Source organism: Aphelocoma coerulescens, chromosome 2 (genome assembly GCF_041296385.1).
Source record: "Aphelocoma coerulescens isolate FSJ_1873_10779 chromosome 2, UR_Acoe_1.0, whole genome shotgun sequence".
In the NCBI taxonomy this organism is placed as follows: domain Eukaryota; kingdom Metazoa; phylum Chordata; class Aves; order Passeriformes; family Corvidae; genus Aphelocoma; species Aphelocoma coerulescens.
The window spans coordinates 128,497,283-128,551,154 of NC_091015.1; the positions used below are offsets into that span (position 1 = coordinate 128,497,283).

Sequence of the window (53,872 nt, forward strand, 5' to 3'; positions counted from 1 at the left end):
TCCAGAAATCCTCCAATGCCCATCACTTTAGCAGAGCCCTCTCATACAATGAAGCTGAGCCTCAGAAGGAGAGAGAGGCCAAGAGGCCAGGCAGGAGATGTTGCCCCTTCAAGGCTGGTAATACCCTGTGTTGAGGGTGTTTCTGCTCAGATCCCTCCATCCTCCACTCCGGCATCTTCCACCATCTGCTGCAAAGTTCAGGGGAGCAGCACCAGGGATCCTGATGAGACCTCCCTACCCAGCCAGCCTCCCTGGTGGTGGCCTGGTTTCAGAATATATATAATTCAAGTTTATCAGGGGACCTACAATAGCATACATGGCTTATTCTTCTTCCTTTCCTCAGTGTTGGTTAGCTACACTTGGTCATGGCTAAAGAAACTGAGAAAACACCCTCTTTGGTTTGTCCCTTTATGTCACTCTTTTCTTACGAGAATTAATGGAAGTACATATTTATCTGTGAGTTTCATGAAAATATTTTAATCTAAAATACTTCTCACTTAGCATAATCTCATACAATGAAAATATTCCCCTGGCATTTTAACTGTGAGATGACTAGCTATGGAGTGACAGAGCCTGTGCCTCACACTGGGCAAACCAGCAATGAAGTAGAAGGAGTCACCAGGGATGTCTCCATGGTGAGTGACAGACCATCTGGTATCTCTTCCACCCCCACACAGTTCCTCACTTGTCAAAAACATCAAATGTTGTAATAGTAATTTTATACCAGTTGAGTTTCAAGGTAACAAAACCTCCTGATGGACCTGTGTTGAATAGTAACTCATTGTGTGAAAGGAGGATGAAAACAGCATGTAGACAGGACACCCAAAACTGCCTGATCTGAGAGAAGGCAGATTTCCAGAACAGGAAATGAATAATGACAATGCTTGCTTATGAGAGGGATCCGTTGGATTAAGAAGAAACCAGGGGATTACCAACAGGCTTTTGAGAAAAGAGTCAGCTTTAGAAGTATAAAAAATGGAAGGAAACTTGTGACTGTGGGGTGAGATGTGGGTGTGGAAGGCACTCAGCACAGCAGTTTGATCCCTGCCTCAGATGCTGCCAGGTGTCACCCCACTGCCATCATGTCCTGTATCCTCCCAGGATGGGGTGCACCAACAGAAGAACCCACAGCTCAGAGCCCATGGAGTGCCTTCCCACCAGCACATGAACTAGCAGGCAGCAGGGAGCTGCACTGGTACATGTAAAGACACAGCAATCCCCTGTCCAGCAGGAGAGCATGCATGGCCACAAGAGCAGGGTGCACTTGTCACCCCCTGTCCTGTAAGAGAGGGGTGTGCATACCTAAGTGTGCTCCTGTGGGGTTAGAAATGGTGGGGATTAGGGAGTTTAGCAATTTATAGGCGCTTTTTAACATCCTGCAAGTGTTTTGCACTCTGGTTTATCTGTCAGCAAGTTGATATTGATCCAAAAGGTGAAGTTCACAGAGTGTCAGCTAATTATGTGTCATTAATAAATCGGTAAACCACTTAGATCCTGATCTGAGTTAAACCACTTAAGTGAAACAAGTCTTGCCTGTGCAGTCCCTGGTGTTAAAAAAGTCATGTGCTATTAAAAACACAATGAGCAATTAGCTTAAGTACCCCTGAATTGCACTCAAGTTACAATAGGTCTTTAACTCCAATGATTGACTATTTCATTTCCTAGCAGAAATGTAGTTAGAAGTTAACATGCTTCTTCTTGATGCTCTAATTATCTCAAAGACAGTTGCTGCTGGCTGCAGTCCTGTGCCATTCTTCTCTTTATGTGGCCACCCTAATATGAGCTTGTATTACAGAAAGGAAATTTTTTATTTCCAAATTATGTTTCAGTAGGTAGTCTCTCTTCACATGCATTGGTGTAATTTGCAGTCCAGATGTTGACCCTGGGGAAACACCTCCCAGACTCTACCAGTCTCTAATTAGGTAATACCTACCAGTCTCTAATTTCTCATATTTGTCATGCTATAACTAAAGAAATTTAAAATAACTGATGAGCTGAAAGAGTGCAGAAAGAGCAGAAGGAAATAAAAGTTTCCTGTTCAACAAAAGCATTGAAGAGTAAAATGTAGCTAAAGCTTTTGGATCCTCAAGTATGAGCTGGAAAGCAAGAGTCTTCAATGATTAGTTCCAGAGAAACAACACAATCCCTAGAATTTTATGGAAAATATTAATCATGAAGCCCAGCAAATAGATTTAAAATATATAGTTCGAATGTTCCATGAAAGAAATAAACATATAATTGTTATGAATTTAACAGAAAGAAAATAATAAAGCTACTGGTCACCTAAAGTTTTCAATCTAAAAAGAAGGTCTAGCAAGTGGCCAGCTACTGCTAGAGCTTGCCCTGATTTCAGACATTTAATTGCCACCAAGGACATCCTTGCATCTGCAGCTCAGGACCTCAGCAGGAACAAGCTCAGTTTCAGAGGAAGATCCCTGTATGGAAGACCTGCTTTCTATTAGGGAAGGACTAACATCAAACTGCTTTACTGCAGGTAGGCAAGGGCACGTCCCTAATTTGCACCCTGTTTCTTGGGAGGTTAGATACATTACATTAGTTTGGTCACCCTGCAGTTACTTAAACCAGCAGGATCTTGTTTAGTGGTGGCTGTTGAGGTGAAAATTAATGGTTTCTCTAAGCACTTGCCTATGGCCATGTCCTTTGAATAGTCTTTCTTTGACACCACTTTTTGGCCTGAAAGCATAACAAGTCTTTCACTTTTCACACGAAGTTGCTACTCACTCTTTAGATTACGACCAATCTTCTCAATGAGTATGTAGATGTTATTTAGTATAATGGATTTATGATTAGGGCTCCCATAAAATGTCAAAAAATCCACAAATCCACAAGTAAAAGTTAATAATCAACAAGAGAAACATAAAGTAATAATTTTCAGAGCTATATTGGAAAACAGAGCTCCAATAAAGCACTATAAAACTTACTTATAGGAATATATATAAAAACCCAATTATATGATCAATATGTTTTACAATGAAGAATAAAAGCTACATATCTTCAAACTAATTTTTAAGATGTCCCTGATGTATTCACAGTCCTATTACGTGGCCTTCTTTGGCTTTAACTACATCAGCTGCACTTCCAGAGGTGCAAATGAATAGTGGCCATTTGTAAAATAAATGATCTGGCCCTCTATCTAGCTAGAGCTATGGAACTGGGTATGATTTCACTGCATTTACTACCGTAGCAAAAAAAAAAAAAAAAGAACAAAACAAAAATAAAAAAGTTAAACCCAAGACTACACTGGTCAGAAACAGAAGTATTAGGTTAACAGTTCCACATAACTGGCAAGACCAAACAGGTACTGTTCCAATTAATTATAGTTCCCACATGATTCAAAGTTGCTTTGACAGCAGCAGGCACCATCAACTGTTCATTTGGGCTTTGAAGACATATGGAACCAGGGACAATCAAGTCCACAGTACAAGCATTAAAAGAGTTATCTGTTAGCTTTGTAGTCTTTCTGGCTTTTGCCTTCAAGTGTGAGCTAGAAGATTCTTTATGTAGGAGTTAAAGATGCCAGCAACAACTGGTGGGACTCCCCAGTGCTGCATCAAACCAGTTATCTATTCTGTGGCAATTTCTCCACTCTGGTAAAATGTCACATATGCTTATTTGACCTGGTTTATGCAGAAAAAGAAACAGAAAAGACATCACTGAAATAAAAATAACAAAACAACAAAAAACGAAAAACATAAACAAACCCAAAACCACAAAAAATGCATATACTTTAAAAACAGAACAAAACAAAACAAAAGCGAACAAAACAAAACAAAAGCGAACAAAACAAACCCAAAGAAACCCAGAGCCCTTCACTGTATAAATATGAGAGCAATTAAAATTCATATTCTGTCCTAGAATCACAAAATGTGGAGCTGTGGCTGAAGTACCCTTTATTATTGTTTTCCAATCAATTTTCTCTTAAACACTTCTGCTTTGCTCTGTGAAAGTGAAGTAATTACTGTTTAACAGTATTATTGTTTCACTGTAATTGCAAATACTGAACAACCCATCACAGCTAAGGCAACCACAATGATTACAAAAACCTGCATTTCCCACAGACTTGGCTAATGACACAATCTGAATACAGCTACAGCGTAATTAAAGGATTCTGCCCATTACTAGAAGGCTGAGACTTCAGGTGTCTTTAAGAAGGCAATTAGGAGATCAAAAATGCACTGTATAGTAACAGACTTAAATAACCTGTCTGGATACCACGTTTGTTCTGTGTCTTTTTAAACATTTGTTTGGCTCATCTACCATTTAAAAGTAATACCTGATCTATCTGGGATGGCTTCATGTTCAAGCTGGGATTTCCTTCAAGAGGAAATAGTCTCAAGTTGCACCAGGAGAGGTCTAGGTTGGATATTAGGTAACATTTTTTCATGGAAAGGATTGCCAAACATTGGAACAGGCTTCCCAGAGAAGTGGTTGAGTCACCATCCCTGGAGATATTTCAAAGACTTGCCGATGTGGCACATAGGACATGGTTTAGTGGTGGGCTTGGCACTGTTCATAGTTGGGCTCAATGATCTTAGAGGTGTTTTCCAACCTAAATGATTCTACGTATTTTGAAATAAAAGCAAAAGCTGAACAAAAATTAGAAGCACCAAGTTTTCGGGAGGATCAGTTTAATTCCCACTGAGATAATATTGCCACATAAAATTACTTTCTCGTGTGTCAGATCAGTCATATCTAAGTGTCAAAGGGGACTTTGACACAATAAAAAAACCCTTCTCTCACAGATGGTCATGAAATCACATGTCAGACTACCCGATTTGCATTTGTTTAGTGGACTCTCATCTTTACCAAAAAAAGTGTAAAGGAGATATTACTGTGAGACCTCTAATTCTGCAAGTGATGAATAGTGTTTGAGCATCTGGTCATTTGTACATTGGCCAATAGCTTTTGAGAGGGAGTGCCTCTGAAGCTTAATCCAATTGTATAACCTTCTGTGTATACCTGCAACAGGTGAAGTGACATTTCCTCCATCTTCTCCTCTTTATTAGAAACTTTTTAAGCTAAAAGAAAAACCCTCACTTAGCTTGCCATAATTTTCCAGACAAGTTCCACAGATGTCACCATTCACCACCTTCTGGTCCACAGTCCTTTGGAATAATGGCCCTTCAAGCCATCCTTTCTCTTATAAGGGTGAAGCTAAAGATTGAAAAGGTACAGAGCACCAGGAAGAAAAAACTCAAGTGCAAAGACCATTAAAACTGGCATTTTGAGCAGCCAGAACCAGGGCACAGTTTGTAGAAAGTGGTCCAGATACTTCACCTGAATCAATTCTTTCAATATATAAATTGCAGAGATTAGAGATCCTCATGTAGGGAATTCAGGTCTACCTATCCCTTCCTACTAAGAGAGAATGCAATGCATTGACTTAAATGCTCTCAGATATTTCTCTCAGCTTATCCACCACATAAGGGTGATAGAATTACTTGTCTTTAGAAACATGTAAATTTGAAGATTTTACTGTTTAAATACTGTTGTTAATCTCTTAATCCTATCATCTGCTTATAAAGGGAGATGTTGATAAACTATTTGATTTTTTTATTGTATTCAGATACATATCTAATCCAGTAATTTCCTTCAAGGAAACAGTGGAGGTTCTTTTCTACGAGTTCCTATATAAACATATAATAAGCTTCATCTTCACTTAGAAATACTTGCCTTATTTGTCCAGCACTAGTCTTACACGGTAAGGGAGATGTGAATATAAGGGTGGAGCTCGGAATTACATGAGAAGGTAAGAGTTACTGTGAAAATATGTTCTGTTTTATAAACACTGCATGTATTTGCTTTTGTTTTATTTTTAATAGCTAAGGATGTTATTCCCAGAATCCTTCATATTATCATTATTTGGTCAGTATTTGTCATGGAAGCTAGCTTTGAAAAGGGATTTAAAAAGAAAATAATGAAAAGCTTTAAAGCCAGTTGGGAGGCAAGGTCACCTTCTGAGAAGCACAGATAAAAGCAGCAAAGTCAGGATCACTGCAAAAGTGAGATCTTCACTATCACCTAAGATATATTTAAAAAATTATCAACAGATAGGTCCAAGAAGGGCTTTCAAGCTGAGCCCCATGACTCTGTGTGAGAGCAAGGAGCAAGAAACAGAAAGAGGTGGGGGAGTAGAGAAGCATTTCAGAACAGGATGTACCAGAGGAAAGCAAGGGTGGGTAGAGAAGGGCAGGTAGCCTGGAGAAGAGGCTACAGCAATGCAGGTTGCTTTGGTGTCATCCATGTGGATGACACGTCAGGTTCTAGTGGAAGGACATACCAACCCTGTACCAACTCAGTGTGAAGTAGTTCATTGTTTCCCTATAAGACAGGCTCCTTGCCAAGAGCAAACTTTTACAAGCTTCATTACATTTTATTTCTTAAATCAGTAGCATATCATTAGTGGAAATTTTTTAGGATGGCTTATTTTACTTAAAGCATGTTATTTGCCAGTGCGACCTAAACTGAAACAAGTATTGTTACAAGCATCTTTTTGCTAGTTTAAGTGCAACATTTTAAAGTTCTGCGCTAGAAATCACAGCCCAAGTGCATTGCCCTGCCTAGGTCAGACCTATCAGTGCAGTTGTGGCCTGAAGGGGGTATCTCTAGCAGGGTATAGTACAACTAGAAAACAGAGTAATGGGGAAAACCAGAGGTACAGTCCGGATCCCAGAGGAACATCGGATATGCCACGGCTTGTCAGCTTGGAAGAGATTATAAGGAATATGACTGAAATCTATAAAATCCATCAGCACAGTAGCTGAGTATGAATCCATTGCTTGCTGATTCTTCTTATAAGGGAAGCATCATTTGAAGCTGGGAGAAGTCATGTTCAAATTGAAAAAGGTTACTTCTTCTGCAACAGCTGTGCAGTAAACTGGACAAGTATCATGAGAAGAAATCCACTGTCTTACTGAACAGGCAGAAAACATGCCATCAGCTGCAGGTGGCTGGGGAATGGGAGAGTATGAGCACACATTCCCACATAGGTCTAGCCTTACCTGATAGTGGCTGCTCCTGTGGGCTGCAGGATATTGGGCTGCAATATTATAAAAAAGAGGCATCTTGTTCTTAGACAATAGTATTCTCTGCATTTCACTAAAAACATAGCATTGTTTCCTTAAAAAGAGGAGTATCATAATTCTCAAAATATTTTGCAATTCACAATTCAACTTCTATGCACAGCATTTGGCTGTTGCTAAACAGTTTGTATTGAAAGGTTTTCATTTTACTGCATTGTCAGTTTTGAAAGATGAAGGTGATATATCCTCCTAATTGCAGATGTAGTTATACCCACATGAATGCTAGAACTGGTGCAATCTTTCCTGGTATTTCTGAAGTGTTTAATTACTGTAATGATAGACATATTCAAGCCCTGACTATTGTAGGCATTTAATATTTTTGTTTATATCAGATGTATCAGGATACAATTAATTCTATATTTTGTTTTTTTAGTGGATGGAATTTGTTGTTGTAGTTATGCTACTGTCACCTGAACATCCTTTTGCCTCCAAACTCCTCTTTCCACATTTTCTATACAAAATGTCTTATCAATATTGAGGACATCTTGCACCCTCACGAGGCTGTACAGCCTTGTTACCTAAAATACACTGATGCAAACAGAACGAGACAGCACGGCAGACAAACCGCACAGCTCATCATGCATTGAATGCAGGTAACATAAAGCCCAGTATCCCAGCTTGCCAAAAACAAACACATTCCAGAGGACCTGTTGTGGTTTAGTAATGGTATTCTTCATTTTAGTGCTACTGCAAAAAATTAACCCTGTCCTGGTCGAAACCAGGACAGGGCTTAAAAATAGGGCAGATATGAATGATACATTCCTTTCTCATACTCTTCCACTGTCCATTAGCAGGTAAGGAGAGATCCCAAAATCCGTAATTTTTATCTGAGAAACCCTGTACCAGAGATGTCAAGGCAGGCTTTGTAATGCTCTTTAGAGGCATGAATTTCATGCATTTTATAGATAAACTCTGAGTAATCTAAGCAGAGCTGAACAGTCCATCGCTCAGTGTTTCATGGAGGAAATCCCTCAAACCTAGTGCACCATCATATAAATTCTCTGCAGTAGAGAAAGGAATAGAATCTGATTCTACAGGGCAGGATCCTGTGGTCTGCTCATCACTGCACCTTCCCTTGTCTCCAACCAACCTCCTATTCTAAACTCTCGCAAATCATCAGGTCTCTCTCACTCCACAGTGGTGTTTTCCCAGGTTATATCTTGATCTATTGCCTGAAGCAAGACCCCACAGTAAAGAAATCTGTGAGTAAAACATGGTTATCTGTATCATTGTACCCTATCACACATGGCTGCTTCCCAATGGTTTCCTCCCTCCCCACCCAGCCTCTGCCTCCAGAGCCTCATTCCAACCTTCCCGCCTCACCCTGCCTCCTTCCAGGCCCTTTTTCTCACCAGGCTTTGTTTCCATTCTGACTCCCTCTGCCCATCCTGTCTCCATTCTCTCACCGCTTTAAGCCCTCCTGTTAAATCTTTACTGTGAGAGTGGTGAGGCGCTGGGGTTTCCCAGAGAAGTTGTGGATGCGCCATCCCTGGAAGCGTTCCAGGCCAAGCCAGACGGGGCTTTGAGCAAACTGCTTTAGTGGAAGGTGTCCCTACCTATGGCAGTGGGATTGGTACAAGGTGATTTTAAGGTCCCCTCCAACCCAAACCATTCTGTGATTCTATGATTCTGCTCCAGTCACTACTCCAAAAATTCCTTGCTCAGGCTTTCCACTTCTGTTTCCCACTCACTCTTTTACGAGATTTTGGCTGCTGCACCTTTAGTTTCGGATTTTACTTGCGATGCCCTTTCCCCCCTCCTTTTTACCTACTCTGAACCCCATCACCACGCAAATACTCCTCGTGGGGCACCACTGAAAAGTGCGGGCGGCCGAGTCACCTCGGGGCCCTCCCGGCCGCAGCGGGGCGGGCGCGGGCGGCAGTTCCGGCGGAAGGCGGCGACGGGCTCGGGCCCGGCGGGGGGAGCTTCCCGCAGGGATGGTGCAGGACCCGGGCCCGAGGCTGGTGGCCGAGCTGCTGCTGCGGGCGGGGGCGGCCGGCGGCATCCTCTGCCTCTGCTCCCGCGCCTTCGTCGAGTGAGTAGCGCCGGGCGCGCCCCGCGTGTCCCTGTGCCCGCGGCCGGGGCAGCGTTCCGCTGGGGACGCGCGGGAAGGGCCGCGCTGCTGCGGCCGAGGGGCTGCAAGGGGAGCGCGGTTTTGCGGGAGTGTGCAGAAAAGGACCCCGATAGGCCGTGTTTGTCACTGGTGGGGGGGAGCAGAAAAGGGTGAGAGGAGCCCCCAGACGCCGATCCCACTGGCCGGAGCCCGCGCCCTGCCGGAGCTCAGCGCGCCCTCCCGCCCCCTTCCCGCTCCCATCCGCGGGGGAGCAGCCGGTTTCGCAACGAGAGGAGGACCAGAAAATTTAGTTCCGGGGTGTTCCGCGTAGCTGCAGCGTTTTCTGAACGTCGCTCCTATGGGCTCTCCCGTCAGGCTGTAATTAAAGTGTTGCCTTCTCCAGATGTTGTTTCTTTTTATTTGCTTCGCCTGTCTGGAGTCACAGGGCAGCCCGTGTGGGAAGGGACGTGGAAAGGTCACTTGGTCCAGCCTTTCATGGGAACGGAGCCTAGAAGAGTTTAAGTACCCCATCCAGTCTCATCTTGAAACGTCCAGTGGTGGGGATCTTATTGCATTCCTGGGGAGGTTTTTTCCACTGAATGATTGTTTTTACTGTAAAAAAAAAAATGTTTCTATGGTGACTTTCTGCTTCGGTGTCTGTCTTTATTTTTACAGAGATCGAAAATTATATAAACTAGGATTAAAAGGATTTTATGTCAAAGATGACAATGACAGTACAGGTAAGGTAATACAGTGTACTGTGCAATGTGATGTGCAGTCATTCTTAAAGTGAGTTATGTGTGGTTATTTAAGTTGTTCCTGTTTCTGTGTTGTTTTTCAGTACTTTTGTTATGGGGATAGATGTGAATAATAACACTTGCATAGCTTTCAGGTTATCATAATCTTGATGCAAAAGTTTGTCAAACCAGGTACAGTGCTCATTCCTGTCCAGGTAGACTTTACCACCTCACATAACATTCACCTAGTGCATGGAGCAGATTATATCACAGATCCCTGACCTGGTCTTAAATCATGATTTCAACTTAACCCAAAATTAATTGCATAATGGAGCATCTGTGGATCCTAGATGTCTGTCTCCTTCTGTGTCTACCCCAGCCTAAGACAGTAGCTGTTGCTAGGTAATCTGCTGAGCCAGAAGTAGAGAAGAAGCAATAGCACTGATGGGGACAATTATGTTTCTCATATATACAGTGAATCATATGACAAGGACCAGAGTCTCTCACATGGTATGCTTGTAATCTAGGAATTATCATAGTATATACTCTTAACAAATTCAACACCACTCCCTTACTCCATCCTCCAGAATTCCTCAAGTTTGCCTGCCTGAACATAATCCTTTTGGACATTCTTTTTATCATTGCTGTGTTGGTAGATCCAACAGCATAATAGCTTGATTTGGAAGGAATTCTGAGCAGAAACAGAAGCTGATAATAGCACAGATTAGATGGAGGCAATGTGAGAGGAGTGAAAGAAGGAGATTGTAAACCATGTTTTTGTGCATATATGAGTGATTTGTGGTGAGAATAATTAGTTAAAAATGGAGAGTGTGTTATGTGATAATTTGGCAGTGAATATATCCTGAGCAACCAAACCAAAACCTTGAATGTTTCAGTATTATCAACTGAGTCAAGAGCTTCTGATTTCATAATTTCCATCCATATACAGCTCCTACTTTCTCAATAATATTTGTAATTTTATACACCGATGCTGTTGCTTAGCAATTTGATAGAAATGCAAGCTTGCTGGGGGGGGGGGGCAGAGTCGGGCAGAGAGAAAGTTATGAGGCTGTGCAAGTACTGCTCAGCAGCAGCCAAAACATCAGAGTGCTATCCACACTGTTTCAGCCACAGATCCCAAACACAAAGCCATAGAGGCTGCTATGGAGAACGTTAACTCCTTTCCAGACAGACCCAGTCCAGTGTTTTGGCTGTCAAAGTTACATTTTGCTTTCTACTGATAGTTATGCAGAAACTGAGGTGTTCAAGAGGAAGATTTTTAAACGAGAAAGGAAGCATTAGAAGCAGTTCTGCTATTTTTTGTATGCCATGCTGTGGCATTGAGGTGTCAGAACCAGATTATATTCATGTAATATAATTTATTAACAGGGGAAGAACAAGCATCTGAGGAGGAGAACCGTTATCCCAATGGGAGATTAAAAGTGGATACTAATCATGCCCTGGGCGTGGAAGAAGTTGAACTAGACTCAGAAGCTGAGCTTATGAAGAGCATGGGATTGCCTCTTCAGTTTGGTGGGCAGTCAGCCCACAGGGACTTCGTGGTAAATCTTTACTTGCTTTGTTTGTTCTGTTTGTGTAGTGTTTCCAGACCTAGGGACGTGCTTCCTCTCAGTTATTCTGAGATGGCCGTTCATGGAAATGTATCTGAGCTGCCTTTAAGCTGCCTGCATTGCATCCTGGTAACAGCACACAGCACCTTGGTCTGTCCAGGTTGTAAAACCCACCTGCCAGGTGAACTAAACAGGGTCAAGGTTGTGCTTTATGCTTCCACAGCTATACTGCTCTTGTGACTAGAGAGACCTGATTTAAAAGAGCTGTGGTAAAGCTGATGCTGCACATCAGGACAACTAGTACACTCCAGTCTGAGCATGCATTTTCACAGTGTCTGTTTTAAGCATTTAGCTTTGTAAAAACTAATGTAAAAAGCTAGTTTTTCAAATCCCCCTTGCAGCTGATAAAGCCAGGCTGTTCCAAAAGGCAGGAGTGAGGCTTTGGTGCTCTGCTTTCCATAGTAGGGAGGATCTGGGCTTTAGAAGAGGCCTGCAGTTTTCACAAATGAAAAAAGACAGTGCAATATTCACAGCATCCACTTCATGGTGTACAGACCTCCCTGACAGTGAGACAGTACTTTTGTGCAGAGCACTGCATGGTTCTGACCTGATTAATTTGTAAATAAATAGGAGAAACTTGTATGTGATTTTAATTGATAACTTGTAAATAGACCATACAGATATCCCACTTCAAGCCCAAAGTCTGTGTGCAATTTTTGTTGCTATCTAGTACTATGAAAATAAGTTGAATGGGAAAATAATACATTTTCTTATTAGATTACTGCTAAGCATTGTGCTTTGGACTGTGTGTACTAACATGACATTATGAAGGATATGGATGAAAGATCAATGCCAGTTCTTCAGTTCTAACCTCTTCATAGTCCACCTTATGCTTTTGTCGGTGTAACAAAAGTAAGGATTGCAGCCGATGGGCCATTTGGAGTAATATCTGTGCATTTACAGTCTCTTGCCCATGTGAGTTTTGCCATCACAGGAAGCCCCTCTGAAACAAGCAGGTTGTAACTGGTGAAACCAACAAGTTACCTTAGTCTTCCTTTCAGGAACAGGTTTCTGTCTTCTGTTCCACCAAACAACTGTAGTAGCCAAGTTTGTTGTAATGAGTGAAACGATTGTATTACACAAATGAAAGGGCTGCCTTTCATTTGTGCAATACAATCATTGCAGGATTTGGGCAGAAGGTTGTTGTTTCCTTGTATTTGTTAGCCACCTTGGAGATTAGTATGGGATGGAAAGGATATTGCTCCACTCTTTTGGGTCAGTGTCTTCAAGACATACAGAGATACAGCTGCAGGATTTGCAGGGGCTTTGAGTAAAAAATGATGCCTTTTTTTTGTGTACAGTACCCAAAGATAGCAAGGATTTAACATTCTATGAGGTTGAGCATTATGTTCACTATCCTAATAAGACACTGAACCATGTTTGCTGGTCAGGCAGATACCGGGTAAAAGTAAGGGTCAGCCTCCACAGCCCCATAAAACAGATCCTTGATGTTACCAAGATACTGCTTTGCTGTTGAGCTCAACCCTGTGACCCTTCAATTCCTGACCCTTTAGGATTTTATAGTGTTTCTTGTCTTTCCTTTTGAAGCTTTGAGCTACTAATGACTTCCCTCTCAGCAGCCCCACCTCTGTCTACCATTCTGCTTTTATGTATGTGTTTCTATAGACTTTCTTACTGCTCTTTCTCACAACTTCCTCAGAAGTGTCAGTCGAGGTTATGGAGCAGGGCCCTATCAGACCCAGAAACTACAGCTTTTTTGGGGAGAAAGCTAACAGCAGAGTTGCAGTGAGAGGGAGGGTTCCAATGGAAACAGAAATGTGATCAAGAGAGGACAAGACTGTATATACATTGTGGACTTCTAACTGTGTTTTTCCATTGTCTTTTAGGCAACAGTAAATTACAGAAAGAAAAATAACATGAAGATTATGAAAAAGAAAAAGAAGAAGAAAAAAGAATTACAGCAAAAACATGAGGATAAAATGGGGCAGGAATGCCAGGATGAAACTTGTGGTGGCTGTATCCAGTCCATTTCTGGTGAGCTGGCCCTAGCTACAGAGCACTGTGAGATGAGCAGCAAACCTCAAGCTTTAGTTGAAGGGAACTGTGAAAGTTCAGAAAGCCTTGCAAGTGAGACTTTACCCAATGAACTTAAGGAAAAATGGGAGAAGTATTGGAGTGAGTACGGAGAGGGCCTTCTATGGCAAAGTTGGTTGAAAAAGCACCAAGAGGTCTCATCGTCTGAGAGCATCACAGCCTCTGAGCCTTGGAATACTCCAGATACTAAGGAAGAATGGGAGCAGCATTATAGTGAACTGTACTGGTATTATTGGGAACAGTTTCAGTACTGGACAAGTCAAGGGTGGACTACTGAGAGCTCACATGGTGACAAGGTGGAAGTTAATGGGGCTACACAGGAGACTGGTCCTTTGAGAGAAATGGACTTGGTTAGCCCAGGACCTGAGCACAGTGAAGTGCTGAGCTTGGAGCTGTCTCCCTCCAACACCAGAAGTGAGGAAAGACTCCCTTCAAGTGCTGAGCCCCACAGTGAAATAATCTCTGGGATTTGTAATTTAAATCTGAATTTGGAGGAAGTGGAACAGAGCAGTGCTGCTCTAACTGTAGCCCACAGTGGTCCTGAGGAACAGAGTTCGTCTGACAGTGGAAGCCAGAAGGAGCCCTGTGATGGAGGAAGCAGGAAAAGGAGAGCATCTTGTGAAAATAAAAGTGTTAACCAGTCAGGTAATTCAAAATCAGATAAAGTTGGTTATCAGAATTCTCAAGCGCACGTCTGTGTTATTTTAAAAAGTTGATTAGGTATTTTGTGGAATGATTGCATACTTGATTGCTTTTTCTTCCCTCTGCTTCTTTGGATGATTTCTCATCTCTAACCTGTATAATGAACATGTTCTTCAGCCAGAAGTGATATTAACAGAACATGTACTTCATAAATCTTCAAATGTACTACAGAAATTGGTGAGAGATCACTGTTAGTACATATTTAATTATTTATCTTAGTCTTGATATTGCAGCTGAGACTCTTGAGTCTGCTGCTAGTGACTTTCTAAGAGAGGAAGAAGCAGATGTGGTCCCATCTTGATTCTGCAGTAGAGCTGGAATGGGACAGATGAAAAGAAAATCTCCTTTCCAATAAGAAGTGAGAGGAGTGCTTAAATCTTCTCTTATTAAATCTGTGGGAATATCTTTGCATAGCTAATGAGATGGAAACAAAATTTCATGCACACGGAGGAAACTCTTTCAAATTTTGTACCTTGTAGGCATTTTATTTTTCTTAGAGAGATGAGATAATTTGAAGTTGGTCCTGCATAAGATTGTTAACACTACAGTGTAATACTGGAAATTTTATTAGTATGTTGTCTCTCAAACAAAGACAGGTAAAGATGTGTGTTTGGCACAGTAACTAGCTGTAGCTGCAGGGGTACTTTAGGGACAGGAAGATAAAGAATTGATTTATGCAGAAGGAAAATACGATGTATCTTTTTTTAGGTGTGCAGGAGCCATGCAGCTCGAATTCAAATGAAAAAGAGCAGTTGCTGCTTCATGACCAAGATGAAGATGAGGATGAAGAGCCTCCTGAATACAGACATGTCAAAGTCAAGAGAAGGCAAGTAATGAAATTTACATGAGCTTTTTTCTCATGAAGTCCAGGTCCAGGAGCCTTCTGATTTATACTAACTGTACCTTTGATTGAGGATGTGAGTTAAAATGTCAGTACAAAACCACATAGTCTTCCATCACTGCTTATTGCTTTGCCTCATAACAAGCAGTGGATATTTCCTCTCTTCCATTGCTTTATGAAAACAATGTATGGCCTTGATGACTGTACAAGGTGATGATACTATTCTTGTGCCACTGAAGTAGACAAGATTGTTAAATTGCATAGGGCAGCTTGCTTATTTAGGTCTAATTAGTATAGACAATCCCAGAATGACAGTAAATAATTTGCATTGTTCAACTGAATTGAACGCTGCCAGTAAAATTCTCAGAGCTATGGCAGTCATAAAATAGCCAATATCTGCCTTGTCACAGTCTTCTTCTTTCTTCTCTAAAAATATATAGTCTCAAAGATAGTGAGATGTTTCTTCCTATCCAATAAATTTGCAAACTCAAATGTGAAGGAGTGGGTGGAATTGTTACCTCCTAATCATACAACTTTGGTTTTGTTCTAGTATTTTGCTGTTGTCACAGCATCAGTAATAGATAATAATATAGATAACATGAGAGATGATGAAAGTAATTTGGAAATAGGGTGAGCAAACACTGTCTTCATCATGTAGGGTTTGATGTTAAATATTTTAAGAGGTCATTCAGAATAACTGGAATATCATAACCACAGTAGAAGGGCATTGCTCAGTAGAATTGTGTAAAAAACCAAACCAACCCAAAAATTCATGCACATGAATAGAGTGGTGTTATCTGCTTGGTTTGGTTTCAGCAGTTTGTGGAGGAACTTACTTGAAGCCCACATTCAGATGTTTTCAATATGCAAGATTTTTAGTGGTATAGCTGTAAAATAATTGGTTTTTTCACAGTAAGTGACTTTGTCATCTGTGTTCTTTCCTAGCCATGAGCTGGATGTGGATGAGAACCCCATGGAAGATCCTGAGGAAACCTGCTCTGTGCTGGGTTTCAAGTGTGGCACAGGACAAAAGTAATTACTTACGAGGAACTGTGGGGTTTTTCACAGCAAGTCAGCTCTCTTGTTATTATGGAAATAGACCATTCATCTCCATTTCCGTTTTGTTAAATTTTGAAGCTGATTCCCAGAGTTAGTCTCTGCTCTTACTAAAACTGTCATCCTTGAACTAGAGAGAGATGCAGAGTTACAGAGAAAAATTAAAGAAAAGTGCTTTGATGCAGAAGTGTAACACATAAGGTACTTGCGGTTGTATAAATGTTAAGTTGCTGGTCAGCCACTTAAATTAGAGCTTAAAGGCTCTGACAATGAGTGGTCCTTTCAGTCTGTAGTTCTGTGAGCTGAGATCATGGGTTTTAAGTAAAATGTTGCCATAGTAGTAAAGTGTTGCCAGGGTGTTGTTCAGTGAATTTTTTTTTAGTTGGTTGGGTTTTTTGTTGCATTTGCTAGAACATAAAAGTAGCTGTTTTGGAGGTTCTCAACAGCCGCCAAAATGATCTTCTATTCTGCTAATCAAGATATTTTTTTCATTTCCTATTCTTCAGGCTGGCCTGGGAAATTGTTTTCATCTAAAGTTATACAACTATCAGAAAAAAAAATCTAAAACTAATTAGATTAAACATTTTCAAATAAATTTTTTTAAAATTTTCATGAAGGTACATTGTTTTGCAGCTACATCCAGTGACATATTTTAAGTGGAGCAATAAAAAAACCAAATCATTTTTTGTAGACATCAACATTTATGTTAAAGCTTCTAAACTGGAAATTAACCAACTAAGTCGTTATCTATCTATCTGTCTATCTATCTTTCTATCTGTCTATTTTCAGGTATGGTGGAATTCCAGATTTCACCCACCGAAGTGTGCAGTACTTGGAGAAAAAAGCAAAACTCAAGTCCAAATTCTTGGATATGCGTAAACCAAGGAAGAGCAAAAACACACACATCTTCTTTACAGAGGAATCTGAAATGATATGCAAAAAAAGCAAAACTTTGAAGAAGGTAGATTTAGTCATTAACACTGTTATAATTCATAGATTTATCTGCTCCCTTAGCTGATGTTGTATTATGAAGTTGAAAAAAAAAATTAATTGCCCGAAGTAGATGGCATTTTCAAATGTCAGTCCACTGCTCCTCTTTTTTTTTTCCTCCTTGTTTTCTCCCCCTTCTCCCTGCCTCCCACTTATGTGAAGAGTATTTAAGTTAGGATGGCTGTGGAAAGGCACTGGTGGACCTTGTCAAGAGAAATGTGAGCTTAAATAGCCAAGTTATGCGAAAGTCATTCCTAACATCTGTCTGCATATAGTTCTAGAGATGTGTGTAGGTTTCTACTATTACTAAAAGTGTGTCTGATTTTAAATTGCACTTGAGGCCAGTTGTTAATACTGGCATTTCAGCAGTAACAGAAAAATCATTGTGTAGATTAGTGTATTTCATGTAACTCCATGTTTTTGGCAATTTTTAAAGGGGTTTGTGTATACCTCTACCTGCATTTATTTTCACCTGTAACTTTATCCTTTTTTTTAAAATCAGAATTTCAGAAAATTCAGAAATTAGTAAGAAGTAGAAACATTTGTTGGAGACTTCACTTGAGTCTTTTTGAAAATCTGAGGGGATAGATTTTAATGTTACTTCACCTTCTTCTGGGATGCTTGGCATTCCCCAAAACCCAGGTGTAAAGCACTGTTTTCTGATAGTGACCATACATGTTATATTGGACTCCAGTCCCACTGCTGTAATTTTTGATACATTTTTGTCTTCTGCCTGGGGCCAATATAGTTCAAGGGCAACTATAACTTTGTGAAGAAAAAAAAAGTTATACATTTCCTCAGACTTTCAGGTAAGGAACTGCTCCAAGTCTAGAGCCATTCAGAGCAACCATAATGTAAAAGGGACCATCTACATGTGCCTTTGAGGAGTTTGGAGTGGCATCTGTGTGTTGGTTAGGAGCTTATGTGGAGCTCTCTGCTGTGCAGCAGAACCCTTTACCACGTGCACCGTTTGGTACATCTTGAAGGGAAGGCAGCTAATGTGTGAAGGTAATTTTACCTGTTTATGCTAAAAAACTCTGAGAGGCAGAGTACATACCTGAATGCAGATAAAGATAGTTGTGAAGTAGTAGACTTGGTCACCTGAGCTGTGGCAAGTGTGACTATTTAGGTATTATACAAGAATTATTTATTGTATTTATCCGTTGATTTTTTGGTTGGTTGGTTGGGTTTTTGTTTCTCTTTTGGAGGTAGCTGGCATCCAGTTCCCAAAGACAACTTGTTTCCAAACATTTTAAACTGGGAGCTTTAAAAAGGGACTTCTTGAATGTTTTGAGTCTGGATATTTTACTGGTTTCAAAATACACTTGGTAGAGAGTGCCTGCAGTGGCAGGTGCTTTTGAACTGTAAGGCTTTTAAAACTGTGCTCTGAGTAACAGATCACCATCTGATCATCTGTGGTATTTGACAATTGCAGGTGGAAATGTTCCTGAAGCAGGTTAGTAAACCTGAGGAGGAAGACACGTCCCAGCCAGCCACCCCTCAGGGTAAAGCAGAGGCATTGTCTGTGAGCAGCAGTGACTCAGAGGGTCAGGAAGGCGTTGCTGCCACACAGAGTGCGACGCTGGACACTGAAATCCAAGAGCCACCATCTTCCAGTGTGGCCTGCACAGAACCTGGAGGGAGTAACCTTGAGGGGGAGGTGCAGGACACTGCAGCGAGTGGCCCTGATGAGCAGGGAGCAGGGAGGCCAGAGCACAGCAGTGGGCGGCAGCTTGTCCCTCTGGATATTCCCGATTATCTCCAGCCAGAGACGGAGGATGTCAGCCAAGGTAAATCAGTTTCCTACAAACTGATAAAAGGAATTGGCAGTGGACTTAATACTGCCTTCCCAAGTTACTGTGTCATGCACTACTCATTTATTTTGTTAATTCAAACAGACTCATTAGGTCTAAGGAGTAACAAAAGCGATTGAGAGCTGTGCTAGTGGAATTAGCTTATTCCTGGAATGCCAGAATCCCAGGTCTTGTCTTTAATGTTGATAGTATTTCTTTATAGATGAACAGTCATTGTTTATCCTCAACATGGTCTAAGGTTTTTCATTCACACCTTTTTTTCCTCTGCGAGGATGATGGTGATTAACCTTAGGTAGCTGCACAGACCACCAGGTTTTGGGTTCAAATGCACATTGCTGAGCTCTGGGGAGCATGTGTTGTTAAAATTATTTTCTAGCTTAAAAACAATTAGTAATACGAACTTCTGTATTTAACATTAAACAAAGGAAAGCAGGATTATACAGGTTTTTATATATAATTTAGTCCTTCCTACAGTAGTTCAGTTATGTTAGATTCCTACTGTAAAACTCTTGTCTAGATTGGTTTTTATTCATAACTGATATAAGGGCATTAGATTGGTGTCTGATCCACTTGTTTGCTCCTTATGTAGAGTTCATTGTCTTCAGTTGAAGATTAAGGCTCTTAAATAATGAGTGAACTGTTATGATTTTTAGGACCGTGACTAATCCCTTGAAATACAGGATGCTCTTTTTTAATTTAAAGCCACTAATCTTCATCATCTGGCAAACAGCAATAAAGAACATTTATAGCAGTGTTTTTAAATCTTAACACTCACCTACCAATTACATTCCTAGCCTACAAGAACAGTGACTGTTAACTTTTACAGTGTCTTCCAGCTGTAGATGAAAAAATTACTGTGAAGAACAAGGAGAAGAAAAGAAGAAGGAGGAATAAAAATGCGCTGAGAACTATACCTCCTGAGATTGCTGCTGATCCAGAGCTGGTCAAGTACTGGGCACAGCGCTACCGGCTCTTCTCTCGGTTTGATGAGGGAATTAAACTAGACAGAGGTGTGTTCAGTACCAAGTGTGCTGCCTTGGGAGTACAGGATGTATCCAAACCTGTGGCCCTTCTTGCAGTTTATTACAAATTTTCTTAAAGGAGGAACAGTACTGAATGTGTGTTTGCACCCATGGATAAATTCCATCCCCCCCTCAGCAGGCAGGTGAATGGAAGTCTTGGACTTCAGAAGTGCTTTTAGTGTGAGACACCCCTGTCCGCATTAGACATCAGCATCCTTACGTTTGCTGAATATCTTGCCTGGACCCAAATCATACTTTGTCAGGACTTTTTCAGAAACTCAGTGATATTTTTCTATTTCTATATTTTATAAAATAATTTTGTGAAACTTCCAAGTATGCTGATGGATCTAGTTTCATTCTGGTTTTATCTGACTTGCAGCAGTCACTTGCAAAGTGACTTTTTTCCATATTTACTTGCAAACCACTTCAAATCATAAATTTATAGGTAAAAGAGGAATTAGGATTACTAGGTATTTTTTGTTTGTTGGGTTTTTAAGCCTTCCATTTCTAATGCTTTGCTTCATAAACTTGCAGATTAATTGGCAGACCAGACATTGCGGTGAAGAAAATAAAATGTTGGATAAGAGAGAATACATTTCTGGTTTTATTTGCTACAGAGCATAATCATGATGTAAGAATTTTTCCATCGCTGTGCCCATGGACTTCCCCTTGATAAACTAGAATCCTCAGCCGTCAGTTCAACAAAGCATGTACAGAGATCGAGGCATATCAGTTTGCTTCAGTGAGACTTTGTTTGCTTAGCAAATCTCTGGACTGAGCAGAGTTTATCATCTTCAAAGCCAGTGTTTCCTGGTCGAATGCACTGAGCCAAAATTCTTGGGATTAATGCTAAACCTTCAGTTTTATGTGGGGCTTGGTTGTTTGTTTTTAAATGAGATGACCTTGAAATAAGAGGTGAAAATACATTTCTTCCTCTTCCTTTGCAGAGGGTTGGTTTTCTGTTACTCCTGAGAAAATAGCTGAGCACATTGCTGTCCGCGTTAGTCAGTCATTCAACTGCGACATCATAGTGGATGCGTTCTGCGGGGTTGGAGGGAACGCTATTCAGTTTGCATTGACCTCAAAAAGAGGTAAGTAGGTGTTGTATACAGTGCATTCGTTTGTTTCTTCTGTCTTTTTCCTAAAAACATTTGGGTATGTGCTCTGTTTGTTGCTTTGTTTTCTTTTTCAGTGCTTCTGTAGCAACAGCAGCTGTTTTGCTTCATCAGACTCACAATATGACCTCTCTGTTTTGAAAATGGATCAATAGAACTGCTTTTTCTGTTTTAAGTTACAGTTGGATTTGTGTTGTAGTAGTCAAGATTATTTTTGTGTGGCATAATATCTAGTCTGTCAGATGCTCTGGAGATCACTGGTAAAAGTGGGCTTCTGTCAAAGCTGCTGCTTTTCCCAGTTGTTACTATAAGTCTGTGTACTCAAAACCAGGTTACATGTGAATAGTACTTAAAACACTTGAATGGAATTGCCTGCAGATTCATCAGAACCAAGTACAGAAAAGTAATGAGGACTTCATGTTAGTCTAACGGCAGCTAATGAAAGTGTAGATAAATGTTGAGAGTACTTTCTGTAAAAACGTTTCCTGCCAAATACTCATACCAGTTGATCTAACTCTTCTGAGTAATGTTTGAGCAAGACAAACAGTAGTTTTTCACTGCATTAAATTTGGTAAGCTATGATCCAATCTATAAATCTCACTTGGCTTTTTGTATTTCCTGGCTAAATTTTAATTTATCTTATTTTGTACTATCCTTGTATCATCTGTCTCTCTTGGGCTGTGTCGATTGGAGTTTTTTAAACTCAATTTTCAGAACTATGTGGCCAGCCACAGATAAATGTTTCTCTTTAACGAAGGCAAGGAGTAAGTTGCTAATTGACTTCATTGAAGTTGTCAGGCTCCTGCCAAACCTGCCGCAAGAAGGACTTCTCTCTTAGGCACACAGTGCCGTGTCCGGTCACAGAGCCGAGCTGCGGGCTTGTCACAGCAGTCGGTGTCTGACTGCGGCGAGCTGCCGGCGGCCAGGTGGCATTCCCGGTTCCCGTTAACCCCCGTGTTCGCCATCTCTCGTGGGCAGTGATTGCCGTCGACATCGACCCCGAGAAGCTGCGGCTGGCGCGCCACAACGCGGAGGTGTACGGCGTGGCCGAGCACATCGACTTCCTGTGCGGGGACTTCATGGCGCTGGCGGCCGGCCTGCGCGCGGACATGGTGTTCCTCAGCCCGCCCTGGGGCGGGCCCGACTACGCCACCGCCGAAATCTTCGACATCCACACCATGATTTGCCCAGACGGATATCCTTTCCAAGCTATGCCTTGTGGTGGGGTTATCTCTTTCCTCCCTCTCTTCCCTTGGGGTTTGCGTGCCCACTTGGCTGACCGTGGATGACGTGGGTGGCAGCTGGAGTTCCAGGTGCAACCCATTTGTTTAGTCCTCTTCCCACCTAAATTTAAATATATTTTTTTTTTATTACTAGAAACTCCAGTGATGAGTTATTCCTGAAAGCAAAAAATCCATTAGAGAATTGAGTAGCTTCTCAAGTTAAAGCATTGATTTAGCAGTTTTAATTCCTTTATATTATTTTATTAAAATATCCCAAAGTAATCAAATAGGCATGTGGTGTATATATATATATAGACAATAACTGGTTGTGCGAGCTATGACCTTGTCATTAATTCCACTTTTTAACTGATTTATAAAGGGAATATCTTATTTAAAATATCTTACTAAAGCTGTCTCAGTCATAGCACCTGCCAATGACTTGAGAAATCACAGAAGAGTGCAAGGAAAATAGTAACTATTTTAATTAATATGTAGAATTCCATACTAGTTTATTAACAGTGATATTGAGCACTCATTCATCTGTGAAGGTATTAACATAATAGTTCCATCATATGTGAAGTGTGGGGTTTCTTTTGTCCAGGAATAATCTAATTTGTTCCCCTTTTTTGCTAAAATGTAGCCATATTTGTAAGAGTAAGAAAATCTTTGTATGCGTGTGTGAGAGATTCCACAAAATGGATTAAAAAAAAAAGTAAACCAAATGTATTAGCCACAAACTACATTCAAATTTCTCAAATACTTCTCTGTAGTTCAGTTCAATTTTCATAAAAAGTGAGTGTTGGGGGCTTTTTTCTACTTTCTAGGGCACTAATGGTGAAATAGAGTTTCTGCATTTAGACAATAATAATGTCTGCATTTCAGAAGAGAATCCTACACACTCAGAGGACTAACTATAATTTAACTGCATAATAGCTGAAATTGAGACATACTTTCAAAATTCATGAATATTAAGAAACTTTTCCTTCCCCATTCTTGTTTTTTCCTTTACTGGCTTGTACATTTGAAATTTTCAGGCTCTCCAAGAAGATCACCAACAATATTGTGTATTTTCTGCCTCGGAATGCTGATATTAACCAGGTGTGTTACTGGGTGAGGTCTTGATTGTGAACAAAATGCTCAGCTGACTTAAAACATAAATATTATAAGCACATACATAAGACTTTTAAGTCTGTCAAGCTGAATGTGGGGTATTTGGGGTTTTTGAATTTGACCCTTCTGTTAAGTGATTTCTGTGTTTGCAGTACTTTTGGTACATTTAGAAATGGGAGTAGATTATTTCCATGGTTTTGACACTGTTTCTTCTTAAAGCAACAGATTGGAGTTTCTTGCAGAAGTTTCAAAGCCAATTGCCAGACAGATACATCATTATAAAAATATCAAAACCAAACATATTTTAACCAGCTCTCACTGTCTGAGAAGTTGGCGAGTCCCAGACCTTCATGGCTTTCAGTATATGAAGGAGTTGCAGGAAATTGTAGCCTGCAGGCGCTGCTCTCACTGATGAGTAGATCAGGCATAAATGTCACACCACCAGGGGTGGTACTGATGGTGTCCACACAGGTGTGTGGTTCCATATGGGTTGCTTCCATTGCAGTGATTCATGATAAACACAGAATTTGTGGCGCTGGTGTGGGGTTTTCTGTATTAGGGATTTTTGGTAGAAGGTTTTTTTTTTTAAAGCAGTTATATGACTAACAATTCCCCTGAGTGTCTGGTTTAGTTTCCTCTGTGTATTTTCTATGTTAATCATGTCTTGTAGCTTTTTGCAAAGAAGGGAGCAGTTCTTCTCACCTGCAAGATGCCACAGGGCTTCCCAGGACTTCTTTCTGCTTTTCCAAAAGCTGTGTCTGACTTAGAGCAGGCAGGGTGTCAAGCCATATGGTGGCTTGGGGAATTGTTGGTGGCAAACAGCTGGCTTGAGAAATAGGCTGAAATTCACATGGCCTGAGTATTAGCCCATTCTAAGCCTACGCTGTGCACAGGATTGTTGGTTTGACAGGTGGTGATTCAATCCCTTTTTGCATTTCAGGCTGGTGAAATGTCAAAGTGGCTTATGAATCTTTGAACAAGGGCTTTAATTTTAGGTAGAGTTTCTCTAATTTCAACTTCTTACCACTGCCTTTTATCAAATGTTTAATTTCCATGATGAAGAGTGACCTTAGCAGTTTCCTGCTCTACTCATGAGCACTTTTTACTGGATTTATAAATGGCCAAACACATCTGCATTTCGCTTGTGTTTCCACAAAAGCATCCAAGAGTACTCCCCACAGGCCTGCAACTGTTCCTGCAGAAGAGCTCAGCTTATCTATGTGATTGGGCCAGGTGTCCTGCCACCTCTACATTTTGGTACAGTTGGCTCTGAATGATGTTGATGCAGCATCCATGGGTTTGGCTTTAGACAGATGGCTGCACAGTAACAACTATTGCTCAAAACCATGGCTTTATTGTTAAAAGTAGATGGCTGAAGTCCTGGGTTCAGGTCTGTTCAGTGTTCTAGGCTATGGGCTCAGGAGGAGAAATCAGCTCCATATGCCTTTCTTTAGAAAATCTGTCAGTATAAGGAAAAAAACCCTAAAAATTGATGATCTGAGAGGGGGAAAGTGGGTGTGAATCTAGCCCACTGTTTAGGGAAATGTCTTCATCCTGTGTTGACAAAGGTGTGGCAACCATGACTGTTCCAAACCTGACCTTGGTTGTTACTCTGGTCCACAGGAGACTGGTTATGGATTTGGCTACCAAAATCTCTGGCTGTATTTAAGAATGAAGTTTCTGGATTTACTGCCACTACACGTCCAGGGCTGTGAATCTCCAGCAAAACAAATAAACAAAAAAACTCGAAGTCCAGCAGTTAGAAGCAACCTTGCAAAAATACATTTAACTGTTAGTTAAGGTGGTTCAAATTTAGTGGAAAATACCTACTTTTTATGGAAGATAGCTATTAGGTCACTGTTGGATAGCTAACATAGAATAGGGATATAGGGGTCCTGCTGCTGGAGTGAAAGCAGGTGGTAGCTGACCTTGACCTAGCTGTGTCAGAGGACTCAGTGTTCATTACCTTTTTGGGGGACAAGATATCCAGCCTGGTTCCACATGATTTCATTCCAAAAACAGCGCTTATTACTTCTGCAGGCACGGCCACTTCTGTATAGAGTTGGTCTTGTAGAGAGAAATGGGATTCTTGGAATTCCCTTAAAAGATCGGAGTTTAGGTCGAGGAGAAGTGAACTTTTGTACTTCTGCCTCAAGAGGGAGCAGCGAACCAGTGCAATATGGTTGGTTCATTTACCAGAAATGTAAAAGCATTTCCCTGAATTGCATCAAATCTCCTTGTTTAGAAACATGTATTTGCTAGAAAATTTGTAATGTGTGCAGGTCTGTTTTTAATTTGAATTCTTTCATAATATTCTTTCTAATTAGAAAAAATTAATATAGATGTGTGTGCACGTACATTTAAAAAAATGTATGTTTATTACTGCCTGTTATGCAGTTCATAAAGGTAATTTATGAAGTGTTTAGCAAGCTGTGCTCTCCTCATTGGGGGGGTGGGAAGTGTGTACTCAACCTCTGGGACAAGGAGTCATCCCAGGTAGTCCAATCTCTTTCACAGACTCTTTTCTGTACCACATAATACTTCTGTATCTTTGTATTTGCAGCAAAGAAGGAGGAACTTGTGATTTGTTGCTGTAGGACCTTCTTGCTAATAGTGGAATCTATTCTTTTTATCTCTTTGTAGAAGTTGTACTCAGTTACTGGTGGTCTCTCACTGGTGGTCACAATGTTGTCAGGGTGCGTGATGGCTCCCCACAACAAACTGGTCAGCCTAAAATGTTGGTGACCTGGTCTGTTGTGAGACAGATAACCACATCAGCATCTTTACCTAGCCTAGCCAGGTTTGGGAGATGGAGTAATGAGGAATTGGGAGTTTATTACTTACCTTGCCTGTGCATGGTTAGTAGCTCAGGTACTGGATTGTGCCTTAGTGATTGTTTAAAGCTTCACCATTCTTTGAAGACAGGCATACTGGTGTTTGTGGTAGCTATGCCTCATTTTGTGAAATTGTACTGTTGTTGGAGCTTTTGCTGTCCTGAATGTTGATGTCTCAGACCTGGCTTATATTTCAAATGCTGCCAGAATACAGGAATGGCTTTTTGTTTCTTGTGTAGTGTAGAGTGATTTATTGAGCCTAGAATTAAGCGAAGTGTTCTGGACCTTGATAGTCCTACAAAAAATACACATTATGCTGGTACTTTTCTTTTTTCTTGTCTTTGTTCCCACCTCATCTCCATCAATCATTTTGAGGAAATCTGGAGTTAGACATTGAGGCCTTGTTCTGTCTGCAGTTCTGTTGCCTGGATGGAAAAACACTTGCTGTGTTTCTGTTTATGAAAGTCCAGTTGTTAAAAATTCTCTGCTCGATGAGGGGAGTGTAAAGATGGGTAAAAACACCTTCATTTATTTGAATTCTCTTTTAGCTATGGTTTTAAACTGGAGACCTAGCCAAATGGGGCCTGCCAAGCAGAGTCATCTTTATTTAGGAGTAAATAGAACAATGAGCAAAGCAGGGACTGAGCAGCCAGGAAATGAACAGAGGTTAATTTGATAGTATTTTTAAGAGGCTTGAGTATTAGGGGAGTTGGCAGGTGAAGGACTGTGGGTTGATGTGTTTTGCAGGCTGGTAATTTCTAAGTGAATGTAATTCCATACACTTCAGCTGTGACTATTGTGTTAATAACAACAGTTTTTAGGCAGCCCGCTTTAAACTCACTCTGTCCTTGATGAAAGAGAAAGCCAGAAGTTACCCATAGCATACACCAAGCCAGAGTGATACTTCTGACCTTCAGTCTTCCTAAAGCCCATGCTGCTTGAATACAGAATTGCAGTTTGCCCACTCAAAGTTTAAAAAAAAAAATGTCTGGCCTGTCAAAGGGTGGCAGCACCGCTGTGATGGTGGCACAATTCACCTGCATACCTGTCCATTTTCAAATACGCTGCCTGAGAGCATTTTATTTTATTATGTTCTGTGTAAAGAATGTCACTGCCTTCTTTTTCAAGTAGGTTGGGTTTTGTTCCCCTTAGCTTTTAGGCTGGGTGAAGGGGAAGAGAATTCTTCATTTTATTAGTATTCTATAAAATCAATTCATTCACAGTGTCCTTGTGTGACTGCCTATCAAGTTAAAAAGCTTGCATTTCTCATACCTCAGAAAACTTTATAGGACGGGAGAAAAAATGATGATAAATTTTTTGTCCACAGTTATGTTAGTTGGTGGCTGGAAGAGATAGGAAGTTACTTTACTTAAGAAATTTCAGTATGATTAAAAAAAATCAAAAAGCCTCTGGAAGACCAGCAGGAAAACCTTCAGGTTCAAAAATACACCTGAAGAATATAAAGGAAGTTTGCAACTCAAGCGACTTGTGCTCCTGAAGTAATCTTCTGTTTGTTTCTCTTTTCATATATTCATCTTTCATGATATCTCCTTTCCAAAACTGTTGGCTACTTTTTTGATGTGTTGTGGCTGTGTCTGTAGCTGTGGGCTCTTCTTAGCAGTAGTCACTGAACTGAAGGATGAAGCATCCAGGTGAGAAGGATACAGGGAGGTGTTAACTGAAGCTGCAGCCTTTACCTCTACCTAGGGACAGCAGCACAGCAAAGGAGGCAATACCTGTCCACCCAAGTAGTGTGGGTTTGGGCTAAAGAATAAACCAGGATAAGGAGAGTTGCCAGCAGGGAATCACTGTATGTACATGGGAAAATGCAAAATAAAGGAAGTTTGGACTAGTCAAGTTTTTAAAAGAAATTAAGAAGCCTTTCTGTATTCACCATTGTAGTGCACTGCAAAAACAGATGTTTGTCAGTGTCTCTGAAAACAGCTGAGCACCTTTGTTTTTCTCAAAGCCTTGTTCCTCAATCTGCTGTTATTTTTAGAGGGTATCCCTCTGCCAGGCTGGCACCCTTCTGAAGCTTGGTGTGTGGCAGCCTTCCCTCACTACACCATCAGGGCTGACTGAGCCCTGCCGAGGAAGACTTGGCAACTCCTACGTAATTAAATTTGCAACCTTCAGCAATTTACAACTAAGCATTGTCACAGAGAATTTGCATTTCTCTCCTCTGAATAGTGGATGGGTTAAAGACTGTATAGTACCAGATCTGTCACAGCAGAGCTTATTCCCATGTGTTTATTTCAATTTTTGTCACCTTTGGGTTTATCAAATACTTTTAGTCATTTTTTTAAATTAGTCATAGTTATCCTGTGTTTAACACTTAGAGACCAGACACAGCATATGTACATTCTCAGCTGTCCTTTGGTGGACACCACCCATCAGTGTAGGGGTACCTTGTTTTACTTGGTCTTCTAAGAGAAGTATTTAGTAAACACTAGTGTTTAATATCAATGCATTAGTCATACTTAGATATGCTAGTGACACAAATTGTGCCCAGAAAGCAGGAGTGCACAACCCCAAGACAGTAATTTTAGTATTCTTTTCTTAAATTGACTAATCCAATTAATATTTTAGAATGTTTAAGTGACATCAGCTATAAAGTGCAAAGCCTCTTAATGCTTTTTGGAAGGGACATTCCAGCTTCTGTTTGTAAAAAATTAAAAGTTAACATCTTCCTAGAAAAACTACGGATCACCCCACAATGCTTTTCAGATTTCAAGTAAGAACAGAAGTTGTAAAATTAACATTCCTGATCACTTGCCGATTTCAGATTCTTGTGCTATTTATAAGTCAGCCAGCCTCTGGTTTTTTACTTAAGTGGCAGGTTCCCCTCTGACAAGAACGTGGAACGTTTTTTCCTATCACCAGAAGTTGAAGGATGAAAAAACTGCTCACGCTTTTGTTTTTGTCTGCAGAAACAAAAAAGAAAAGGGAGAAAATAAAACCAAAACAAAAAAGTAAATGTTTGATTTAGATAAGTGGGACAGTTTTCTGGGCAAGTCAGTAAAGGTTCAAAGTGTAATTTAAATCAATCTGTTATTTTGTCTTGATAGTAGGCTGGTTTTTTGCTCACATTAAAATAGAGGAAGTTCAGCATGTTTATTTTTAAACCTCGACTCTGCACGACAGAGTCAAGTCTCAAGGGGCTTTAGAAGTGTTAATAACAGAGTCTGAACTTAAAGTTTCAGCTGCTAATACCATCTCAGTTTAAAGATCAGTTAAAATCTACTGCAGGCTTGTAGACCTTGATAGCTTTATGGGTGCCCGGGAAGTTTCCCTGCATGGGGAACTATAGAAATAATTTTCCTGCAGCAGCCTGGGGGAATGGCAGCACAGAGCAGAACTGGCTGTGGAGCATGGACCCCCCCACAGGACAGGTCCTCAGGGTCCACAGTGGAGGGGAAAAAAGCAGACAATGTTCAGTTTTGGTGTTTGTCCTTCTGACTTTGTGGTCTCTCCTGATGAGGAATTGATGGCCTGTGAGCTGTTACCCTCAGAGGGCACGCTGAGTAGGAACAGAAGAGGGGAGAATATTGCACGCTCCAGTCCAAAATGCAAAGTCTGTGAAATGTTGTCTGTCTGTAATCATTGGGCATTAAAGGTGTGCACTGGGCTCAGTCAACAGAGCACAAATGGTGAAATTCTCACTCAGTGATTGTAAACACAAAGCTGGGACCAGCGCTGCCTGACAGGCTCCTCCAGCCTGCAGAGGCACTGCTGCCCCAGCCTTGTCCTCTGCACTGCCTGTGACTCCAGTGCATATAGCAACTTTTTCTTTGGTTGCAATAGCAACTACAACAAACTGTGACCATTTTTTTGAGTTTCTCTGCCTGCTTGGGGGTTGCTTTTGTTTGTGTTGTTCCCCTCCATGCTGCCACTCATCAGTGCAACCTTCATGCTTCTAATTCTAATTACTAAAATTGATTGTACTCTTCCCCCAAAATCTGGGATGTGACATCTTTCAAGCACAGTTTACAGCTTGCTTTTTGCCACATGTGGGTGTCTCAAATGCCAAGTACCCTGCAAACCAGAGTTTAGTATCTCTTGCCTCAGCAGAGCATGTCAAGTTCTGAGTATTTCCCTTTGGTTCTGAAATCCTCTTATTTTTGTGATTTGGGTGAGGAGGGTTTTTCAGTCACAAGCCACAAACCACTCTGTGATTAAAAGGAGACATAAAAAGAGGATCCAGAGTCATTAGCTGCCAAGGAACATTTTCCACCAGTATTAACAGAGCAGAGATACATTTTTTTTTTTTTGGTGATTGTTTGTGCGAATTAAAAGGTTTGGGGTTTTGCCTCTTTTCCTATGCATTGATTGGTTTACTTTTTGTTCTTTGTTTTTCAGGTGGCTTCCTTAGCAGGGCCAGGAGGGAAAGTTGAAATAGAACAAAATTTTCTCAATAACAAACTGAAGACAATAACAGCTTATTTTGGTGATCTAATAAGGCATGACATCTCCTGAACTCCGTGTGGATTCTTCCAACCCCAGCCTCCCTCACTGCTGCTTTGCTTAAGCTTTTGTACAGCTGGCTGGTCAAAAATGACTTAAAGCCATTTTCTGCTTTAATTTCTGTTTACAGAAAGTTGTTCTGTTTATTGCTACTGTCAATAAATGTTTTATAATAATTTTGACAAAACTTTAAATGTAGAAAATCTGTGAATTTGTGAAAAAAGATCTTTATAAAATGCAGTCTCGCAAGGTTGAAGCCCAATCCATGGGAGCGGGGTTCAGGATTTCTTTGTAACTTTCACATGTGCTACTTCTGTGCTTGCTCTGGTTTTGAGCATCCAGAGGGTCAAGAAGAATAGCCTGAAAGCCACTGGGGTCAGGAGCTGCTCTCTGTGCTTGAGAAGCAAAAGCATCTGAACACAGGTGGAACTAGAGGGTCAGGTGCACCACAAGAGGTTAACCCCAGTCCACCTTTCTCGCTGCATGCTGAGAAACCTTTTCAGGTTTTCTTTGCAGGATGAAGGTTCATATGTTAATCCCAGTGAGTGCTCTGGCTTGCTGCAGCTCAAAGAGAGAGCTGGGTGTGTTTGTATCTGGAGGTGGGACTCTACCCTCTGGGTGTTGTCATTTTATTTTATTTTTTATCTCCTTGCCATTGCTCTTTGTTGCAAAGATATTTTGAAGAAACCTTCTGCCTGGAGGTTTGTAAGCAGAGGGGTTTCTGTCCCCCCTCTTTTCTAGGCCTTTTGGATCCTCACACAGGCTTCAGAAGGTGCAGAAGGAACCCAGCTTTTCCTGATGAGGGCTCTCTGCTCCCACTTGTAGTTTGGAGGGGAAGAGTGGCCTTTGTGCAGTTCTTCAAGCAGAAGTGGAAGCAGGTGAGAAGTGTCTAGGCCATGGCTATGGTGCTCTCACTGAAATACTTTTACATTAAGTCCCCAAGCTCATTGTTGAGCTTGTTTTTGAGGTAAGAGTGTAGGAGTAAAAATTTCTAAGATAAATTAATGCTGCTTCTCCTCTGCTATGAGTGCAGCTGAAGGCAGCAGAAACTAAGCACTAAACCACACTTTAGTGCTGTCCAAGAAAACTAGAATAACTGTAGAATAACCAAATAAGAGGATCTATTTTCCCCATTAAGGAATGAAATCCAACTCTTCAAAACAATTAAAGAAACCAAAGTGTTTGTGTGTGTATGGATGGTTATGACTCTGCAAGTTTGCAATGCAGTCACTACAGACCCAGCAAGTGCTAAATTGTTGCTGTTATATCCCTGCTTCATGTAAGGTATTTCATGAAGATACTTTATCTAATTTGGATCACTGCATTTTGCCACAGTGCTACAGCAAGGAAGAAGTCTCATGCTGGCTCTGCATCAGTATTTAAAGGGAATTATTAAGGAAATAATATTTCTTAGAAGTTTCCTTTTAGGAAAGGGGAGTTTGGCAAGAGTGCTAATGTTACAGGAGCTCTAAACCTACCGTGGCAGTGGCATGTGAATGTAATAACACTGTTAGATTTTCACTACAAGCTACAAACAAAAATCCAAGAAAGTCATGAGGCTGAATGAATAACAGATTAATTTACATTGTGTATGTCACAGTGCTCTGTACACTAAGATTTTACTATATTTGGCTTATTGCTGCTTGTAGAAATACCCTTGTCTTACTACTCGGTCCCCTTTTCTCCCTAAAGCCAAGGAGCTGCTTTAGAAACATTTTGAGGTCTTGCTGATGCTACTCCCATAAAAGGAAGCTCTGAGGGTGAAATGCCTGTGAATTTACTTTTACCTTCTGGAAAGCAGATAGATTTTGTTCAGTGCCCAGTATACAAAATGTGGAAGCTAAAATATAAAAGGTACAACAGTCACCCATTTGAATGTTTACTTCCAGTATAATGAACTTAATGGTAAAAGGAACAATTTCTCAAAGGTCTCTGCTGAGCTTTGCAAGCACATGGAGTATCAAAAGCAGAAGAATATCTTTGTTCATAGCTGTTCCTCTCTCAAACCAAGGACAAATGGGGTTTTTTGGTTGTTGTTTTTTTTTTTTTCAATACAACTTGAAGTCAGAATGCACTCTGCTGGGTTGTGATAAATGTTTGCCCTCACTTCCCGTTTGCACAGAACTGGTGAAGTTCCCCAGGGCTTTGAATCTACCAGTCTGTTAAACCTAAAGTACATCTGTGAGTACTTTCAGTTTTTTGTTAACAATTTCAACCAACACTTCATGGAAGAGAGCTTCAGTCATGACTTCCTATAAAATGCTATTTTGCTTTATATTGGAGAAAAAAATTAACGTGGGCCGAGACACTTAAATTTCTGGACAGCTCATGGCCAATGTTTTAATACCCTTTTGGAATTTAAGTAGTATTTTGTAAATGATACATTGGGCAATAAAGAAGTTACATTGCTACTGTAAGTACTCATAGAAGTTTGATATTTTACCCATTTAAGGACACAAAATAAGCTACAGGGAAAATGCAGATTGTTGTTTTCAAAGTTAAATAATATTTGGACTAAATGCAGTAAATACATACTGAGTTCGACTTTCCAGTATGCTCTTGAGCCCCTAATCTCTTTAGGTTTATCTTAATTAAATCCAACATTAAATTAAGACCATTAGTTTCTTTTTCTGGTGCATGACATGAAGAGAAGTGATGAAAATTGAAGTTAGGTGCATTGCTAGGCTGAAGCTTAGTTGCAGGTTCGGGGGGAGCAGAGCAGAGCATCAGCAGGGCTGAGCAATCTTTTCATGGTAGGACATCACTGTGCCCTTCTCTGAACTAGGCCCCATTCGTGTTAAAAGAAAAAATTAACTGTTCCATGAAACTTTCACGTACAGGTTTTAGAAAATCTTCCCCAAGTGTAGTGTTTCTGAAACAACATCTGCATCTATATGTGCAACTCAGAGGTTATATAAGCAAATTAATGTTACACCGCAGTGACCATGGTAACATTTAGCAGAGGGAAACCCTGTAAATAGCAGAAGGAAAAAATTACTTGCAGTAACTCATTGAACGAATCTGTAGAAAATTGGGTTATTTTCACTTGGTTTGCTCTCTCAGCTTTCCTATGCCTCGTAGTCACTGTTTGCTTTAACTGTTCTCCCCTTGTACACAAACCTTCCCACCTCAAATACCAAGAAAGGAGGGTAATCCTGTCACTTGGTGTACAGTGATTTACTGTTGCTAGTGTTTCCAACACAGGTATCTTAGTAGTCCTGGCAGTTGAGTATCTTGGTGAGGTCCTGAATACTTAGAAAAAGTTGCTTTTCAGTGGTGAAGAAGTTTCAGATTTCTTTATGAAGGCAGAAGAGATACTTTGTAAGTGTGTGTTGCAGTGGCAGAGGACTAAATGCTCTAAAACCAGGCTTGAAATCAGTTCAGACCCTGTCCTGTTTCAGCTCTCAGACAGTGAAGACAATGAGTGGTTCAGCCTGCTCCACCTGGATGGATTATTAGGAATATGCATGCTCCAGCGAAGCACATGTAAGAGTGATGCTGTGGTGATTCAGTTAAATTAAATCCCCCAAACAACCCCCGAAAAAAACATTAAAAATGCCCAAAAAGTCCTTGTTACATGTGAGGCTGCAGGAAGCCATGGCTAGCTGAAAGGAAGCAATAGGACTGGCTAAAGCCAGCTGAAGTGGCTGAACCTAGTGAGGCTGGAAATTCACCCAGGCTCTGAAGGTCTGAGCTGCAACTACGCAGGGAGGAGGCAGGAGGGAAGGCTGTCTGCAAGCAGAGCTTGTCCCCCCCAGGGTTTGTTTTCTGCCTCTGTTCAGTGTGGTCCTGTGATATCTCTTAGCAATGCCTGAGGTTTTGGCAGTGCTTGTTGATGCTGTGAGCAGGGCTCTTGCCCAGGGTGGAGGTGAGGAGAGCAGCAGCCCACCTGGGAGCCCTGGCAGCACTGGGTTCTGCTCAAGGGTTTCCTCGCCAAGGGGAATTCCCAGTCAAGCTGGGCACACAGTTCTGCAAAATGCTCCCTGCAACATCCCTGCAGCCTAAGGGTCAGCCCTGGATTTCTCCATATCGAGACCTAAGGATCAGTGTCTTTTTATCACATGTCACAACAGGGCATCAGGGAGTGTGGTTCTGCTGCCAGCCCCTTGTGGACCCTTCTTCAAATCTTGTGCAAATGTATTTTCTGAGCTCTTGCTTTCCACACATCTATGAGGTCTTAGCCTGCCACCTTGCAAAGTTCCAAAACCAGAACAAGTTTCAAGGTGTTTCCCCAGCAGCAGAGGCTTTACTGAAATCCCAAAACACTGCTCTGGGTTTCTGGGTTCTCAGAGTGCTGAGGAAAAAAATAATGCTATTGGAGGCAGTCTGGGTTGATGACAGTGCAATTCTTCCTGTCTCTCTGTGTGCCTTTACTCATTCTCTTCCTTTTTCTCAAGGTTGTGCTTCAACCTTCTTGTGAAACCCCTGTGGTTTATTAGAGGAGTGCAATGGCAGCACAAGAGCTTCAGCGCTGGGTAAATGTGAGCACAGGGGCTCACAGTGTGCCTTCAGTGTTTGGGAACTAATGAAATGCCTTTCCCCAGCATTTTATCCTAGAAATATGGCCAAGGAATGGACATGAGAGAGGATATGCCTCTGCATAGTTATCACAGGTGGATGCAGATTGAACAAATACACTTATCACATCAGTGCACTACTATCTAGCCCTGTGGGGGGGGTCTTTCACATTGTCACAGTGTCAGATACAGTGATGGTAACAGTGGCACGAGCTTTTGTGAAAGGCAGTATTGTGATCTGACAGCAAAACCCATCCTAAGGTATTCATTAAATTGTTCCAGGCACCGGGACAGCCTATGATTATGTCGAACAGGGGAGCAAATTGTACGCTCTGCTTTCCCGGTATGCGTGAACTTAATCTGAAAGTCTGCCTGGGAAGGTTAAACACTGACAGCTTTGTTTAGGAGAGCTCCAAGCTGGCAGAGCCCATCGCCCCAGAGGGTCACCTGTGGGGGACTGCCCGTGCCAAACGTCTGTGCTGGTGCGGGAATGCTTTCCATGCATGCAGGTTGCAGCCAAGCTTGTCCAGGGGGTCCCCTCAGATGTCAGAACATTTGGGTGTTCACAGCAGATGCAATGCTATCTGTAGTCAGGCTCACATCTGTACTTCTGGAAAGTGGTCCCCAAAACAGAAGCTGGAGTTCCCCAGGAAGCAGCTGCGTGGGGAACTCTGGGCTCCTCCTGCAGGAGAAACCACAGTCCAGGAAGTGTTTAGTGGTGGGTTTTGACACTGAAAAGACCAGTTCTCACAAGAAAAATGAGCCTTGTGGAAGTTCTAGACCTTACACAGAAATTACCCACCAGGGTATTCATTCACCCTGCCAGGAAGAGGTGCTAGTAGAGTCAGGTTTGAGAACAACCCGTGTGGTTATGTAATGCAGAGTGGGATACCAATATGCAGGGGCTCCTGATGGCTCAAGAATGAGCCAAGTACTGGGAGCAGGACAGAGCAAAGGGCCCACAGGGCCGTGTTCAGGCTGCAGAGCTGAATGCCATAGTGCCTGGGTTGTGGTTTCTACAAGACACATTGCTTGTGTCCACTTTTGCTTCTTAACTGCCAAGTTTTGTGATTTTACTGGCAGTCTTTTGATTTTTTTTCTGCAGCTTGTAAAGAGCATGTGCTTGAAAAAAAGCCCCCAACCTTCACCTAAAAATAAACCTGTAGACCTTGCAGTTTAAAAAAAAACCAAACCAAAAAATCCCAATAAAATAGCTGACATAAAAACAAGACCTGGATGTGTTACAATAGTTCAGAAATCAGATAAGAATGTCCAAAATGTAACTAATTTTAAGTTGCTTTGTAGGCAGGCTCACCTCATGTTTTGGCCTGAGGCATAGAGATAGCAGCTGATGTGAGGTTTCAGCATTTTGGATTGACCATGCTGCTTGTCCCTGCTGCTGCTCTGATTTATCAGCTTTGTTTAAAGATCAAAGCGTTTAGTATAAATAAGTTGAAGTTGGAAACAGTCTGACTTCTTGCATGTTTATTTTCTCTGTTAATGAGAAGAATGACCTAATCCAAAATGATTGTCGCTTTTTTCTAAAAATTCAAAGTGGAGAAATCATTTAGTTGCTGTGCAAGTAAAAAAGCAGTTCAACACTGGATGCAGAGGCTGCAGAATCAAGGTCTGCCAAGAAGAATCCAATCCAGTTAAACTGGCAAAATCAACAGTCCAGATAACCAAGAAAATAAAAGAAAGAAAAAAAGAGCTATGCCAGCACAGAAGATACAAAAACCCCTAGAAGATTAATGATCTCAACTCGACCCAGAGAAGGAACCAGCAAAGAGCAGCTGTTTGACAGCTCTGAACCATGAGGGAAGTGAACATGAGTATCTGGCTAGCTAGGAGCATGTTGACAGACATGATAAGTGACAGGGATTAGGGACCTGGGAAAACTTCCAGGAGAAGAAATTTCTAGGGGCAGTGGGTCCCATCTTGACAGTCACCTGTTTGGGTGAGAAATAGAGACAGAATTTACAGATCACAATTTATCTGGTCCTGCAAAAAGTTCATGAGTTTTAAGAGAGAAAGAAGCAGCAGATTGTTGTGCCCAGGCTATTGCAGGTGCTTGAGGGATTGCCTGGGAACAGACCTGGATTACTGCACAGTTTTTGCTAGTGCTAAAGATGCTGCTGCCCTGCTGCAAGACCATTGTCAGCAAAGAGGAATGGAAAAAATCCATGGAAATTTGTAATAACTTAGATAAAGCAGGATTAATGAAAGATCAAATTCCTGCTGGAGTCCAGGTTGTGTTAAGCAAACACTGCCCCTTCCTTCTCTTCGTCTGTAGCAAGTTTTGTATTGCCATTTGGGCTGTGAAGGGATATTTATTTTTCGTTTACTCAAGAAAAGGAATCAGATGACCTTGGTGACAGCTATCATGTCATGTTTTTAAGACCCCATGCTGAGTGGGAATACTAGGATCCCCACCAGCGCTATCAATTTCCACAGCTTATTGCTGAGCAGCACAAGCTGCTCCATGCTGGCCACAGCAGGACTCTTAATCCCTGTTGCACACCAGGCAAACTGCGTTTTAAAGGAAAAATACCACAGATGCTTCAACTGGTAGGCCTGGCAGCCAGCTGTCCTATGCTGAGTGTAAAGAATAACTCGTCAGTGTGACCAGAACAGGCTGCAGGGTGGTACTAGGTACCCTCTTTACAGCATCCGAAACACTTCAAGCTCCCCATGGGTCTCTAAAGAAAGGCAGGGGAAGGAGGCAGTGGAGCCAGTGGCTAGGCCCCATCCAGGCAGGCTAGGATCTGCACTGTCCTTTCCTGGTTAGATCTTCATTAAAAACAAGTCAAAATGTGTCTGGGCCTTAGGTGACGGCACTTACCTTCTGGGGTGTGAGAACTTTGTGTTCTGACCGCAGGAGAAAATAGCAATGCTGCCGTTTGCTGCTCACACTATAAAATGGACTTGCCAAGAGCATGGGGGGTTAACACAAAGAGCTGCAAGTAAACAATAGTGCAGTAAGTAAGAAATGTGTAAGAAGTTTTGAAGTCATGACTTCTTGCTGATACCTGGTTATTCTAGCTGAATGCTTACTTAGTACCATGGATGGTGTGACCCTCAAATCCCTTCCTTGTAGCCACAGAGAGATTCCCAGTCTTCTTTCTGTTGTATTGCCTTCCTATGAGGGCAGCCCAGATTCCAATCCCAAAATCAGTGTCCAGACATGCCGGAGAAGTTACTACAGCTAGGTGCATATAAGCAAGTCATGCAGCAGCCTGGGAAGGGAGCTGTAGAGGAAAACAGCCAGTGCAGAGACCCATGCAGCCACACATCTCTGTGGTTTTATCACAGACCAGCTCTAACTCGCTCCTGTGGGCCGCATGAGCGTTGATGGTTGGAGTGACCTGACTAAGTTTCCCCTGGCAGGAGTCCGGATCGCGCACTCCAGGCACTGTGCTGCAACGGGAGCCACGGTAAGGGGGGCACCACAAAATTATTTTAAATATGTGCTTGTGATCCAATTAAACTACCAGCCTGGAGATACTAGTGATAACAGGTGCCTTGCCCAGTGCCTTAATTCAGTGCCTTACGGGTGACTGGACCCCACCCAGCTCAGCATCCCAACACTCTCTAGCTGGGAGAACTGAAGGGCCAACTGCATCTAAAAAAAAAAAAGAAAATCACTGCTAGCGATCTGTCCTCTTTCTGTGTCTGTCTGTCTGTCTCTCCAGGCAGCAACTGAACAGTTCTATTTTGCATATCAATATATTTTCACTTTTCTTTCACTTAAAATTTGTTTCAGTTTGAGGTGGCTGGTGTCAGGCTGGCTGGCAAACTACCACCATCTTATTCTCTAGGGAACAGCAGGCCCAGATGGGACTGTGCAAGCACAGACCACCAGCTGCAGGCAAGATCCATGTGGATGCAGGGCATTGTGCTGCAAGCTGTGAGGGCTGGTTTGAAGCAGCAAAAGGCAACTGGGAGCTGGAATAATGCTGGCATAGCCCAGGACAGGGAACACCCAAATCCTGGAGGCCTCCAAAATTATAATTACATTCTTTCCTTTCCATGGCATTTTCCATGGACTAAACCTATGTGTCACCTCATGTGAGAGCTGCAGATATGCCATCCACCCTTACGGATGTTGGCTCAGAGATTAATTTGCTAATAAATATTATTCTGTTAATTATAGATCTACCATGGGTTTTCCTAAAATACCAGATGCTGCTGTGTAAACACCGCAGTTATCTAGATAGGTTATCTCACACCCTGCCTCCCCCTGTTTCCCATTTGTCTCTATCTTGTGATGCCCCAAATGCCTGCAGATACTGGCCATCCTTATGCCCATGGATGCCTGGGACAACACAGCTCTGGAGCTGTGAGGTAGAAGTGGAGCTACTGGGTGTAACTCAGAAAGAAATGATGCAACTCTTAGAAATTAATGAAGTAGGTAGCAAGTAGGGCAAGACTGTTTTGAAATAGGAATTAATGATTATTGCAAACTGAGCTGGCTGTGCATCCAGGTTGAGACGTACAGAGTGGGTGGGCTGCACTCAGCTGGGAGGAGCGGGGCACACAGCCAGCCCTGCACAATGTGTGTGTTTGTGTGCCTGGTGGCAAGCAAATCCGTCACCCTCTTCAGAGAGCACTGCAAGTGTGAGTGGGGTCTGCCAGATGGCAGAGATCCGGAAAGGCACAAGGAGAGAGCACGGCGTAACCACATTGTGCGTGCCAGTGAGCACACTGGGGCCGTCCACAGACAGAAATGTGCAAATCACAGCCCTGGGCAGGGCTCAGGAAACACTGACAAAGTCAGACCCCAACTCTCCAGACTCCTCTGAGAAACTGAAAAATCAGGACAGTCCAGATCGATCTTGGCTTCTAAGGTTGCACAAATCTGGAGGAAATGGCAAGCCTGGATGTGGCTGAGCTGGTCTTGGTGCAGAGCACACAGAAGGGATGTAGGAAGACTGACTGACAGATCATTAGTTCTGGGGCTAATTAAAGTCTGGATTATAATCCGCAGCACTTCTCTTTCTATAAACCTGTCTATGCACTAGACAGAATAAAATTCCAAAATGAGAAAGCACAAGGAATGCAAATATGTTTCCTTTTCCTGCCCCAGCCTCCTTTGCTAGCCACTCTCCCTGGGCAGCCACAGGGTAAGGTATCTTAGAGCTGCTGAATGCCAATGTGGAATAGGGAGGGGGAATTTTTATGTTGCTGTTTTCTCAGTTGCATCATGCTACTACTCCCAAAAATGGAATTCCATGAAATGAAGACAAGAATGGCTGGAAGAAAATAAAGCTTTTTCTTTCTTTCTTTCTTTTTTGGTTTTGTTTTGTTTTTCTCTACAGCCTCCAGTCTGTATTTAACTAAGTTTCTTGCTTCTTTGAAAAATCTTTTGTCTTTTTTTCCCTCTCAAGGCAGGCTGAGGAAATAGAGAGCAATGTGGGACTCGTGCCTGTGTCCTCCTCCCCTGCCTGGCCTGCCTCAGCTCAGGACACAGCTGCAGCTCCCTGGGGAAAGGGTCCTTACCTGAGACTTCTAGCTTAAGGAACAAGCCTCTGTGCAACACACCAAATCACTCCTCTGTGTGATAAATGGGGCCAGTCCTTTAGCTTCACATGTCCTTTAGTTTTATTCTTATCTCATACAAGCCCAAATAAGAGAAGCCTGAAACATCTGTCTTGATCCAAGCAAAAACAGATAGCTCAGAATACTTGATTTGATTTATACCAAGGAACAAACCTGTTTAGACAAACCAGTCTGCTAAGTTTTTCTGACTTCCACCTTACACCAGAAACAAAAAGATCTAGCAGAAACACCACAATTTGGGTGTTGGTCTGTGACATATTTTAACATCTTCTGTGCAACAGCTCTTGAGACCACGTTGAGGGGTGTATACGTGTCAGAGATCGACAGAAAGGTGCTTTGTAAAGGTACCTGGCACTTCCACACTGCTGTGATATAATGGGTTGTTAGTGACTTGTCAGTTCATGTTTTCAATTACTGTTATTAGTATTATTTTTAAACTGTGGGAGTTTCTAAAATTGCTTTATATCAGATAATAAGTACACTCATTCTTCAGTTACACTAATTAGAGTTCTGAGTTTGATTCTGCCACCTCAATGGCTCCAAGAGCTGGGACTGGTTACTATATACACAAAGCTCTTAGCTCTTTTCCATAAATAAATTACAACCTTAAAGTTTTAACTCTTGATATCCCAAAGACCATCTTTGCTACCTCTGGCTTTTCCATGGCTCATTCCTGTTATTTCTTTAGAGTTTCCCTCCCACCAAATGATGTATCCCACAAAAGAATGAATATTTTTGTCTGAAATAAAAGTGCAATCCCTAAGCAATACCCATCACATGGCATATTGCTGTAGAGTACATTTATTTGAAGATTTCTGAGTGAACAGCTTCCATATTATCCTCTCCTGGGCTGCTCTTGTGTTTCCTCCCAATTGTGCACGCATTTCCCAGCCCTGGGAGGGGACACTGCTGACCATTGCCAGGCTACAGTGTGGAGCAGCCTAAAAATGCTGTGCATGCCCATCTAGCTGAAAACAAAGCTGGTGAGCAGTGGGTAGAGCTGAGAAAAATCTTGCTTTTAAAAACTGCCTTAAAAAATACATCTGAGTCTGGCCTAAAAAGAAGCAAAGAAGCCGAGCAAGTCAATCAGAGCAAAGAGAGGGGATGATTCAATAGTGTGGCACTACTGCATGCAATAAAGCTTAATGTAGGTTACTGCACCAGAAAAAATATTTTCCTGAAAATGTTGTGGTATTTCACAGGAGAGAGCTCTAAAGGGGCATTTCGAAGGAAGAACTAACCAAAGAAAGAAAAAAAAAAAATCCAGACCATATGAAACCTTGTAAGATGGCCCACAAGGATTTGCATTAAAGTGGGGAAAAAGGACTAGGTTATCTAATAGAAGTGATTGAATTTTTTAAAGCCTTGTTTAGTAGACTGTGTATGCATTTTATGGTCCACCTCCTGTCTGGAGAATATCATTTGCTCAGAGGAAATCAAAATCTGCCTTTTTAATGATTGTAAGTTAAGTAGGGCCCAGAAACTGTGGCAAAACCAGCTCTATTTAATCAGGTAAACTGCTTTGCTCCTCACGGGAATATACTTGCATGTCATTCACTTCCCTGCTTACCTTCTCACCCAGAAGTTTGCTGCTCTCCTATTGCCAGATGAAGCATCTCAGCTCATTTTCTTACAGTATGAATGTAAAGGAGCTGCTGGCAGATATCTTTTATGAAGCTCACTTCACACGTTAAGTTTGCTGTCAAGCAAGTGCCTTCACCTTCCAGGCCCATTACAAAGCCTCTCTTTTTCTCATCACTAATAGAGGTTTTCTATCTGTGCAATAGCTTAAACTGCTCACATAGCAAATGCCTCCTCCATGGAACTGGCAGTGAGGGGAGAGATGAAATGGCCATGTGGAAGCTCAGGACAGAAGCAGGCCTGTTGATGGCTGCCTGGCTGTGTTGGCACACAGGACACATCTCTCCAGCTGGGGTCCAACTGCTGTGAAGTGGTGTGATGCTTTACTAAAGATGCAGAAAGAGTCAAAAGAGCTCTTGGTTTAAACATGCCAAGGTTAGAACATAGTGGGTTTATTTTAAGGGAAAAAATATACAAATTCTCATTTTTCTAGGACATTTCTTTGATATCTAGCAGGCCTATTTGTAGCAAGTGTTTCGGTCAACACTATGAGACAGCTCCCCAACCTAACCTATCAATGGTCTACTTACTGCATACAATCAATACGTCCTCCTTTCTGAGGTAATTGAGTGTATCAATAAAGCAAACAACGACCAAATCATAAAAGTGAGCTCAAAACACTGCTCCTGGCTTGGCTTCTCCAGGAAGACTGTAGATGTGATGAGTTCAGACACTTCCCCTCAGTTTATTACTTGCTGAGGACACATGTCTTGGGGTGCGAAAAATGCCAAAGAAACTGTTTAAGTCTTCCTTGAAGGCTGCATCCCAAAATAAACCCCCCGTCTTCAGGAGAACAGCACCAACCCATTACACACTGCTGTTCAGGGAGATTTTAGGTCATTAAGATTCAATGAGTAGTATGTTTGAAAACGCAGTTAAAAAGTTTTTCAATCATTCATGAAAACTCTTTTAATGCAGAATAAAGCTTGATAGTGTCTGTGATTGTGCTTTGACCTGATGAAAGATCTGAATGGAAACTTGTACAGTAGGTAATATTTATTCTGGCAGTGTGTCAGTAGGCAATGTCTACTGCTTTTATTGCTCTGTGGAATAAAAGTTTTGAATTTTGCTCAGTACTGAACCATTTATTGTCTTGAAATTGGCAGCAGTAACACCCAGCTGGATGCCGGTATGTTTTGTGTTTGTGAACAGACTGATCCATGGGAAACAATCTAGCAGACAAATCAACTTCGTTATGAATTAAACAAAATCTTTGCTTGGGTATGAGACATTTGAGCCTGAGGGAGCTATTATTTTGGAAAAGGCCCATAAAAGGACTTTTTAAGACATGGACTTTGTGAGTCTTTATGATATTCTTAGACTGCTTTTAGTTATGCCTTGCTTTGCATAACACAGTGGATTTTTATAAACAATAACTTCTATGTAAATGGTACTGGGGTCCAAAACGGAGATGAAAGTCAGAACAGTGCTCAGTGCCTGGCCAAACCAGCAAGATACTTAAATTGTTCTTCTTCTGCCTGTCCCTGGGACAGGAACACTCATTTCCCATCTGTATCTCTATTGCATAGCACTGAGAAATTCCTTCTTATAAGCAAAGAGAGAGGTAGAAAATTTACCCAGAAATAACTGAGTGCTCAGTACCAAAAATAAACATAGTATGAAGAGATAGTTCTGTGTGCTTAGAGCAAGTCCTCACAGCCTTGTGGATGTCATGGGATCTGATGTTCTCTTAATTCCCCAGCTGATGGTAATCAAGGAACCACATGATAACCTTGACTTCATTAACACAATGAAAAAAAATCACATGAAAGTGTCTCACTTTGTGAGTGCTGAGTGAATATGAAGTCTTAAATGCCGAAGGTAAATAAAATCACCTGATGGTTATTCTGACCCTTTATTCACTCTTCATGGGTTATCATTCCCAATGTTTCTTAGCTGCCTCTTAGACATGACCCCACAAAAATTTTTTTCTTCATGAAATATCCTGTAACAGTCTTTGCATTCACCATCAGTCAGCCACCTTTATGACTTTTTTTCTCTCCTTTACTGATCCAAAAGCGTGTGCTGACAATCAGCCTACAGCGATGTGTATTGGATATTCTCACAACTTACTCATGGTTTGTTGTCTCTGTAGCTTTAATGAAGGCCTCGTGTGCTCTTCTTCTCTGAAAATGTTGTATGCCTATGCTATTACACACATACTCTTTGAAAATAGTCTCCATTCTTGCAGACTTCTCATGTGAATTTGGGGAAGTCACCCTAACAGTTCCTCCACTTTTTCTGTATAAAATGAGGATAATTCTATTTCCCTTCCTGGTCTGTTTTGGACAGGTTGTTTCTTAGTACAGGGTGGCACTCAGCCAGGCTTTATAAGCAATCTCTGTTTACTTCATATGTCCCTTGGAGCAGAGACAGAGATTCAGCCTCCCCCGCTGCCAGGCTGGGCCAGAGGAGATGTGACAAAGGGAGGAAGCAGACACGGTTTGTCCCCACAGCTGTGCACAGGCCATGTGCCAGCGATTACAGCCTGGACACTCACAGGTGAGCAACCTTGCACTGGCTCCCATAAAACACCAGCTGAGAACAGCTTAAGGCTGTTAATGCTGCTCTGAGCTGGGGTTGGCATGATAACCACTCAGGGGCGTTTTTAAATTACAAAAAAGAAAAAATAATCCGGTTCAGTCTATAACCCTTGTCAAAGGATATGCTCTGGGCAGGACTTTTGCCAAGGATTGGGATGATACCATTTGCTTTCTTGTAGCACAGCTTTCAGAGATGGGCAAGCAGATTCTTGTCATGTGACTTTCTCTGGACTATGATAAGCTTCAAAGACACAGTTTCCTTATTCTTTCCTTGGATTCATATAGCTTTAAGGTGCCACTTAACCATAGCTTTAACCATATTTTAGAGTTTGAATGCTTGATATTTTCAAGAAGAACCACGAAAAAGAAAGAAAAACATAGTAGTTTCCGATCAGCAAATATTTTGGGTGAGTCATTCGCCTGCATCGCCAGATAAATGCAACAGGACATCCTGTGACCGTTGGGCAGCTTCTTTAACTTCTCCCTTTATACCCCTACAACATAAATAGTGAAGTAGGAAAGAAAGTGGCAGTACAGTCCTGTCTAGGTGCTCCTTTTTGCTTGGATTCTCTGCCACATCAGGAGAGGGAAGTCAATCACCTCTGGGGTTAATACCTACACTGGCGCTGGGATACCCAGATGGGTTATGGCCTGCTTCTGGCCAGCAGCAGGTAATTCAAAGGCAAAGCCTCCTGAGTGAGTTTAGACAAGCTGATGTTATTTTCCTGAGCCTTTTGCCTTGTGGAGGAGTTTCTTCACTGGAGCTCTTCTGGAAAAGACCTGGAAGGAGCATTTCTGTGCTTCCAGTCCTTTCTCTCACCCACACTCAAGACTAATCATCCGCAGCTGATTTTTAGCTCTTGTATGCCCAGCAGAAGAATTTCTAAGAGATTTCTCTTATTTCTTTTGGATGCCAATAAAGGGATACAGATGGCCAGAATACCAGTAGGAGTGAAGTAACTGAAGTCAAACAAATGCTACTCCCAACAAAAGAAAGCAATAAATCAGAACACCATAATTCTGGTCATAGAGTCGGTATATTTAAAGAGACAAAAGGAAAAGCTGAAAAACTGGCAAAGTAAAATATTTCTCTATCCTCTATATGCAAGTACAAACAGAGTTTTGAACCTTATATCTATAAAAAGCCAATCTGATCTTACCCCAAGGCCTTGGAAAAAAAAATCTGATCCAAGGAAGATAAACGTCTAGTCGGAAATCTTGGAGTTCGCCTGGGAGACAGTTTGCATATGTGTGAGTATACATATATAATCACCAAAAATGAAACAGACAGCTTTATATTGACAGTTCAGGTGAAAGGGAATTAGTGGAGAGAGAGCAAATCAATAAAGCACAACTTTCAGTAATAATTCTTGGCAGAATTTTGGAGGCATAACTTCACAAGAAATAACTGGAATCTCCTAAAATTTATCTCCCTCCTCAAAATCCCTTTTCCAAACTTGTCCCTACTATGACACCTAGAAGCTGGTGAAACTGGAACGGTCATGTATTAAAGAGGGTTTAATTTAATTTTTATTGTCTTTTATTATATATTCTCTTTACATCATGTCAGGAAACACTTTACTGTGTTTATACAGTACCTAGCATGGTGGTCTTCTGTTGTGGCCATGGTTTCAATTAAGCCCACTAATAATTACCAGGAACCAAATCTGTCAATAAATAAGTCTCATAACTTCATGGCCTGACAGTGAAATGACGAAATAGCAATGTCTAACTGCTATCATATATATTTAATTGTGGCACTGTTCTTCCTTTCTCTCCCATATACACAGAGCTTCAGCAGGCAGAACGATAAAGATAAGGCTCCTTGGTTTTTACATCAGCATTTTCTTCAGGGTGAGACATTCCCCATAGTTCTTTTACACACCTCTCATCTGGACTTCTCCCACTCCCTCATTCTTTGAGTGTTTTCCTGATCTGGTCACAGGTATGCTGGCAGCAGGCATTTTGTTCTTTGTATTGGCAAACTTTTTTTCCCATTTTTCAATCACTGATTCTTTTTCTCTTCCAGTGCCATGTATTTCACAACACTTTTTGTCAACAAAACACCTTCCAATCCCTATCTGCTTTCCACATCAGATTCATGCCTTAAGTCTAGACTGGAAGTCTGTAGGGCTGGGACTGTCTCTAGGTGAACATTTATATATGTTTACTTATCCTCAAAAAGCCCCAGCTTCAAACCTCAAAGTCCAACTACAGTAACTAATATTGGTGTGGGTGAGAAAGTTTTAGCCTATTAATTCCAGGAGCCACTCTTAACACTGTTTTCTAGCCTTAACCAAATGTTGAAGGTTACTATCCATTTCTTCCTGGCCCTCCTAACCCTGAGCTCTTCTTCCATCCAGCTTCAGGCTCTGCTGCTTCTGTTGAGGCTGTTCAATACTTGTAGTACAGAGCCTTTTGTTTTTCTCTCTTTTATTTACGATAGCCTTCCTGAATAATTTGGGTTTTCCTGGCTTTCCTTCAAATATTACCTGAACCATATCTTCCTCTTCCAATTTTTCTCACACTGTTGTCTTCTAAAACCTTTGATTTAACTGCCTTAGTAAAATATGCTATGAAAACTACCATAGGAAAGAAAGGGTTCCTTTGTCCCAGATGGTATTTGTATTTCTGTAATAGCTGAGAACTCTATATATAGTTTACCCACTAACCTGCTTTCAGTGTTTGTTGTTGGTGATTGCGGTATCACTTTTCTATTACATTCTTATCACCTAGTCTGGTGTAATCACTATAATCCTTTACAGCTCTTTGTACTTCAGAGCACACCTAATACACCACTTTAAAGCTGTACTTGTTTCCTTTATCTTTGATGACTGACACAGTTGAACCAGTTCACAAAAATTGTCTTTTCTGAGTAGTTAGTTAAAAAATGTTTGTTTAAATCAGCATGGGAAATAAACAGTGGAACTGGGACGGTTAGGTTTTTACATTTACATTTATCATTTTGTGTCTTTATTTTTGCAAAGCCTGCTTCAATATAACCCGCTACTGGATAATCTCAAAAAGCATAGCACTCACAAAGCATGTGCAGCAGTGTGTTCAAAGGTAACATACTTATTTTTGTATGAGGAGTGGGTAATTCTCCATCCACTGTCTCTTCAGCCTGCTTCATCTGGCCAAAATGCTTCTCTGTCAGAGAACTGGGGGATGGCATACATGGAGGTCCCACTGTCCCTTTCCCTTAGTATGGCACAAACCACCCTCAAGGTTCACGGTTTTGTTTGCTGGCAATGCAAGAGAATGATAAAGGAACAAAGGAAGCTGCCCTTTCATGGCTTGGCTTCGATGCAGTCTCCTGGGGCTGGAAGTCTGGGTGATGGAGTCTGCAGCTGCAGAGCAGTGGTGTCCGGGAGGTGACGTGGTGTGGCCTCCCAGAAGCCCCGGCCTGTGCCTGGGGCTGCCTGATGCTCTGGCAAATGCTGCATAAGTGCTGTGCACAGGAGTTTGGTCCTGCCTGATGAACTCAGCCTCAGAGTGCTGCAGACAGCTGCCCTCAGAGGCAGGTGCACAGTGTGGCGCTCCCAGGCAGGTGCTTCCTGACCACCTTGGAGCTGAGTGAGGCCTAGCCTTGCCTTCACTCACCCAGTTGGCTGAACAAGAACCATCAGACTGTCCAACAGACATCTTTGTGCCTAACAAACATCTGCCTCTCTTTGCCTTCACATCCTGCCACAGTCCAGTGTGGCAGACACACCCCTTCTCTGTGCGTTCACACGTACAGGTAACTTGGGCAGCCCTCAAACCACAGATGAAATGCAAAGAGTGGATTCATTTCATTATCTCGCTAATAAGGCCAGGCCACAGAGACACAGGGACACAGGCTCTGCTTGGCTTAGTTCATCCTAGCTGGCAGCAGGGCAGGGGGGCTCGCTGCCTGCCTCACTACTACAAACCATGTCCCTGACAGAGTGTCAGCTCTATACAGGAATTCTCCTTCTCAAAACAGGTGGAGGATGAACAACAGCAGGCATAAGAAATAGTGTTTTCCCACACCAACATTTTTAGTGTTCCCAGCTTCAAGGTCACTTGGAGCAAAACCACTGCCTCCTCGTTAATCTTCTGATTTTAACCCTTTCCTCCCAAGAGCCTCATAAGTGTGACACCCAGGGAAGTGGTCCTGGAATCCTGGCTGAAGCTCACCCCCATTAGCTGGGGGCTGTTGTTCCCCCCGGGTCTCCTCACATTCACACACTCCCCATTGAAGGTCCAAAAAGTTTTGGGATCTCTTTGTCAGCTCCCTCCTGGCATGTGCCACGAAAGTGTGGCTGTTCGGTGGAGAAGTCCTCTACACGACGAGTTCCTCTTTCCTCCGTCTCATTCAACCTGGCAGTTTCTTTGAGCAGCAGGAATCCCATGGGACTCCTTCACAGAGATTTTCACTGTTTCTCTTTTTAAAGAAGTAGCCCATGCTGGTTACTGTCTGTCTTCATTTGTAGGCTCCACTGTGCAGATAAGGGGGAAGCCACGAGATCAAAAGTTAATGGGCTGTTTAGTCCTTGAAGACTTTATCTGCTGCACTTGCGGGATGTGTCATTTCAATGACATTTCTAAGTGTGAAAATTAAATATTTTTATCACTGAGTTAATTAGGTTGGAAAAGATCTCTGAGATCATCGAGTCCAATCTTCTCATTCTAAGCAGTTTGTATTCTGGGCCAATTCTTTCAGGAAACACCAGTGTGCAAGGTTTCTTTATGTGTTTACAATTAGTGACCAGCCTTAACTTTGCTCTGCATGTCATAATAACAAGTTAATACTGCTGTTGGTAGTCAAAACCAAACTCTTGCCAAAACTCCTATTCATAACTTGCCTTTCAAGAAACAATATATTACTGACTGCAGTCACCATGTAGTTCTCAGATATTTGCTACTTGGATGTTTGTTTATATGCAATTACAATGTTTATTATAATTATACAATTATAATTGTATTATTGCAATTATTATAATTATGTCTTTTTTTCATACACTGTGCCTCATACTTGGGACAAGTGTCTTAATATCTCTGTTGTTTTTGTGTTTTTTCATCAGGATTTTGCCATTCTTGTCATTACATTAAATTGGATGTTAAGACCTGTGTTTCTAAACATGCCTTTTAAATACCAAGCAGGGGAATAGCTGCACACAGTGGAAGTGCTGTCCTATGCACATGTTGGATGCAGCATCAGGGTACAATTTGGATGGATGGGCTCAACCTCATGTGCACCAAGTCAGGAGTGATTGTTTCAGCAGGTTTCTTGTTCAATAGATTTCTTCCAGCCACTATCTGCAGATCAGCAAAGCAACTTCTTCCAGGGCAAAGACAGCCAGGCATGGGAGAGCATGATGAAAAACTGCAGAGTGGAAGGTGTGCACATCAATTAAAAGCATGGCCTCACTTTGGGGCCAGAGTTGCTGATGGGTGACCAGGTAGGGCAAAAGGCTTGACTGGGGTGGATTGAAGAGAAGCTTATTTGAGAAGAAAGCTTTAAGAAAATGGAGATTAGCAGACCAAAGAGATTTAATGTTCAATTTCCCTCTCAAATAAGGGCTAGCATCAAATTTGGATTGGGTTGCTGAGGGCCCTCTCTAGGAGTTCTGAGTAACTCCATGGATGGAGATCCTACAGGCTCTCTGAGCACTTGTTGGTTTAATTACTCTTATGAAGAAAATACTTTTCCTTAGATCCATCTGGAATTTTTACAGCTGTAACTTTGGCCATTGCATCTTATAATTTCATTCTGCACATCCAAAAATCTGGTACCTTCTTCTCTATAACACATCTTCAAGTAGCTGAAGACTATAATTAGACCTTCAGCAAGCCATTTCTTCTCTATAATGTACACAGATGTCAGCTTTTCCTCATGCATCATGTGATCCAGTTCTCTAACCATCTTTGTGGCCCTCTGTTGAACCAGCTCCAGGTCTGCAAAGTGATCACTGATGAGGAAGAGGTGAAAGATAATAGGGGAGTAGAAAAAGTAGGAGAATAAAGGGAACAAGGAGGGAAACCTTCAAAAAGGAATACCCAGAGCAATTAGGATACTGCATGCAAAAGAAAATAGAAGGTAGGAAGGCAAAAAAATAGCATGAGAAAAGTGGCCACATAGTTCCAGCTATGCTCTGTAGTAGCTCTTTTACTAGATTACTAGAGCACCTCACAAATTTGTTCCAAAAATCTTTTATCCAAAAGAGCTGTTGTTCCACTGATTCACTTTAAAGGCTAGGATTGATGTGGTTTTCTCTCAAAAACGGCTTACTAAAAGTCTAATTAATTTTGCAGTAGTGCGCGTAAATTATGGAGAATAGGAAGTGGGAGGTTATTCACATAAGATAGTTACCCAGAAAAGTGAGTGATACTGGTTTTTGCACTAGACTTATTCTCTCACACACACTCATGCCTAAGACAAACAACAACAACAGAGATGCAAGAGTGGCAGATAGTGATTCCCAGGTTCTGATTCCTTTATTTTCTTTATCACAGAAGGCATGTCCATGACTTGCTATGCAGCCACAATTCCCACTTGGTTTAAAGACTCCTCATCATCTGGAAGCCACTCTCAAAAGAGTCACATGACCATTTTTGCTCAAAATGGTTGTCAGGGCTGTAGCTGTCACTAATAGAAATGTCTTCTACCGCTTTGGGACTGCTACTAACCTTTCCTCTGATCATGAGCTTGATGGACCAGCTAGCTGTTGCTCAGTGACCCCGTTACTGTAGCTGGCAGACATTGATGTGACACATCAGGGCAGGCAGGTTCTTTGGAGGCTGAGTAATGTCAGTGCCTGAGAATGTACTACATTCGTGCAGAGATGATGGCAAAGCAGAGCAACGTTTGAGTAATGTCACCAAGCAATGGGACAAAAGCCACCATGTTTTGAAATGGGTGCACATTTGCCTTTTTAGAGTTAACATTGACTATATTACTCGGTCAAAGAGATATTTTACATTTTCAGCAATACCTGCAAATTATGAATCACCTACCTCTGCTGTGGGTGTTTTTTCCATTTTAAAAAATCTTTCTGAGTAATCAATCTGATTAAACCTCTAAATAGATGACAGTAGTTTTCCAAAACTGTGACCTATACTGAACTAATAATGTTATCAATAATGACCATTAAAAAAATTGACAGAAAGGAATAAAATCTTTATTGTTTTAGATACTCTTAGTAAGTCTAAATGCCATTTGAAGACAAAATCAGAAGTCAGAGAAGTAGGAGAAGATGCAGTGTCAGATATGGTCAGCTGTGTCCCATTTGAGCCCATTTAAGAGCCTGAAAGGGATGCAATTTCACCAAAGGCAAGTCCTTCCTGACCAACATTGGGACCTTCTATGATGGAGTGACTACATCAGTGGACAAGAGAAGAGTTACAGATATCATTTATCTGGACTACTGTAAAATCTTTGACATGGTCCCCCACAACATCCTTCTCTCTAATTTGGAGAAAGGTGGATTTGATTAGCTGGGTAAGAAATTGAAGGGATGGTTGCATCCAGAGAGTGGTGGTCAATGGCTCAGAGTGCCAATGGACAGTGAGGTCTGTATTGGGACCAGTGTTACTTCATATCTTCATTAACGGCATAGACAAAGGGATTGAGTGCACCCGCAGCAAATTTGCAGATGACACCGAGCTGAATGGTGCAGTTGCTGCACCTGAAGGACAGGATGCCATCCAGAGGGACCTGGACAATCTCAAGAATTAGCTCATGGGAATCTCAATTTAATGAGATTTAATAGGACCAAGTGCTGGTGCTGCACCTGGGTCAGGGCAACCTCCGGTATCATCAAGGGCTGGGGGATGAACAGATCAAGAGCAGTTCTGTGAGAAGGACTTGGTGTTGCTGGTGGGTGAGAGGCTGGACATGACCCAGCCACGTGCACTCACAGCCCAGAAAGCCAAACCTGTCCTGGGCTGCATCCAAAGCAGTGTGGGCAGCAGGGTGAGGGAGGGGATTCTGCCCCTCTGCTCTGCTCTGGTGAGACCCCACCTGGAGCGCTGCATCCAGCTCTGGGCTCCCAGCACAGGAAGGACATGGACCTGTTGGAGTAAGTCCAGAGGAGCATAACCAAGATGATTAGAGGGATGGAGCCCCTCTCCTATGAGGAAAGGCTGAGAGAATTGAGTTTGTTTAGCCCGGAAAAGAAAAGTCTTGGGGGTGACCTAACTGGGACCTTTCAGTACCTCAAGGAAGCCTGCAAGAAAGATGGAGAGGAGATGGAGGATCTTTTTGCAAGAGCATCTAGTAACAAGGACAAGGGGGAAAGGCCAAACTGAAAGAGAGCACATTTAGCTTAGACATTAGGAAGAAATTCTTTTCTGTGGGGGTGGTGAGGCACTGGTACAGGTTGCACATAGAAGTTGTGGGAGCCCCATCCCCAAAAGTCCCGCCCCAGGCTGGATGGAGCTCTGAGCAACCTGTTCCAGTGAAAAGTATCCCTGCCCGTGCCAGGGGGCTGAAACTAGATGATCTTTAAGGTCTTTTTCAAGCCAAACCATTCTGTAATTCTATGAATCCAACTGAGTTCTTTTGGTGACAATATCCAAGGTACTGAAAGTCCTTGGTAGCTACACATCTTCTGAATGGTTCTGATATCCTCCATTCTCTTTGTAGTTCCCTACTTAGTGGCCTTCCTGGGAGATGAAGGGCTTGGAAAAGACATATTATCTTCTTTATTTTTCAAGCCCAAAATAATGCAGTTTTTCTGTTTGCTTTCACCAGCTTTATTTAGCACAAATGTAAAACTGGAAAAACTCTGTGATAATTTATGTAGATATTGAAATTAGATTAGAATCTACTGCATATCATATTTTAGTTAAGAACAGTAAAGATTGTGTTCATTCAGTTTATCTCTGGGCCTGCAC

General features: G+C 41.8%; 1 protein-coding gene across 2 annotated transcripts; it reads left to right on the forward strand.

Moving 5' to 3' along the window:
* The first annotated feature begins 9,004 nt into the window (after positions 1-9,004).
* On the forward strand, positions 9,005-30,944 carry TGS1 (trimethylguanosine synthase 1). Of its 2 annotated transcripts, XM_069004761.1 has the most exons (13): positions 9,005-9,138; positions 9,832-9,896; positions 11,283-11,455; positions 13,372-14,224; positions 14,990-15,107; positions 16,068-16,154; positions 16,968-17,139; positions 18,604-18,958; positions 19,819-19,992; positions 20,952-21,095; positions 22,098-22,314; positions 23,362-23,440; positions 30,646-30,944. In XM_069004761.1, the coding sequence occupies exons 1-13, from the start codon at positions 9,041-9,043 to the stop codon at positions 30,760-30,762; spliced, it is 2,652 nt and encodes an 883-aa protein (XP_068860862.1). In that variant the 5' UTR covers positions 9,005-9,040; the 3' UTR covers positions 30,763-30,944. The 2 variants fall into 2 exon arrangements, with proteins under 2 accessions (XP_068860862.1, XP_068860863.1); XM_069004762.1 differs by lacking the exons at positions 22,098-22,314; positions 23,362-23,440; positions 30,646-30,944 and adding an exon at positions 21,197-22,091.
* Positions 30,945-53,872: the final 22,928 nt, after the last annotated feature.

Excerpts from the sequence above, each read along its gene's own strand:
- TGS1 (XM_069004761.1), top strand. The coding sequence starts at position 9,041 with ATGGTGCAGGACCCGGGCCCGAGGCTGGTGGCCGAGCTGCTGCTGCGG. Across the intron at positions 16,155-16,967 it reads AAGTGTGGCACAGGACAAAA|GTATGGTGGAATTCCAGATT; the intron begins GTAATTACTTAC and ends GTCTATTTTCAG. Across the intron at positions 23,441-30,645 it reads GGAATGCTGATATTAACCAG|GTGGCTTCCTTAGCAGGGCC; the intron begins GTGTGTTACTGG and ends TTTGTTTTTCAG.